Here is a 72,089-nt window from a genome sequence, read left to right as displayed (position 1 = left end):
AGGCCTTCCACTGAACACTGCCAATATGTAAATAAGGAAGGTATGCCCCTTGCCTTCTCAGAGCTGGTGTCCTAAACCCGTCTCTCTTTACCCTGATTAAAATGAGAATCATCTGGAACAGCTTTACAACAATACCAATGCCTGGGCCTGAGACAAGAAATGCTAGGGATGCAACTCAGGAACAAATATTTCTTAAAATTCCCCAGATGATTCTAAGTGAAGCCGGAGTTGAAAACCACTGGTTTAACCATATCCCCAGAGGTAGCTACGAAACCACAAAATATTTTGAAGAGGAAGTGGTCATGGAAATTTTGCTGTGATGTAATATGAACTACATAGCATCGACTTTGAAGCATTCTTGCCATGTTTAACTTAAAAACAAAGCTTTAAGACCCGCTTTCCAATTTATGGATAACTTAGAGGATAGAAGGACAAGTTAAATGGCACCTTGAGGAAAAATATCAGACAATTCCAGAAAGTGGTTCTTTCCCCAAGACAAATGGATTGGTTCCTTCACAAAAGGCAAGGTCAAGAAAAGCAGAAAAGGGCTGGGAGTGGGGTGGGGACTGGTACAGATTAAAAGAGAATAAAGAAACAGCAACCAAATACAACACTTTGATTATATCCTGGTTCAAAGAATTCTTGGGGATAATGTTGAGGGACAATTTAAATTATATACTAGAAATTAGATGATATTAATTAATATTGCTGATTTTTCTTAGGAGTTTGGATATATCAATATTTATGCCAAGAATGTCCTTATATTTAAGAGACGCATACTGAAGTATTTAAGAGTGTCAGCAACTTTCAAATGGTTCTTCAACAACCCAAAATGGAATCACACATACAGATAAAAAAATATAGTCATATCTTTTTCAGAAGTTTGGAAGAGTCTGAGGTGTTACAGATGAAAGAGGCTGCTGAATAGTGATGATGATTATATTTAATTAACTACTTTTTATTGACTTCTCTGTTCTAGATACTGTACTAATGACTTTATACATATGGTATTATTTCATTTTTAAAGCAAGCATTATTTTTTTAATTTCACAAATGAGAAAACTGAAGGTTGAATAAACAACTTGTTCAAGTTCACACTGAGCCAGATTTGGAACCAAGCTCTTCCTGTTTCCACTGTGGGTGATCTTGATCTTTACGCAGCATTGCTCCGCCCCCAAACTGCACCATAACCACTTATGTGGTAAAGGAGAGTGCACGCGCTTTGTATTTACTTCCATTACAACACTTATTACAATGCAAGCAAACCCACCTAATGCTTATGTGTCTACTCTATAGACTCTGTCCTCCTTGTCATACAAAGACCATGATCTTTGGAGTCAGGCCCACCTGGATCCAAATCTTGGCTCTGTCATTTATTAGATGTTTGTTCTTAGGCAATTTTTAAAAATTTCTCTCAGTTTTGGTTTCCTCTTCTATGAATATGGACATAATATTAAGTGCCTTATAGGATTGTTATGCAGATTAAATAAATATCTAGAGAAAGCACTTACCACAGTCCTGGCATGTAGTAAATGCTCAGTAAATGACTCTCCTCTCCCCACCTTTTAAAAAATTTAATTTAGATGGCCACAAAGGACTTCTGCTTATACAGAGTAACCCCTGATGCTCCATGATTGCCAATGCTGGATCCTGCAATTGTATCCGTTACCTATCAACTTGGCATCAGGGACCATGGCTTTGAATCCCTAAAACCTACAACAGAACTCAACTAGTGTTGAACAAAATGTGTTTGTTAGTATTAAATTATCAGTATGATAGCCATTGTGACTTTATTAGATTGTGTCAGGTATTAAAAGTTCCCTCTAGGAACTTAAGATTAAGATACTTTCAATGGGTTTCTAAAATTCAGGCAGAAACAGCTATTTGTAATATATTTTGGGACTATTAAAGCTCAAATGGAACTTTCAGGTGAATGGAACAGTATGAGAAAAATCATAGAAATGGGAAAATGAAACATTTTTTGCCAGAGATAGGCAGTGAACTCAACTGGATTCCTATGTATGTAAAAGCATAAATAAGAGGTAAGCTTGTTGGGAGACTGGATTGACATATATACACTAATATGTATGAAATAGATAACTAATAAGAACCTGCTATATAAAAAAATAAAATTTAAAAAGAGGTAAGATTGGAAAGTTTGGTTGAAAGCCTTCATGCTTCAAAATATAGCAAACCACCATCAGTTGTGGAGCAAGTGAACAACTCAAGTTCCTGAGATACCACATATCAGGGCTGGTCTAATCTAGAAGTATACTGTATGTGTATCTGTATGTGTCTTTTTGGGCAGATGCAGGAGTGGCAGTTAAGTAGGTGGTCATTTCTCTAATCTCTGAATGCAATGGGACTGGAAATGGCAAGGGAAAACAAGGGAAATTTGGGGGGGGGGGGTTGTCCAAAAACAATAGGATATAGCCGCTGACTGGATATAGGCAACAAGCCTGGATAAAGAGGCCAAGCTGGCCTTGAGGTCTCAAGCCTGAGTAACTGGGAAAATAAAGGTACCATGATCAGAAGTGAGAGAGTCGTAACGGTGAGCTGTTTCAAGGGATGTGAGAAATGTCCTAATGGAAAAGGTGAGTTTGCTAGACCTCTGCTTTCTTTTAATTAGTACCACCACAACCCACCGATAGAAGCAGGTCATCATAAAGCTGAAGCCTTAAAACTTGAGATGAGACCTACCTCTCCTTAACTTAGGCAGCAAAACACCTAACATCCTATGAGCTGATACCTCGGCACAGAGCAAAGGAAAGGGCTTGAAAAGTCTCTCTTGGAGCCAGTAGGCACAGACTGGCTTAGAATAGCCCCAGCCTGAAGCTTATGGGTGTTTCCATAGGATCTATATCTCCATCTGCTTTATGGACAGTCTGGTTGAGAAAAAGGATATAATTGGGGGAAAGTAAGTTTCAGGGAGCTACACTGTAGATTGAAATATTTCACTCCGTTATTTATTCAATAGACATTGAACACCTACTAAATACCAAGTATTGTGTGTACTGTTGGCATTATAGATTGGGTCTTTGCTGGAGTGCATTTTTTAGTCTAATTATTCTATTAGCATTTGTATTCTAAATCTAATTCTAATAGTAAGCACATAAATGGATAAATAAGATAATTTTAGAGAGTGATAATATTCCCCTAAGGTTTTCTTGAAGTGCCTCTTCATTCTTAGAAATGACCTAGAACTTACCTGTCCTGCCAATACTCATGACTGACTCTGAATCCTTCAGGGCTTACTTAAGAGGAATCTTCCCTGACCCCTCTAAGCAGAGCCGCACAGCTCTTCTCCATCCCAGGACTGATCATCTTCTGTAGTGATTGGTTATTATTTATTCCCTTGTTTAATGTCTGTCTTGCCCACATGGATGGTAGCCCCATGACGCTAGGAATCTTGTCTATTTCATTTTCTTTGGGTTTCCTTTTTCCAGGGCCTGGCCCATAGAAGGTCCTCAGTAAATATCTGTGGAATTAGGGTGAGCAACCATGCCAGTTTTCCAGGAGCTGAGGGTTTGCCCAAGACATAGGGTTTTCTGGGCTAAAACCAGGTTAGTCCCAGGCAAATTGAGATGGTTGGTCACCCTATATGGAATGCATATCCATTGGATAAGAAATTAGTCCCCAAAATTTGTCACAGACCTTCCATCACTGAAGCTGAATGTCAAGTCTTATTAAACCAGACCCAGAGCAGAGGTATCACTATGCCATGGGATGTTTAGTTGCAGTTATTGCCTCTAATGTAGGCTGAGCCTTAGGGGGAAGTGAAAGCAGATCCCTAGGGACTCTTTCAAGCATGATAATCACTATAATAAGACAGACGTTGAACTCCAGGGAAAGATAGCCCATAACCATGACCATAATCATAACCAAGTCAGTGGAGTTGGGTCAAGTCCATCACTTCTGGGCCATCTCAAGCCTCTTGGCCGGCTGCTGAGGTATCCAGATGGAACCAGTCTAAAAGCTGACAATTAAAAACAGTCTTAATATGAAGTAGCATTTGCCAGCTAGAAAACACCTCTGAAATCATATCTCCAATCCCCTCATTTTACAGTTGAGGAAACTAAGAATCTGAGATGTTAACTTCACCAACAGAGAGCCAAGTTCTATAGGATCCTTGTTATTTGTTCCTACACTGACTAGGGTCCCTTTGAAAGAATGGTCACTGCTTTCACTCTACAGGTGAGAAAATGAGTCCCTTCCATTGCTTGCTCTCAACAGGCTGTCCTGTTTTGCATTTTCTTCCTCATTTTGTGTGCTCTGGAGCAAGTTGTGCTAGCCTTTTTGCAAATGACTTATTTCAATATACTGGTTGGTTGTCCCTAAAATATCTGTCTAACAGGTTCAAACATTACCTCTTTGTTGAATCATGGGTTGGTTACTCCGGGATTTAGAGTAAAAAAATTCACCACTATGTAAATTGCAGAGAAAGAAAGAAAGAGAGAGAGAGAGAGAGAGGGAGGGAGGGATGGGGAGGAAGGAGGAAGGAAGGAAGGAAGGAGCAGGGGGAGGGAAATAAAGAAAAAGAAAAGAAGAGAAAATAAAAGGAAAGAAAGTCTAAAACCTCCAATATAAATTTGTGAAGCCTAATATAGGCACCTCATCAGGCTAGATGTTCCTGGATTTTATGTCACTGTGACATACTTTAAAGTCTTGGTTCTGGCAATATATATGGGTTTTTTGCTCACCAATGGAAAGGCACAGTCCAAAATTCACATTCATTTTTATTTTGTTGTATGTTCTGAATGAAAAAATGACAATTGTCTACCATTAGCCTTAATGCAAGAGCAGGGGCAGGACTAACCAAAATTGCATCTATTTAGAAGTATTTTCAAAACAGTATGTTCTGGGCTCCCCTGGTGGCACAGTGGTTGAGAGTCCGCCTGCCGATGCAGGGGACACGGGTTCGTGCCCCGGTCCGGGAAGATCCCACATGCCGCGGAGCGGCTGGGCCCCGTGACCCATGGCCGCTGAGCCTACGAATCCGGAGCCTGTGCTCCGCAACGGGAGAGGCCACAGCAGTGAGAAGCCCGCATACCGCAAACAAAACAAAACAAAACAGTATGTCCTAGTTCAACTATTTTGGGTGGAAAAGTACAGCTTGTTAGTATCTTGGAAGTTAGAAAGTTTGAGCTCACAACTGCTTTTCATAACAGCTGGTGTTTGACTTTTAACTTAGGAAGGCAGGGCATTTCAAAGAGAGTTTGTATGAGTTCTTACTGAAGACAATTGTTTTATTTGTCTGGGGAACTTTATCCAGACTAAGACATTTTATTTGAGCTTCCGTTATGAATTTCTTGCTGTGAGAGGTGTTAAATTCATACCTCTACAGAGAAGCCCTTGGTCTTTCTTAGGCTTATTTCCTTACATGCTTTTCCTTCAGAGATAATCTCTTTAAAGTCACAGAGCAACACAGTCTGGGCTAGAAAATTCCTATTTCTTCCAGTTCTTTTCAAACTTCACCTCTACAGGCAACAGACATGTCTTTCCACCTCATTTACTCATCCACACACATCTCATAAGCATACACCCTGACTCTCTCAACAGACCTGAAGTAAATGGACTATTCCACTAATAGGGATATATTTCCATATATTCAACCTCCATTTTCCCTTAGTTCTTTTTTTAAAAATTAATTTATTTATTTGTTTTTATTTTTGGCTGTGTTGGGTCTTCGTTGCTGTGCATGGGCTTTCTCTAGTTGTGGCGAGCAGGGGCTACCCTTAGTTGTGGTGTGTGGGCTTCTCATTGCGGTGGCTCCTCTTGTTGCCGAGCACGGGCTCTAGGTGCGCGGGCTTCAGTAGTTGTGGCACGCAGACTCAGTAGTTGTGGCTTGCGGGCTCTAGAGTGCAGGCCCAGTAGTTGTGGCTCATGGGCTTAGTTGCTCTGCGGCATGTGGGATCTTCCCGGACCGGGGCACGAACCCGTGTACCCTGCATCGGCAGGCGGACTCTCAACCACTGCGCCACCAGGGACGCCCAACATAATTTCTTGAATATAGTTTATGAAGTCTGATTAATAATCTAGACTATGGTTACTTTAATGATAAAGCAACCAAGAGTTTACTATCTTGACTATTAAATAAAATAAACGATATTAGCAATATTTAGAGAATTCTAATAAAAGCTATTAGCAACACCTAAAGAATTCTCCTTTATCATTTCATCAAGAAGCATTTAGTAGAGAATATTTGTCATAAATATTTGAAAACAAATTGTACTTCTATATGGTCAAAGTAGCTCCATAAATTTCAGCCCTGCAGGAATAATTAGGAAGCAAAATCATAGTTTTTGAAGTTTTGGGCTTATCATCCAGACTCTTTGACTTGTGTAACTTTGTTGTTATCTTGTTGGATGGCCTTAGAGAGATCATTTAATCTCTCTAGGATTCAATTTCCTTACCTCAAAAATGCCTTGGTTGGTGGCATTGGGGTGGGGAAAGATGAAAAGAGATGATCATTAATATTTCTCCCAGCTCTAAAATTTTATTATTCTATTATTCATTTTCTCCCTCCCACTCAGTGTTCTAGGACATAGATTGGTAATTAGTCAAAACTGAGGGGACATTCTAGCAAAATAATCAGACTTAACATTGAAGGCTATAAGAATTTGAAACAGAAAAACCTTTTCTTAATTCATTATAAGATCAACTCACTCACAAGAAACCAGACAAAAACCGCTAGAAACAGAAATGAGAACTAGAGAAATATATGTGTATTTACTATTCACTGTAAAGATTTTACAGGATAAAGAATATTTATCCAAAGAAACTCATGTTTATAATTGAATTTCCACTCAAAAGAATGATACATTGTATCAAAATAATGTGTTTAAGGTTATGAAATATTTCTTTGTCCGTGTAGAAAAAATAAGTCACTATGAATTATATAATCAGTGATGATAAGACTGTCTCATAACCTTATGATCAGGCCAAGTACTATTATTTCTCAATATCAATATCCCTCCTGAGTTTATTACAACTAATTACTTTATAAGAGTAAGTAAAAATTGGCAAATGAGCAAAACAACGATGCTTATAAAGGAAAAATAATAAATTTGCTGTTCAACAGTTCTAGTCTAGTATAAATGGACATATGGTAACTTTGTACATCTTCTTAGGAGACGTTGAAAACCTACTATATCTGTTGTGGAATTTCCCATGCAGTTGTTACATTCTTTTGTACAACTTTAAGATCTGGTAGACAAAAAGTGACAGTGAAAGAGGATCACCTAGATGTGTGGAAGAAACTTCCCTGAAGTTATCTTTTCTAGTCAATCCCCTTCTATTTAGTGGTATCTTCTTAGCAAATCTAAATGAATGGCTCTCTGTAATATTTTTAGTGATCCCAAGAAAGGAAAATATTTGCCTCTGTAATGACTACCATTAGAACTGATTGACCCTCACAGACTCAATATTCTCCCTAAATGAGACAGTGATGTGAAAGAACACTGTAAATGATAACAATTGTTAGGAATTATTATTGAGGAGACCATTCCAAGGCTGACCCAATCATGTGTTTCATCACAAAAATTCCTCCTAAGTGGCAGGGTTCATTTTGTATTTATGAAGGGCCCGGGACTCGGAATCTTGAATATCTAAATTTTCATGTCTGTCGTTCATCATCCTTCTTTCAAGTTCTAGGGAAAGGTATGAATAGAGGTCAATGTCAAACACATACATGCTTTATTACTATGAAATTCCAACATGGCCTCCTCATAAGCTAGGTTGGCCCATGGGCAGAATCCCTTTTACTCAGGCTAGAATGAGGAAGAGGGTATGAAACCAAAGCATGCTAAAAAGCCAGGTAATATAAGGGGTTTTCTCTAAGGTCTAGAGCCAGGCTGGTCTAACTGACCTAACACCCCATCATACCATTGCAGCCATGTGGGAGAGAGAGTCCAACGAGAGAGGATCCCAAGAAATGGAACCCAGATCCCAAGAAATGAGACCTCTGGCTCCAAAATATCTTTGTCTCTACCTAGCCACACCACTACAGTATTTCCTCCTCCTCTGTGAAAGGGGTGGCGCTGGGGGGAGAATCATGTATTTTTTTTTCTTCCTCTTCCTTTAAATCTATTCTCTGTGCAAAAGCAATTGCTTTTTTCTTTCTTTTACATAAAATAAATAATTTGGTATCTGTGCAGTACTTAGGTATTATAGGGTTTATTTCTTACCTGTTTAAAAAAAATAATTGGGTTTGTGTGTTCCAGAGAAGCTGTGATTAGTTCAGAGATGCTAAAGGGCAAGTTAACCAGCTACAAAGTTATATTCACATAACTTGCTTAGGAATTGTTCAATGATTTTCTCAAAATTGCATCTGATCATTCTTCACGTTTTTGCTTTATGAAATTCTTATAATCTTTTATTGAAATACACAAGAGGCAATATACATCATACTTATAAAAAATGGGTTTGTCTTCCTTGGCTTAGAGAGTGAGAAGTTTGAGGCTGCGGTCTAGATCGGCTGTTGGTAACTAGTGTGACCAATGCCTTCATTTCCTGCCATTTATAAACTGGGGCTAAGATTCAGTATCCTTGGACTCTTCATCTTCATATTTCAGAGTGACACTAGAAACTAAATGAAAGAGAATACATGGAAGTGTTTTGGAGAGTTACTTGGCCATTTCACAAGGCCCTTTATGATCCAGAGAGAAGGAATTCAATACGAGAAAAAGCTGCTATTCAACTTGGAGCATCGTTAATGTTTTTCTTACCCTGAAGCCTTGATCCATTCCCTTATACTTTTCCCTCTTTAGTCCTATCTGGTGTTCTGGAGCCTCATTCCTCTTTGATAGGACAATTTTTAAATCTTTGAAGGCCATTATGCTTTGTGAGATTTTAACTTAAAGTTCTGTGTCTTCAACTGCTGAGCTGTCACTCCACAACTACTAAGCCCATGCACCCTGGAGCCCAAACTCCCAGCAGAAGAAGCCACCGCAATGAGAAGCCCGCCCACCGCAGCGAAGAGTAGACCCCGCTCGCAGCAACTAGAGAAAAAAGCCCATGAGCAGCAATGAAAACCCAATGCAGCCAATAAATTAATTAATTAATTAATTTAATTAAAAAGTTCACACTGACCTTTAAAAAAAAAGTCTACAACAATGTCTTTAAAAAAAAATAAAGTTCTTGTGTCTTAAGATCATAAATCACAAATAATGTTAAACTTGCATCTGAGACATAATAAATGCTGCTTTGCAATGATAAGAACTGATCTCTGGTTTAAATACATATATCTACTAGTTTTAACAGCAATGAAAAGACTCTGGTTTAATTTTTATTTTTATTTATTTATTTTTTTTGCGGTATGTGGGCCTCTCACTGTTGTGGCCTCTTCCGTTGCGGAGCACAGGCTCCGGACATGCAGGCTCAGAGGCCATGGCTCACGGGCCCAGCCGCTCCGCGGCATGTGGGATCTTTCCGGACTGGGACACGAACCCGTGTTCCCTGCATCGGCAGGCGGGCTCTCAACCACTGCGCCACCAGGGAAGCCCAACTCTGGTTTAATTTAAATACACATATCTACTAGTTTTAACAGCAATATCTTGGACATATAAAATGACCAAGAGGTAGAGGATTTTTTTCAGACATTATTTCAAAAATCTTACAGTAATTAAATCCATTTTGTAGAGTGAGAAGACGGGAACATTGGAATCAGAGAGATATGGGTTTAATTCATGGCTTCTCCAGCTGAATGGCCTTGACATTTATTTACTTTCCTAAGCCTTACTCCCTTATCTCAGAAATGGAGAAAACAGTACCTATATCTCAGAGTTTTAGTGAGGATGAAAGAACATGTAAGCAAAAACTGTAACACAAATATGGTGAAATACTCAACAGTGAGTAAACGGAGTGAACAACATCAATATATGTCAACATGGGTGGACGATCAAAATCAAAAGTTGAGAGAAAACAGCGAGAAACAGAATGAGACAGATTGCACAATAGCATTTAGATAAGTATACTCTTGTGCTCACATAAAACAATATGCCATTGTTCATGAAAGGCGGATCGAAAAACTCACACTAAATAGTGTGAAGGAGTAAGTGCCTTTGGGGTGGTGAAAAGGATCTTAGATGGGAAATGAAAGAAAGTGAAATAAAAGGAAGAACATTGGACATGGATCAGTCATGACAATTATTCTAATTTTGTGAACCTCAGGTCCAAGAGGAAAGGAGAAGAAAAATAATGTTCAGCACAAAGCCAGCCACATAGCAGAAGCTCAATACAAGTGGCTATTTTTATTACTGGAGTGAGGTCTTACTCAGCAGGGGTTTATTTGCATCAATTTGACCAGTATTACTGAGCTTACCAAGATTTACAGAGACAAGCGTTGAGCCAATGGAGTCAAAAGACCAAAAAGAAACTATGACAAGTAAAGAATGGACAGAATATATTTTCATGATAGAGAATACTTAATACATACTCATAACAGCTATTATTTACTGAGTGCTTACCATGTGCTAGGCATTAATTAATTAAGTAATCCAACCAACACGTACTTATATTGAATGTTTATTGCGTGTGAGACACCGTTCTAGATGTTGAAAATACAGCAGGAAGACAACAACTACAATGACAACAACAGACCCGGCTCTTCTGGAGCTTATATTCCAGTGAGGAGAGGGAGGGAATGATCAGTAAAATAGACAGTATGTTAAATGGTGGTATATAAGGCCTATGGAGGAAACAACACAGCAGGGAAGGGAATGACGAGATGGAGTGGGGATGATGAGATTGCAGTTGTTAAGTAGGAAGGTCAGGGAAGGCTTCTCTAAGGGACACTGTTCCAAACTCATTTTGTGTATTATCTCTTTTAATCTTCTTCTGTGAAGAATTTGCTTTTCTAAACCACGACTGCTGTTTCTCAGATGAGTAAATGGGGGCCCAGAATCTGTCCATGTATTTTCTAAGGTTTGATCGCTGGTTAAGTGATAGAGACAGAGTTAGGGTTTGAGCCACCTAGCTCTGGAGCTGTCTCCGTATATATTATCTCTCATACAGGGAGATGGAAGGGGTCCTGGGGGATCGGCCAGAATGCGGAGCAGGAATGTGGTTTGGTAAAGCATTGAATGAACAGTCTCACGGTATCCATTTTATATTTTTGAGAAATAAATAAACATCTTTTGTTTTGGTGGGAAAAAAAACTTCAGAATGTAAAACTGGGCAAAATCTTCTGGGCTGGTGGGTGTAACCAGAGGTTACAAAGGATATGTCAAATATTTCCATTAAGAAATCATGATTTAGTCCAAGTCTTAATTTATTGCTACAGGACCAGGAACCTCAAGATTGTCAATGACTTGCCCAACCTCATACGGCTTGTTTGTTGCAGAACCAGGGTGGAAAACTGAGCTTGAAAGACTAGCCAACCAGCACAACCACAACAGCTGGGCTGGGCCGGGCCACCCAAGCCTTGGTGCTTTACTCTGAACAGCTGGACCCGCCAAGCCTTCTTGGTCTTAGGGCTCCTTCTTCAAACTGCAGAGAAGCTCAGATAGGTGAGAGTAGACAACAGAATCACAGGAGACTCATTTACAGAAGAGAAGGAGGGAGTATAATTAGGCAAAGAGAAGTGAGAGGAGGTACAGATGAAGAAAATAAGGGGAGGAATCAGCTAAGAATAGGCAAGGTGAACTTCATGCTGTTTCCAACCCAGCAAGGAGGAGGCGGGAGGGAAGATGGAGCAGGGACAAAAAGAGTTCCTCTATCTCAGTAATCCTAATTATAGCCCTATAGGATAGGTATGAAGAGTGTTGTTTTACACATGGGAAAACTGAAGCTCAGAAAAGCTACTTTACTTACTCAAGGTCACATGGCAGGCAAGAGAGGCTCCTGATGATTTAAGATTTTGTTCTTTCCTTGAGTCTCTTCCTTCCCTTATTTGTTTTCATTGTTTCTTCCCTCCAGACTCTTTTTTTTTTTTTTTGCGGTACGCGGGCCTCTCACTGCTGTGGCCTCTCCCGTTGCGGAGCACAGGCTCCGGACGCGCAGGATCAGCGGCCATGGCTCACTGGCCCAGCCGCTCCGCGGCATGTGGGATCTTCCCGGACCGGGGCACGAACCCGTGTCCCCTGCATCGGCAGGCGGGCTTTCAACCACTGCGCCACCAGGGAAGTCCCCAGCCTCTTTTTATTCGTACAAATTTTTATTACAAAAGTAGTTTTACCGTTTTTCCTGAAATAGTTATCAAGTATCCAATGATAGAGCATGCGGTTACCATGACAGCACAGCCTTTACTGAGGTCAGACCTCCCCTCTTTGCCTCCAGAAACATATTTCACAGCAGTTTTCCTTTCTTTGTGGAACTTGTAACAACCAGAATTTTACATTTTGTTTGGGTGACCATTTGCTTAACGTTTGTCCACCACTTAACTGTAAGGCTTCCTAATGGCAGGGACCAGCCTGGAGTGTGCCCCCAGCGTTTGGCACAAAGCCTAGCACTCAGGCTTTCTGTAAATATTTGCTGAGCGAATGTTCTTGTGGTTTCCCTCAGCTCTCTTCTGAAAATTAGAGGGACAGTAACCTCTAGCTCATAATTATGTTAATAGATACTGTATAACAGGTCGGGCCGGTATTTACAGGTAGCACACAGGTAAACGAACACACACAGGCATACACATGACTGCACAAACAGCCCCCGGCAGGTGCCCTCAGGAGGGAACGCACGCAGTCCGAGCGAGCCGAACCAGCGTAGTTAAACACGCCTGCGCCGGGCTCCGCCGGCCTCCGCAGCGTGGGAGGACAACCGGTAGCCGCGCCACTGGAGTCCCGGGCCCCCGGGGACGCGTGGGCTGGCCGCGGGCGCCGGGGGCGGTGGCAGAGTGGGCGGTGAGCTACGCCGTGATTGGTCTGCGGGGGCCGGTGGGGGCGGGGCTGGCGGCGGGGGCGGGCACTCGAAGAGAAGGGGGTGTGCGCGGCGGCGGCGGCGGCGGCGGTGGCAGTAGTTTCAGTATAAACAAGGCACCCGACTGGTTGGGCGGAATTTTTTGCGCTCTTTTGCTTCCTCTCCTTTGGTTGCGTTGGTGGGCACGCGGAAAACAGCTGGGAAGCCGAGGACCCCGGGTCCATCTGCCGGTGGGTTGTTCCCTGGTCAGCAGTTCTCACGGGAGAAACCGGAGCCCGGCAGCGGGAACGCGCCACCCTGCTGCGCGCTGCGCTCTCGCAGGCGGCCCGGGGGCTGCGCGCGGAGCAGTCCGATCTCTTGACTGCTCCCCGGCTGCCAGTGCCCCTGGAGGCGGCGGGAGATTCTGGCCAGCGGGCGCTCGCTGGTGCAGAGCGTCCCGCAAAAGCGGAGGAAGTGGGGAGTCCTCCTGCCTGGCCGCCGAGGGCGTCTGGGGCCGCCCCGGGAGCGGACACGGTGCCAGCAGGTGCGGGCCCCAGCTACTGGGGCCCGGGCGGGGACAGGCTTGGGTTTTGCTTTGCTCGCCCCGATCCCGCAGCCAGGCCTTCTGTCTCGAGAGCTTGGTACAGTTTTTGAGGATTTGTCTGAGTTCTAGTCGCTTTCATCCTTTCTTCAACCTTTCTTCCCTTCCTGTGCACAGCTAGGTTGTTTCCTTCTACTTCTTGGCTAGTTTTCGTGAGTGTGTGTGGGGGGGTGGGCAGTTGGGGGTCCTGCTTATTTTTGGTGACGGAGCCTTATAATCTAAGGTCTGACTCAGGAAGAGACAAGGGAACAGAGGTCACGTGCTCGCCACTGACGAGGTGATATTCTTTCCTTTCTCCGTTCAGCTGGTAACTTGGGACAGAACGTGTCGCCTTGCTGTTCCCCTGAGCTCAGGTGAGTTGTCTCGGGTCACCTGGCCGGGCGATAATAACGTGAACTGTGGGTACCTGGGAGCCTCCCGGGCTGCTAGCGGGGGGAGGCTCCTCTCTCTAGGGGAACCGTGGAAACAACTTCAGTGCTGTACAAGCTAAACAGGGCGGAACAGGGGGGCTGGAGTGTAAGTGTGTGTGTCTGTCTGGGATCCACTGGAGTATTGATTCCCACCTTACCCCAACCTGATCCGCGCAGCTCAGGCGAAAGCAGCGTAGCTAGGTCCTCTGACAGTGCGGAGGGCGGCACAAGTGTAGTAAACCGCAGGAGGGGATCTCTAGGGAGCCACTTTCTCTTCTGAATGGAGATGTGTCCGTCTTCGCCGACGAATTCGGTGGGTATAGTGTGTATGGATGAATATGCACAGAAATTTGTGTATGTATGTTTGGGCAGAAGGCGTCTCCAAGGAGTTCTTCGTCAGCAGCACCATGTGACGATGGCCGGGGACCGCTGGTGTGCGTAGATCTATAATTAGACCTGGATGATCTCTAATGGCCGAGGGAGGGTCTCTGAACTGAGTGCATAAAGGGAAGAGTTCAGGGATCAGGGTTTTGCACTCTTGAATAATGTCTGGTACAGTCAGACTCAGATGGGGTGAATAATTTTTCTTTCCTCCCGAAAACAGTAGCTAGAGCTTGGCATGTGATAGCTGTGTCTTAGTTTAAAACATGGACCATGGTGATAAGCCTGTGCTAAGAAACAAGGAGGTTACAGTTAACCAGAGTATATGCCTGATTGGAGATTTGGAAGGAAAACAACTAGTCAGGTGAGGTTTAGAGCAAATGTAGAATTGACTTCTAAAAGGAAAGAAAAATTCTTGGCTGCCGAGATTTTCATAGCAGATTAAAAAGTGTGGCAGCTTGTTAAGTCCTATCATTAATGGTTAGTTTATGGGAGGGGTAGTTGTTGGGCCAAGGAGGACCTAGGGCACTTGACAGAAGTCAGGGTTCACAAACGCTGCTCTGTTACGCCCTTCAAGCAGGTTTTCTGGAGAAGTGGAGAAGATCGGCTACTGATTAGCAAGTGTCTTGTTGGCATTCTTCCACGACATGTGGGTCAATCCTTTGTCTTCCTAGAGGTGGCAATATTTCTGGCTACTAAGTGTAGTACTTTTCAGTGGTCTAATGGAGTGTTAAATTCTTCGAATTGATTTCTCCCCTGGTGCATTTTCAGTCTTGCTCCATTTTATATGCTCCATTAGACATTTAATCTGATTCCTGAGATCATTCTGTCTTTTGGAACAGAAAATCACCATAAACTATTTATATTTATTGTTTTTTTAATTTGTTATTCTTAGGCATATATTGTTAAATATTTTAAATTTTTATTATTTATGATAATCATTCACATTTCTTATATTATTACTAACATTACATTCTTACAGTCTAACTACTGGCCAATAAACTACAATAGACCAAAAAAAAAATCAATTGAATAACACCTATCTAGGAAAAAGTAAGAAAATTGAAGGGGCAAAACTAGGTGACTGTTTATGTTGGTAAGTTACCTAATATGGCACCGGAAGTGGTGGGGTCAACTTTATCAATCTCCAGAGGTGGCCTGGAAGAATTAGACTTTGGAGGAGCATTTGGATGACCCCAAAGAGAGTACGTGCTTGGACAGGAGATGAGAATATTAGGGTATCCTCCCTTACTTGGGAGAAGAATCTGGAATCCCTGAAGCAGGGACTTAGAATCTTGATTCTGGTGCCACAAATAATAAATGGAACAACCATTATAACATCTTGTAAGGTCTTAAAGAGACAAATTGTACTGTTGAAAATACTGCTTAAGATTGATGGGATTTTTGTCTTTAGTGGTTGAATATGGGTGTCACCCCCCCCTTTAGTTGTCCTTTTTGGTTTTCCAGTTAAATCTATAAAAATTAGATTTGTGCAACCCTTGATTATCCTAGGATGACAGATGTAGCCTAGCGCTGTGGGCAGATTTCTGCCTTGGGAATAGAGCCTAGGGTTCTAATCAATCTGGAGCCCTAACAAGTCACTTACTCTCTCCCTATACCTGCAGGATCTGTGAAATTGACAAGGTGTTGAACTAGATGATTTATGAGTCTCTTTTAGCTCTGTGTTAACTGATTTATCTTGCTGTACTATCACCTCATTCATTTGCACCCTTTATTAGCTGTGGAACAATGAAGGCTGAAGAATGGTCTGCAGTTAGATGTTCAGCTACTTGGTGTGTGGAAATGAAGAGGAGAGTGAAATTTCTTATTGGTGAAAATTATGTAGAGATTTATTATCTGCTTAAGCTGTTTTTTGCTCTTGTTTTTCTCCTACAAGTGTATTTAAAAATGCTATTTTCAAGAAGGTTGAGTCAGGAAAATTTTTTGGACTTTTTAAGTCAGTGTTACTATTTTGTCATTTTAAAACCAGTGTTTTGACCAATCATTTTTTCTTAGGTTTGTGTGTTTATTATTTCATGTCAAGGTACATTTATATCTGGAAGTCATTCAATTGATTCAAATTTTATTAGGAAGCCCTGGTATGAAAATGAGTTTAACACAGGGAAAGTACAAATTAGTCTTGTAAGAAAGGAAAGCACTTTATAGAATGCTAGTATCCTTCTATTTATCTAAAAGGGAAGAATGGAGGGGGGTGTGGGATAAGGGTAATTTTTCAAGAACTTGCAGCCAAAAAAATAAAATTATCCCGGTAACCATGTTCCACAATAAATTGTAAACAGAAAATTCTACTTGTTTACTGAATGTCCTCACTAAGTATGCTGAGGTGAACGGGGTTTAGAAACATAAACCCTTTTAGTAAAGGATGCTCCTCATTTGATATTCTGTAATTTAGCTTGAGATCTATCATGTATAAATGATTCAACTACTTATATCTGTGCTGTTCAAGGTAATGGCCAGTGCTGTTCAGTAAATAGCCACCTGGGGATATATGAACTTAAGTTTAACTAAATTAAACAAACAAAAATTGCCCTAGCCCCATTTAAGTGTCGATAATAGCTACGTGTGGTGAATGGCTGCTGTATTGGACAGAAGAGGAACATTTCCAATATTCCAGAAAGTTCTTTTTTGACAACACTTAATTAGATAACGATGATTCTGATTTTCCAGAAGATCACTTTTATTCCTCTGGGAAAATGACAATTAATTCTCATCATAGACAGGCACCCAAGACATAAGGAAATAAGACTGGCTTTATATGTTTTCAACTGTATATCATGAGCAATGCCACTTTCCAAAGTTCAATAATATTCCACGGTCCCAAACACCAATTTCTCAAATTTTTCCCCCAGAACTCTAATTATCCTTTGAATTTTTTAAACCAGCACCTACTGTTACTGCTAGAAAGCACTAATACTTTCAAAGACAAGGTACGTGGAGCCATCTACTGTTAAGATCAGGAACTGCATGGCAGTTGTAGACGATTAAAAACATTGCAGGAAGAATGTCAACATGTGCTGTGATCGGTTCCTACAAAAAAAAATTAGTAAAGATTTATCTCAAAGTTTTAAATGATTCTCCAGGCCCACTTGTAGTTGCCACGTACTGAATTGTTGTTTTGTGTCTTAATAAACTGCTGACAAGATATTCCCAAGACAAAAGATGACAAATTTTAGCTTTGTTTTTCTTTCAGGGAAACCAAAGATGGTAATTATTTGAGTCAGAATCCCTTTCCTCCATTAATTAGGAATTAGTGAAGAAAAATTTAAGTAGCATCTAGGACAAATCAAGCAAAATGCACATTCATTTTTTAATGTGGAATCCTATAATAAATCAGGAAATACCACCATTTCATCATTGTAGAGAGAAATAGGACCTTCTTTCCTCAAAAATACTGATTATTTCCCCTTGACCATGAAATCTACAAAGCATTTGGGGCTCAGTTCCAAAGAATGTACTTATCTGGGAGTTACTTACTTTTTGTTCACATGCCAAAGAAGTGAGTTGATTCTGAGTCGTCTACTCAGTTTTGTTTGTAATCTCAGCACAATACCTCTTTTTTCAAGGAGGTTAGCAGAGGTGTAGCATTTCTAGTGTCCAGAGATGCTGCTAGAAAGAAATGAGAAGATAATCTTTGAGACTTTTTTCAAGCTCAAAATAAGCATGTTTTATACAGTGTGGGAGACTTGACTTTTACTTTCCCCCAACTTGAATCCATAGTTAGAGAAACACTCTCTGAGCGTACAGTCAGCACTTGTATTCTGAGATCCAGCCGTGCCAAAAGGAGGCTAAAAGTACTTGAGATCCCAGCTGGAGTAAAGTTGAAATATGTGAACTCTTTCTCATTCCGATCTCTGGAGCCTTAAATGAAAAAAGGAAGAGGCTGCATCTCACCAAAGTGCAAAGTTCCTTTGGAATTTAGATGGGAATTTGGGAACCAGTCATTGCCGGATCTTAAATTAAGCCTCTCCTCCCTAAACAATGCTTTCAAAGTTCAACTGTGATAGGGAGGGCTTCCTCTACCTCGTTTGGACACATGCCCAGCATTTGAACAGAAGCGAAAGGATAGCAATCAATATACAGACATTGGATTTATTAAATATTTCACTGAGGTGCTCTGTGATGAAATAGGGGCTGAAATAAACCTTTTTTATCTTGGACTCCTACCTTTGCTATCTCATTCTCCTGAGTGTAAAGGAAATGCTGACTTGACATCCTGGCAGAGGTTCACCAAACACCTAAAGCAGATGTTGAAGGATGGCTTTTGATTTAGTTCCCACACCCATCTTTTCCTGGCCCTCTTCCAATTTGAATTGTCACCTGAAACCACCTTAGACTGATGCACCTGCCTCCTCGTAAATAACCTTGTGCAAAAGCAGTCACTGATTCAAACACAGTCTGTTGTTTCAAAAAAGGCAGCTTTTCATCTGGTGCTTTAGTTGGTTTGAAACCATTAGGCATGCCTTTCAAATCCATTCATCCCTTAAATCACCTAGAGCTTGCTTCCTTGCTGCTGGATCAATGTCATGCTGAACTTTTGCAGGGTCCTTGGAAGGACATCATATATCTTTGTGACTGAATTAGCTGCCCCGGTAAGATATCTTGTCTGTCAACCAACTTTTCAGCTTCCCAAATTAAATTTAAGAAAGAACATTCATCTTGTATACGTGGGTTGGATATCTTTTACTTCCTCTTGGGAAGTTTTCTAGAAGAACCTGTAATCTGTATGCTAATTTTGGCAGCTCAGAGCTTTCTTTTAGTCTGGGTCATTGTTTTTTTGTTTGGTTGGTTTTGGTTTTTTTTAACAGTACGCGGGCCTTTCACTGTTGTGGCCTCTCCCGCTGCGGAGCACAGGCTCCGGACGCGCAGGCTCAGCGGCCATGGCTCACGGGCCCAGCCGCTCCGCTGCATGTGGGATCTTCCCGGACCGGGGCACGAACCCGTGTCCCCTTCATCAGCAGGCGGACTCTCAACCACTGCGCCACCAGGGAAGCCCTGGGTCATTGTTTTTAAAACCAAAATCTGTTTCCCATTGTCTCATTGCCTCCCCCTTATCCCAAAGTGCTCCCTCAATGTGTGTGGGGGGGAGCTATTTAAATATCTCTATGCAAACCGAAAGAAGTGTCTTTTTCATTCTCTTCAATGCCATTGGATCAGTACTACTAGAAAATATTTACATGTATTGGTTGATTTCTAAGGAGCCAGTCTTCAATGTGTTAAAACAAGTTTCCCTTCAGAACCACTATGTTCTCTTTCTTTGAGGAAGTAGATAAATAGGATCCAGGTTCTGTACAGGCCAGCACATGTGCTTCCTAATCTGGAGTCTGAACTCCCTGAAAGTATATACAAACCTGTTGGTCGATTTCTCTGGGGGCAGTGTGTGGAGAAGTTGTGATCTTTTCCTAAAAAGTTAAGAGCTACTGGCCAAACAGTATATTCTGAGTTTCCAGCAACTGGCTTACAAATGAAATTTTGCAAGGTGAGAATTGCTTGTGAGATTAACCTGTCCTCTGTCTTATCTTACTGGTAGTGATTTGAATAGAGTCAGCAGCTTTTTCAAGCATCTCATATAAATCTCACTTTTTCCAAAGGAGTTAGCTACTTTGAAGTTTGACTTAACAGCAAATTAAGGCCAGTACTTAATGCTGTCACATATTCTCATTTTGGAAATAGTCAGTTTTTCCTAAACCAGAGTTTTGATTAGCAGGTCCCCATAGCAGGTATATTGGGTTGGGCAAAATTTGTGCTAAAGAAGGATGGCAGACATTGGAGAAGTTGGTGTTGAGATTATGTTGGAAAGGGTAGAGAAGAGTAAATTGAGAGTTTACAGAACCCAACAGACAGAAAATAGTAATTGTGAGCTGTAAAGAGAAGATTTGCTGCAGATAAGAAGTCAGAGCTACATTGAGATTAAAGAAAATAAATGGAAGCTGTGGGGTAGGAACCGCCTTACACTTAGCCCTTCTTCCACCAGGGAGGCTTTAGCAAATGGTTCCTGGAGTTAATAGTATCCGGGGCTAAATGCTTCTCTGGATTCTCATGTGCAGTACTTGGATATTCTATGAATTTGTTTTCTTAAACAAGAACCAAGCCAATATTTAATATTCTGAACTTCACTTTCTTTCATTCCAGAACTGAAGCAGGTAGAACTAAAGTCTTGGATGTCAAATTTGAGTAATGCTGAACAAACAGTGGTTCTTGATGTGGGTAATAAGAAGAAAGGTACTTGAGAGGAAAAAAAAATCTACTATGTTTATCTTCTTAGGCACTTAAAAATCCACTTCACAAGCAGTACTCTCTGTGCCATTCTGCTGACCTTTCCCCTCGTTTATCAAATGCATCTATTACACAAGGCAGTTGATCTTTCTGGAAAATGGTTAGACCGACCACTTGCTAGAGATTGTCCAGAAATTAGTTACATGTACCGTGATCCATGATCTCTCTTTTGGTCATTTGTCTCATCAGATCTTTTTTACTGGAAATCTGTAAAGTACGTACAAGCAAGTATTACTGTATTTCATTGAATCTAAAATGTCATCCATTGTAAGATGCTCTTTTATTTTATATATTGCTAAAAAAAGACTGTCAGTTAAACAGGTTTTCTTATCACTTAACTATTTATGTGCATCCCAATTTCAAAGAAAATAAAATATGAAGAAGTGTATATTAGAATTTCTGAAGTCTGTCTAGATAGCACTATGCTTTGATTGCAAAGGTCAGTAGCTTAAATACTTTTGTTGATAGTGTTGCTTTTTAATAAGAGTAATTAATGACGTTCGTACATCTTTGGGGCAAGGATTTATGTAGAACGTGTAAAACATGTAAATTTTTCTAATAGCGTGCAATTTGGGACAGACTGACAGGCTTTTCATTTTATGGTTAAACATTAAAAGTTCAAAGAAGACCATTTGCAGTATAACATGATGTAGTGTAATAAATTTTGAACCTGGAATCTGAAGACTAGGTTTGAAACCCTGCCTGTTTGTCCCTTATCCGATGTGTAACCCCAGCTGAGTAATGAAGTTTTTCTGAACCCGTGCTTATGCAGTCAAACAGAATAAGGATCCCTGCCAAACAAGGTAGATATAATATCCAAAAAGGCATCTGTAGGCAGTAAACCTTACACAGACGGGAGCTGCTGACATTCTCAGAGCCTTGCCCACCGTGCATCTAGGCATTTCTCAGGGGAGCGGCCTTGAGCAAGAATCAGAGAAGTAAAGGACTGTGGACTGTGGAGACCTTTTCCAGCACACAGGATCCCATAGTATAAGGATGCACACTGAGGAAGGTGGAGGCCTAAGGAGTTGACAGTATATGGCAAGGTGGGAAAATAGGACCATTGTGCATGTAACTAAGGGGCTGGGTCTCTTGGAGTGACTTAAATCTCAGCCATTGGTTGTTGCTCTACGCAAGTTCAACAGTCAAGTTCGTTTGTGGTCAATCAGCTGATTGGCAACAGACGTTGCGCTTATTAGAAGGCAGAAAACAACCTATGATAGATTCTCTTCTTAAATTTGATTTTTAAGTATAATAAACTATAACCTCAATTAACTTATCTCGGTTTGGTGTCCATTGCTATTTGTAGTATTTTCTTTTGGTGCCTGGTTGGAGGGGTGTTTTGTTGTTGTTGATATTTTGTGCCTCCTCAAAGAAATCCTGTGACACATTTCCAAGGAACAAGACAAAGACCTTTTGCCATTGCTCTAAAAATGCTCTAACTTCGCTATAAAGAAAATTGGTAGTTTTGTTATCATCTAGAATTTCGGAAGGAGTGAGCAAAATTGGAAATAATTTTCCAGATGAAAAACATACCTAGGGGCAGGGGCTGAGTAAGTGACTTTCCGAAGTTTTCACAGCTCTTAAGCCCTAGATTAGGGCTTCATTAAATCTGGGTCCTTGTCCACTTTATGGGAGTAAATAATTATAAGTACAAATATTTGGTGGCTTTTGGTGCCGATTCTTTGAAAGGGAACTCTGAGTGACTTGTGACTATTTTGTGGCTGGTGCTTCCTGTCAATCTACCAAAGGCAGCAGGGGTGCAAGATTCAGAGGAGTGCCGTGGGGCTCACGTGGTGCTGTAGCCACGTGGCTGTGTGGTCCTAGCCTGGTCACTTCACCTCACTGCCCAAGGTCTCAGTTTGCAAACTGATGGACAGAGGAGAGTGGACCTGACTGTCATGACGCTTGGGCCTTGGCTTCTTCTGTGACTGTTTTGCAGTCATTGCTAATCCCTTAGCACACATTCCCCACCCAGTTACAGGCTTTGAATCCTCTTCATCTGGCCTTTTGGCAACCTCTTTGGATTGATTGCCGTTAGGAAGTGAAATGAAATCTATTTTCCATCTTGGACCATTTGATTTCTATGGTCCTTTTGAACTTTTAACATTTTCTGATTTTTCTGAAATTCCCAAATCCTGGCCAACCTTCTCCCCAAAGCACTTAATATTAGGACGGTTTCTGTAGTACTAAGTGGAGAAATCAAGGAAAATTCATGGTTCTTGGCAGAAAAACGACTTCAAGGGCATGGATAGAGTGAGTTCCACTTGTCATCCTGGATACCAAGGATATTGTGTGGTTTTAACCATCTAAAGCTTTTTTTAAGCCAGAGGCAGGAAAGCCACATCCAGAGGGAAGGTTCCTTCCAGGCTGGAAGAAGTAACTTTCAGGTGTTTCTCATCTCAGGTCCTGGCGTCCCGGTTTAAGGACATTTTGAGTTTCTCAGGGCAAAGGTAGACAGGCTCTTGTTTTTCTTCCCACCAGGGACAACCCATTTGCAAAGATGATATTGCACATGAAACATACTCATAGAAAACTGGCAATTTGAAGAGGACAGAAACATACTTTGTCCGGTGCCTTATAAAATGTTAACATTGAGTTCTTCATCTAACCATGATTCCTATGTGTGAGGTCTTACCAACTAAGTGGGGAGCATTTGTGTTAACATTTACATCCTCAGTTCCTGCTCTTTTGGCCATTATGACCATGTCCTGCCCAAGCGAGAGGGATGGCAATGATGACTCTGGTAGTGACAAGTCTCCCCAGACAGAGTGATTCTCAGTCCTCACTTTCTTCCCACTTGTAGCTATTTTTTGAAGTATAGTTGGTTTACAATATTGTGTTAGTTTCAGGTGTACAGCAAAATGTTTCAGTTATACATATATGTATTCTTCTTTGGATTCTTTTCCATTATAGGTTATTAGAAAATATTGTATATAGTTCCCTGTGCTATAGAGCAGGTCCTTGTTGTTTATCTATTTTGTATATAGTAGTGTGTATCTGTTAATCCCAAATTCCTAATTTATCGCCCCCGCCTCCGCTGCTGCTTTCCCCGTTGGTAAACCCAAAGCTTTGTTTTCTATGTCTGTGAGTCTGTTTCTGTTTTGTAAATAAATTCATTTGTATAATTTTTTTAAGATTCCACATATAAGTGATATCATATGATGTTTGTCTTTCCTTCTCTGTGCTGGATCCTTTTATGTTCTCCCTCAGCATTGATTTGTGGATGGGACAGAGCACAAAATACTGAAGCTTTTTTTTTTTTCTATTTCTCTTTCCTGATGCTTCTTTCCCTAAATGCCACTTTCACCTGCCAAGTCGCCTTATAATGGACGTTGTTTTTTCCCAGCACCCCACCCCTGGCCACCCCCTGCCCAGGCATGCACACACATTGTGATGCTGAGGCCCCCATTAGTGGGAACCAGAACAGATGCACTTGGAGTAATGGATGTGCCTCCTCAGACAGGCCCCACGCCCCTCCCCCTTTCGGATACAGATATCTTTCAGCATCTTGAAAAGAGGGATTAGCCCAGGTTGTGTCCTCCTGCAGCCTCTGCACACCCTGTCCCTGTCAGTCCAAGCCCTGGAGTTTGGCTTCCCCTCATCGTTTGCCTCTGAAGCCCTCACGCTCTGCAGCTCCTGAATTGCCTCCATTGTCCAGACATGCTGCCAGAAACTGGAGTCTGCTTTTGGGGCTGGGAACTCTGTCCCTAGGAATCCAAGTAATAACTTAATAGCCTTTGGCCTCTACCAGGCATCCTCTGACAAGGGCTTTGTGAGTTACAGAGCACACGGATGAAGGCAGTGCTCCCCAAATCAGGTGTTTGCTCAGCCTGTGTGTTTACTGAGAACTGAGGCTTTATAGAGCTCTGCACCCCAAAAGAATGTGACACAAACGGGTTGAAAATCAATAGCATCCGATCTTCCAGTGAAAGCTGGGGAGTCAGCATTAAATCTCTTGATATACGCGTGCATCTATAATCACACACACACACACACACACACACACACACAATACTTTACTTCTAGGCCTCTTACAATTTCATTTTTTCAACTTCTGTTTTGGTTATCTCCTCATATGCCCAATGCTAGTCTGGTATTTATTTCTTAAGTGTTATGTAATTCTTCCCATCCAACTTTCAAGGCCTACACATCTCCACCTTAGGATAATACTTGATTCAGGGGATTAAAGCAATTTAAAGCTCACTTCCCCTCCCGGACTTCATAACCGAATGTGAAGGAATGATATCTAAACACGGCAGCCAGAGACTTGAATTTAAGTCCAGATTGGAGCCTTTGATCCAAGTGTTTTATGGTATTTTATTGGATGACATTGTACTCAAAAATATACATACATGTGTTATCCAAAGAGCAATTTGCTTCTTGATGGGTTCTCAGATTGTATCAGAACCTAACCTATTTTAAAAATTGCCTGTTTCCTCGTGATTATGAAAGCCTAATGCCTATTAAAGTTTACTTTTCTTTTGCATATTACTGACACTGTTTTTTCCTTTTTTATTCATTTTAGGAAAGCATGCCTCAAACTCCTCCCTTTTCAGCAATGTTTGACAGCAGCGGTTACAACCGAAACCTCTATCAGTCTGCGGAGGACAGCTGTGGAGGGTTGTATTACCATGACAACAACCTCCTCTCCGGATCTCTGGAAGCACTCATCCAGCACTTAGTACCTAATGTGGATTACTATCCGGATGTAGGTATCCATGTGCCCCTGAAACACGTCCTCGGTATCCAGCAGAATTTACAGTAGAATAGACAGGGACCCTAGATGCTGCAGAATTCTATCTGGGTTACTAAGAATTTTTCTAATAAGAAATTGCATATTGATTATTGAGTGCTTTGAGATCAGATTGAACCTGGTTATGATATGTTTGTGTATCAGTTTTCCTTTCAGGGTTGGTATCACATTGTAGTCAGTCAGAGACCACCTAAATGAAATACCTGTAAGGTTTGACTCATGCACATACCTTGGTCCTTAAATAGAAATGCCAGAGAACATTAGATGCTCCTAGAATGGTTAGTGCCTTTTTGTTTTCCAAAACTATGCTGCGAAAAGTGAAGTTACACAGGGAAACTTCACAGAAAAGAGAACAAGAGTTACATTCAAGATGCAATTCTTTATAGATTCGACATCAGATGACAGATTCACTTGTTTATGTTTTACTTTGAGAACTGACATTTGTATGGATAATCCTTTCTAATTTAAGGAATTCGTTTACATTTTCTCAGTCTTTACAGCAATTCCAAGAGGTTAGAGAGGAAGAAATTGAAATTCAGAATGTTGAGGAATTTGCACATGGTCTCACTCCTAGCATCAACATTCAAACCCAGGTTTTCTGTTTCTGGGGCACGTGATGTTTCTTCCCCCTTCCCTCGTGCTACGGCTGCCCCTGTTGTGCAACAGCTGCTTGTTGATAAAGATTTCATGAAAATATCCAGGCGCTAGATTCGAATGCTTTTATAAACATAATAATGACCTTGGTGTTCCGAGGGTAGTTTGTGATTGCCACTGTAGTTCACCTTAACGTTTCTTACTGAGTTATCTCTGTGTGTGTGAGGTTTGTTACGTAGCATTTTCAAATATGTTGCCACACAGGGAAAACTTCTAATCAAAAGTAAAAGGCATCCCTTGTTCAGCCCTGTAAGTGTTTATGAGCTACAAAAGGCACCGAAGGGGGAGAAAAACCCATGGAATTTTTCTTCTTATTGGGAGTATGAAAGTATTATAACAAATAAGCTTTACTTCATTACCGGCTTCTGGGGAGACATTGTGGTTAAAGAAAAGTATATCGTGTGATATTATGTTTTATCAAATTGCTTAGCCTTTGAGCAAGTAAATAGATTACTTGAAAGTCTGTCTTTGAATGTTCTGACACAAGCACACAAATGCTCCAGTGTGTCATACTGGACCCACCGGAGATTTCTTGAGCTGATGTGGGTTGGGTGATTTTTTGGTTTCCATTGAGTTACCATAATATTTGGACACAGAACAACATTCTGTACGGGTGGTATATTTAAGTTAGATTGATCTCCCTGGGCTGAATTTCATTCTTCTTTACTAGACTGAGTTATATGTCCTGGTATCCTGGCTCCCAGAGGATGGATGTAAAACTGTACTGTGAATAATTTAGTAGCTAAACTTACCCTGTACTTCTGTTATTTTTAGTATGGTTTAAGGGAAAATATATATCACAAAGTAAAGGAGAAATCCATCTTAGGTTGTTTTACTACTAATAAGCATCACTTTTGAAACTGTAGCATTTTAACTTTGCTAAAGAGAACTTAGTGCTATATGATGTATAATATATAGGAAAGATACTAGTTTCAGAGAGAATATAACCATGATGACTTTTTTTTCTCTTGCCACAGAGAACGTACATATTTACCTTCCTACTGAGTTCTCGGTTATTTATGCATCCGTATGAGCTAATGGCCAAAGTTTGCCACTTATGTGTTGAGCACCAGAGACTAAGTGATCCTAGTGGTGATAAGGTAATGATACCTTATTTGAACTTAATGTTTTTTTCCATTAAGTTTGGTAGCTTTATGGCTTAGATTTTGTGAAGTTGGTTTCCTTAAGTAACCATAGCTTCTCCCCAGGCTGAGGTCCATAAATGGTATCATGGCTATGCAGAGGGAATTGGAAAGGTATAAAGAACAGATATAAATCTAGTGCCATGGAAGATCCCTCCGTCCTGCCTTAAGTTGGTAGCACTTGACATTGACTTGGGAAAGGGGGACAAGAGTCTTCTTTAATCCCAAAGACTAGAGTCTTCTTTAACCCCAAAGACTTTGCACTAGAAGTTTACCATTAACCCTGTTTGTAATTATTTATTTGATAGATATCACTGAATTTGATTTGCTTTTTCTCCCTAGAATCAGATAAGAAAAATTGCACCCAAAATTCTTCAACTCCTGACAGAATGGACAGAAACATTTCCTTATGATTTTCGGGATGAAAGAATGATGAGAAACTTAAAAGATCTGGCTCACCGAATAGCCAGTGGTGAGGAGGTTGGTAACCTGAATTTAGTACAATTACTCGAATTTCCAGGCAGGGTCTTGGTGAGAAGTGGTGCTAAATTATGCATCGGCATCTCTACTGCTTCTTTTCTGTTGTTGCCTTTGGGCAGGTCCTCTCCATAGCATACTGGTCTGTTTGGTGTGTCAAAGGGGGATGATTATACAACCCCACTTCAAAGGGATGTGATCTAGAGTTTTATGTGAGTAATTTGGGGGTATGTTCATGTCAACTCAAGCACAGGATTCATGATGCAAGTGTGTTTTCATTTTATTTTATTTATAACTTTCTTCCTTCCAAAAAGATTTGACCTAGCAAGTTAGATTATAAATATCACATTAGGAGATATAAACACTAATACATGCAAAATAACATATTTATATATTAACAGGTAATAAGTAATATATTAATAAATCAGAAATAGAGAGTTTGTATCATGGAAGGGAGAAGACAAATGTGCTAATACTGAGATTCAGTAGAGTAGGACAAGATTGCTGTATTTTAACTGTGAGCTCCAGGTAAAAGGGAAATACAGCTGGTTATGTAATTTTCACTGTCAGAAAAGAAAAAGCATAGTAATCCTTCAAAGCATTAAATTAAATGAAAATTTCCTGCAAGGACTTTGTGAATGAGATCATGGAAACTGCTCTGTATAGTGTTTATAACAAATGTTCCTTGATAAAAACTGAGGCCAAAAGATTAATATATAAATTAGCAAAGGTAATTCTTTAGGAGTGGAGAAGACAAAGAAAAAAGGATCCAAGTCTTGAGCTTGGAAGTTGATTCAAGGCTTAGCACCTAGACTTAGATGGAGATGGAAAGTAAGTCTGTTAGATAATCTTTCATAAATATCACTTCCCTCAACTGAGCTACCTAGCTGTGACAAATTCAAGGTTATCCTCTTTGAAGCAGGCCTGGAAGGCTGTTACTCTGTTTTGAGGCTTGTTGGGCAAGGATATCTTTGTAGTTTCTGTACTTAGGCACAGATACAGTGTTAGAAAAAGGTAGATGAAGCATTTGGCAAAGGCTGTGATGTCTTGTTTCATCCATCTTAAAATGCATTTTCCCATTATGAATAGCCTACCTGGAGAAATCATTCTTTCAGGGCTGTGCTGTCAAGATCATGGAACAAGACACCTATCTAGTCTGTCTACTTCTGGCGAAAACATTTTAATACTGTTTCCCCTAACTTTAAAAAAAATCAGACAAATTATATAAGATTAGCACTTGAAAAATACTCACTTGCTTCCCACATTATGTTTTCATGAAAATGGAATTAACCCTTTTACACTTCCCCTATGACATTATATTGAACACTGGTGCTCAAGAGAGCCATTACTTCTGCAAGCCTGAATGAGTGGTTCCCTGAGTCCTTCTGCAAATTATGACTATTCTAATCATTTTGCTAGTTTGCGTGTAACAGGTTCTAGCAAGGTAGGAATTGGTAGGTCCGTCACTCACAAAGGCAAAAGTTAAGCATCACAGTTTTGTAGTAAATCTTTTCTTAGAGGGGAAGCTATTGTGTTGCTTGACAGGGTCAATGCTGGCTCCGTGACCTAAGTTTATGGCAAGCTGCTCAAAAGATTAGTGGCATCATAAGGGCTTTTTCTTGTGTGGAGGCTGAGCTCCGAGTCAGGCAGTGCTTCACTTCAGTTAAGTTCTGTGTCAGTACTTAACTTGATGTGGCAGTCAGCTTCCCTTCCTTCTGTTGCCTTTTTAAAAGGTAGAAATGATGACTTGTTTTTCCCAAAAGGAACACCTTAAAAATCTTTTTCAGATACAATGGCAAATGGATGGCTTTTTGTCCTTCTTGTCACGGGAGTCCATGAGGGGGGTCACTTCTATCTGTGTTGGCCAGATTGGTTCCGATCTCTTTTTAACAGGATCAAGCCACTCAAGAATTGGATGGAACCAAGCATGGGGACCAAATAGCCTTGTGCCTGGGCTTCCTATCAGCCATCCTGTGTTAATAACAAATCCTTAATAAACCTGAGATCTTCAGACGGTTTTGAGTGTGAAAAGAGATGAGAAGATAAGCCTAGGGCTTGAGTGGAGAGATGTCACCTGCCATGATCAGGTTGGGTTTTCCAGTGAGATTGTATTCCTTTAGTCACTTCTAGACAGTGTTCAGAATCGGGTCCACGTTTGGCAGTGGTTGATTTGAGTGCTTTGGCAAGTCCCCTGAAGACTCTGCTCCTTCTTCATTTCTAAATCATAGAGGTAACCTCCCTGTAGTAATGTCCCCTTCAGCCCTAAAATTTTGTGGTGGATGCTCTTTTCCTCAGTTCTGTGCTTGGGAGGCCACTTATCTGCCATGTGCTTAAGTGTCTTTCCTTGCAGACACCTTCCCTGGCCTCCCCAGCCATTGTCATCCCCCGTTCTTGGCTTTCACCACCCTTTCCCTCAGAGCACTCTGTGATTAGTAATTACTTTCTTTATGACTTGTTTTTCCTCACTAGACTCCATGCTGTGCTCCTTTTGTTCAGATAGCATCCTTAACTTCTAGCCCAGTATCTGGTAGTTAATAGGCACTCAGGAGTGTTTGAATGAATGAACGAATGAGTGAACAAACTAATCGGTTACTGGAATAGGAAAAAAATATTTCCCTCCGCTGAAAAGTTATCTCCCTCCATGGGAAGGAGTGTGCACTTGGGTTGGGACTTGCTGCTTCTTGCCTGGGACTTTAGGGATTTTCTTTGGCAGTCAGTGGATCCAGGTGTGCCCTCTATATAATTTAGCTGAGTTCTTCTGAATCTGCTAGGACAGTTCCACATAGTATGGCTTAATATGTTACCCACCCCCCCCCAAGGATTTGCCCAAAATGAAGAGGTTTATTAGGACTTGACAGCAATAATCCCGAAATGAAACTGATGATTCAATTACGTGACAAATGACTATAGTGGGTACAGTGCAATTTTCTCTTCCTTACGGGACCTGTCTTTATTCTGTCTTTATTTGCCAGGTAATTACTGTCACTGGCATTTGAAGTTATAAAAAAGAATAAGTACGTACTTGGCAATCCATGATTCCGTAAAAAAAGCATGCTTAACAACACGAAGGTTTGGTTTCTCGAATGGAATCAAATGGCAGCAGCAAACTTTTTAAAGAGTCCACACACATATCCTCTCTCTCTCTGTCTCACACACACACACACACACGCACACACTCACGTTCTTTGTTATTCGAATAGCTTTTCCCCTATACCCTATTGCATACATATTCTCCTCATATTTTGCTGCGTTTTGCTCACTAGCTGAATCCTCCACTGTCCATTACTCTACCTCTTTCCCTAAAAAGCATTTTTTAAAGTGTAGAATAAGAGTCTTTCACCAGACAGGCTTTGCTGCATGTCAGAATCACCCAGGGAGCATTTATTATGACATTTGGGACAGAAGACTGAAGAAACCATTTTAAGTTCATCGATTTTTATGTAACTCAAGATTATGAATGTAGAAGAAGCAAGGGAAATAGGGATGCAGGTTTTATTTTATTTTTATTGATTTATTTTTATTGAGGTACAATTGACATGTAACATTCTGTTAGTTTTAGGTATACAACATAATGATTCAGTATTTGTGTGTATTGCAAAATGATCACCACAGTAAGTCTAGTTAACATGTCACCTTACATAATTAACAAAATTTTTTTCTTGTGATGAGAACTTTTAAGATCTACTCTCTCAGCAACTTTCAAATATTCAATACAATGTTATTAACTGTAGTCACCATCTTGTACATTACATCTCCATGACTGACTTATTTTATACCTGCAAGTTTCTACCTTTTGACCCTCCTCACCCATTTTCCTCACCCCCAGCAAGGGATTTAAAATAGCCCTCAATTTGGCCTTAACTGCTTCAAATTCCAAAGAAAGAGGCATTTTCTTTGAGTGACAACCATATTACCGAGTAGATACCATCTTCTTAACTGATAACCTTAATGCTGTGTGGAAGATAGGTTCCTTGAAGGCTCAATTTTTTAAACACTTAGGTATTTCATTAGTGACTTCAGGGTGGTCTGTGAATGTAGAGGGGAAAAAGGTCATCTAATGGACCAGTTTAAAGAACTCAGGAATATACATCAGACAAGTAGAGAAGAAGAAAAGAAAGAAGGTTGTGTGCGCCTTTTTGCCTTGACTATATGAGAATTGATCATTTCCTTCTATTTTTAATTTTCCTTGGCTTAAGTATGCAAATATCTATTCATTTAAAGTTTTATAATATGCTCTGGTAAACCAAATTACTTCCGTAAAAAAAGATGTTTCTTAGACTTGTAGGTAAGATGCCATTTAATTTTCAGATAATTAATCTCAGAAAATGATATTGTGGTACCTTTTTAAAAGGAGCTGATTAGTTAGTAAAGCATGGACATAGGGCTTTCATCTGTAAATTCACTAGGACTGCCTTCCTTTGGAGCTGTTAACCTAAGGACCACGTTAGCATTGAAGCAGCCTGTGTGCCTTTCTTTGATAACAGATGTCACAGTTTACCCAGAAGGATAAGTGTTAGTTTGGCAATTTTTGCCTGAAAAAGGAAGAATAAAAGAATACCCTAACTTATACATGTAACTCTACCTTAGGAATTGGTTGATTGTGGAGCTCTTTCTTAGACTTAACAACTATTTTAAAAGTCAAGAGGTTGACATTTATCTGTAATACACGCATTGCTTTAAAACCAATTTCTCTTAAGTATTGTGGCGGTAGCATGATGTAGTAACAAACAAGGTGTCACCTGGTTAGTAGCATTATGAGTAGAATTGCCATGTGGAAGAGTTTGGTGGTGAACATTAGCACTGACTCATGAATGCAGAAGAAATGGACATGAACCAACTGGAAGTCAGATACCAAAAAGGAATATCCACTGCTTCTTTTTGGTGGTAACTCATGTTCTATGTGGAAGTCAGGAAGGTGGTTGGGGGCTGAGTAGGAAGTGATGGTGTATTTCTGTTAAGTAGCTGTCTGTACCCTTAGACTAATGAGATTGGGAATGCTAGAAGGAGAAAAATCTAGACAGGGACCCTAAAGAAAAAGAATTAGGAAAAGGATGCTCTGACTTGAGATCAACACATTTTAACCTACTAAAAGAAAACCGGTACATTCCTATACCAGCCCAGAGAACATTAGTTATATGTGGTTCTTATTATACTGGATTCCCTCAGTAGCTCATCTAAATCATCCTTGTGTTTTCATGGCCCAACTTGAATTGTACTCTCAAGAGCAGCCTGAGAAAAAAACTAAGTCTTACAAATCTGAAAAGACACCTTATGTGTATGTGTCTCTTTTAAACTGTTAGAGCAAAGCCAAATCCTCTAACTGCCCTCAACCAAGGTGGTTGTCCAACGTGAAGGTAAAAGCATTGAAGTACAGAGTCTCTGAGTTTGCGTAGTGGTGCAAACAGACAAGCAGAGCAAGGAGGTAATCCTTTGCTTGTTTCCTGGCAGACATATAGGAAGAATGTCCAGCAGATGATCCAGTGTCTAATCCGCAAACTTGCCGCGCTCAGCCAGTATGAGGAAGTCCTGGCAAAAATCAGCTCCACGTCAACAGATCGGCTCACACTTCTCAAGACCAAGCCACAGTCCATCCAAAGGGACATTATTAGTGTCTGCAGCGACCCTTACACGTTGGCCCAGCAGCTGACTCACATAGAGCTAGTAAGGCCATTGTCATCCTTGTCTTTTATAACCCACACTTGATTTGCTTTGACAACCAGACAGTGTGTTCGTCAGCGGTAATGTCAAGGGAGAGGTTAGAATAATCCAAATGGGAAATAATCTATGAAATAGCTGGAACGTGTTTTGTTTAGACATTTGAATATGACTATTTCTGATATTTTGGGAGTTCACTTTAAAATAAATGCTAAGCAAGACTGAAGAGCAAAGAGTTTATTGACCTTCCTCATGTTCCCCCTCTAGTTAATTTTTCCATAACTCGCTCAGCCTTTTACTCTCTAGTGTAGCACTGACCCAGGCAGAAAACTGCCTCTGCTCAGACCTGGAAGATGATGACAATTTTGAGGGTTAAAGGCTTATTTCACAAGCTACATTAAAAAGTGAGGGTAGTGTTAAAAGTCAGTAGACAGAACGGAAAGACCATTTCTTCTCTTTTTGTTTAATACTGTTGACCTGCTGGGTTTGTGTTTCAGGAGAGGCTCAATTATATTGGCCCAGAAGAATTTGTTCAGGCATTTGTGCAGAAGGACCCTTTGGACAATGACAAGGTAATTGGTCTACCCAGAGGTCAGCCCTGAAATTGGCAATGGAATTCTTTAGTCTATGATAGTGGGTACAAGAGACAGAAATTGGAACAATTTTGTTTTAGGTTTTAAAAACTTCTTTTTTGTTTTCCATTAGCCATACCTGATTCATTACATTTTTTCTTGAGCCTGGTCTCTAAGTGCCTTGACGATATACTTACCCTACCACCAACTTTTAACCTCTCTTCCTCCTTATTGGGAAATTTAATAAGCAAGTAGGCGCGGGCATTTGTGGTGGTGAAGGTAGGAGATAAAAGGGTAATGGTTTTAGCAGATTAAGTCAGAAGGAAAATACGAAAGGATGCTCTGCTCATGATTCAACAATAGCAGAGGCTATAAAGACAGGATGCACATCCAGTGTGCTGAGGATGGGTCTTTACTGCCTTGCTTCTTGTTTTAAGGTGAATCCCTCATGACAGGTTTGTTGCCTGATGCAGCCCATATGGAAAGAAAGTGACACTAGGCATGGGCTGTAAAACCGGTATACACACACATCAGAAATTTTACCACCCCCCCCCACCCCGGTGACCTCCAGGAAGTATTTCAAATTGTTAAGCAAAGACTGCATCACCCACTAATGAAAGCCCCCCTTTGGGAGAAGGGGCAGCAGCTGTTTTCCGCCCTTAGAATAGTTTTGCTCAGTACAGGAAGTCAAGATTAGGTTTTGCAATAGGAGGCTAGTGGACTTTTTTGAAATTTGTTTGTTTCATTTGGAAGGAAGGAAAGAGGGGTGTAATTAACCTGTTCAAGTTTGGCCTTGAACTCTGAGATGAGCTTAACTTCTTTTTGTTTTTGAACAATATGCCACTCACCCTATTAAAGACCAGGATGATGTAGGCTTCTGTTTATCTACCTTGGAAGATACTTAGTTTCTTGCTACACAAAGTTCCAAAATTGTCTCCTAGACTTAATTTTAAGAGAAAATTTTCTAGTCTTCTGCGCTTTCAGCTTCTCCATGCTGTGCGGACAGCAATTGGTATTCATACCCCATTAATTAGTCAAGATTGTTTTAGAATGCAGCCAAGACCCTTTTTTTGTTTTTGAATTGTGCTTCTGAGGACAGTTCCCCCCAAGAGTAACTTAGCTTCCTGGGAGAGAAGGCACAAATCATGAATTCATCAGAATAGATTGTCATGAATGCAGCAGAATAGATTTCTAGACCTTCGGGTTTTCACTGGACTATACTAAGAGATTTGATATTTCTGTAAGGAGAGTCAAGAATGTTAGTGGTTCCCTCTGTCTCTCTTTCCCCTCCCAACCCCCACTCTTATCCTAGAAAGCCTTCCTAATTCACACACTGAGAATAAAGGCCCACAGCTGAAAAAAAGGAGAGCTTAATACACTCTTTTTTTTCTCCAACTCCTCTGCTCACTTTCCTTTCTCTACAGAGTTGCTACAGTGAACGGAAGAAAACACGAAACTTAGAAGCTTACGTGGAATGGTTTAATCGCCTCAGCTACTTGGTTGCTACAGAAATCTGCATGGTGAGAAAATGAATTTTCTCTTCTAGCCCTCTATATTATCTTTTCATACTTATTTTACATCTGTTGGGTCTACATGTTGGATAACTGCCCTCTTTTTTCTCTTTCTATACAGCCTGTAAAGAAGAAGCACCGAGCAAGGATGATTGAGTATTTCATTGACGTAGCTCGGGAGTGTTTTAACATTGGCAACTTTAACTCCTTGATGGCAATAATCTGTGAGTGTTTTCTGAGAGATATGAGTCCTTTATTTTTATAGATCCTGTGAAATGTATCCACTGAAAATTTGCAGATAGTACAGTTTTGTTAATGAAAACTGTATTGTTTAATCTAGACTTGTTTCAGAACGTCCAGAATGCTTTAAATATCCAAATTGGTACAAGTATGTGTAATCTTTTTTAAGTATATAAGAATTCATGGAATACATTTAGTCAGTTTATCCTCATCTGAATATTTATGTATAAAGGCTTACACGTGAGATATGTGCCTAAATTAAGGATTTTAGAAAGTGTTTGAGTAGCTTGTGTATCAAGCGTTATAGAAATATATGATCTGGGACTAAATCAAATGATTCCATCAGCAAGACAAGAGGGCAGCCTGAGAAACTGGAACATTTTCTGACTACCCAAGTCACTAGTACTTATCATCCTCTGACCTTATTAGCCCAGCATATAAACTTTGCTCCTCCTCTGTATCATGGGGATTTTAATGCTAGTGACTGTTCATTCTATAAACATAGGGCAGGGGGTAACACTGTGTCTTGGTTTTCCCAATTTATACCTGTTTTCTTCCCACAATTATGGTTAATGACTCTTTCGTTAAAAAATATTCTAATTTATATGATAAATGATATGGCTATGCTACACATTTTAGGTACTCAGTAAATATTTGAATATTTGCCTGATTCTTCAGAGTCAGGGTCAGTTTGAAGCCAGAGAATCTACCAAATTTAATTCAATAATTTCGATTCTAATAAATCCCTCTCACCAATTCTTTTTTCCATTAAAAAGATTCTTTTTCCCCTTTATCTCCCCCATAAAAATACTGGCCAAGCTTCAGGTCTCTATCTGGCTTACTCCATGAAAATAGTGAACAGATGTTCATCTACATCAAAGACCTGAAAGATCCAAAGTCTAGGTAATAGAAGATTATTTAATTCCCTTCTTGTACTGTTAAGAAAATATCAAGGCAATCCATTTCACGGGAGAAAGTATTTGTAATACATCTAGCTAAAAAAGAACTTGTATTCAAAATCTATAAAGGACCCTACAAAGTAGACAAATAACCCAATGAAAAAAAGGACAAAGGGGCTTCCCTGGTGGCGCAGTGGTTGAGAGTCCGCCTGCCGATGCAGGGGACACGGGTTCGTGCCCCAGTCCGGGAAGATCCCACATGCCGCGGAGCGGCTGGGCCCCATGAGCCATGGCCGCTGAGCCTGCGCGTCCGGAGCCTGTGCTCCACAACGGGAGAGGCCACAACAGTGAGAGGCCCGCATACCGCAAAAAAAAAAAAAAGGGCAAAATACTTGGACACTTCACAAAAGAAGATATACTGATGGCTCGTTAAGTATGTGAAAAGATGCTCTACATCATTAGTCATCAGAGAAATACAAATTAAAATGAAAATCACAGTGAAATAGCATTTCACACATGGGAGTGACTGAATTTAAGAAGACTAGTTGAACCAAATATTGTGAGGATGTGGACCAAGTAGAATTCTCAGACATGGGTGGTGGTATGAGATGGGACCACTATTCTGGAAAATCGTTTGGCAGGTTTTTTGTATAAAGTTAACTTCCTTCCACTTAGTAATGAACACTTTTTCAGAACATAGGTTAGAATGACCTCTCTTATTTCTCTATTTCTACCTTCTTTTTCTCCCCCTCCATTTTAAATTGGAAGCTGGCATGAATATGAGCCCAGTCTCTCGACTGAAAAAAACTTGGGCCAAAGTGAAGACAGCCAAGTTTGACGTTCTTGAGGTATGTGGAGCTGTTGTTTTGCTGTTACGTAACATTTCGCGCCTGAATTATTTGGAATTTTTTATGTGGCGTTAAAAGTAAGTTCTCGTAAACTTTCTGCAGGTGAGAAGTGTGTAGTTAATACTCTCCTCTCTTTTGTCTTCAGCATCAGATGGACCCTTCAAGCAATTTCTACAATTATCGAACAGCTCTTCGTGGGGCGGCACAAAGGTCTTTAACTGCTCATAGCAGCAGAGAGAAGGTATGGGTTTAAGGGAGTTTTATTCATAGTAGAGTTGCCATGTGTTGCACTGAAATGTGAACTACTGTACCGAGCTTCTTTTAGTTTAGATCTAAGAAAGCAAGGCCGCATGCTGTAGACATTTTTATCACTTGCCACAGAGGGAAGGGGAGTGCTAAAGGAAGGGTGGAAGGAGGAGAGGGAAAGGGAACTGGGTGGAGAAATTTGCAAATGTTATTATTGCATTATTTAAATGACTCTTTTGTAATGTGTCATAGTTGCGTTTCAAGCAGTAAATATTAAGTCCTATGTTAAGATGAGAGTAATTTGATTAAATGGAAAACAGACATTTACACTCTGCACAAGGTGGCTGACTTAATGTAACCTTTTCTCTTAAAGAATTAGCTTACCTCCCATGGTTAAGTCATTTATGTTCAGAAAGTAGGTTAGTTCCTGTAGCATTAGGCCTGCTGTTACTAATTGGATATGTGGGTGGCAGAAAAGGTACAGAGATGATGTCTGAGAGATGAATGATCCTCACTCTATCTGCCCCGCCCTTAAGCAATTTCACATTATCTTGGATCAACTGTACTTCTGACTCAGAGGGTCCTTCATTGGCACATTTCATACATGGGAAGGATAAGTCATTTTGACATTTGGAGATCACGTTATTTGAAAAGTAAATACCTGGTTGCAGTAAATGGGCTGATGAAGGTTGCTTGATGAAAGCTATTTTCTGCTTAGATTCTATCCATCTTCTAACTTAAACTATGTCTTCAACAAATAAATGAAAATGAGGGTAAAAAATTTCAGGGCCTCTTAATCACTTCCCCCCAAAAGCTTCAGCCACCATGATCTAAAATAAAAACAAACACAAAAAGAAACCCCAGCTTTTAAACATGCTAAATTCCTTCTCAACGAAATCCAAAATATCAGTTCTGATAATGTTTGCGAGATATTGTAAATACATTATTATTATTATTATTTTTGATAAAGAAACAAGGTCAGAGAAGGAATGAAGCAGAGATAACTATCTCGATTTAGCCTGAGGGAGTTTACCAGCTTTTAAAGTTTACCTGCCCGGGACTTCCCTGGTGGTCCAGTGGGTAAGAGTAAGACTCCGAGCTCCCAATGCAGGGGGCTCAGGTTCAATCCCTGGTTGGGGAACTAGATCCCGCATGCAGGCCGCAGCTAAGGGTTCACATGCTGCAGCTAAAAAATCCCGCCTGCTGCAAGGAAGATCCCACGTGCCACAACTAAGACCCAGCGCAGCCAAAATATAAATAAAATTTAAAAAGAAGGTTAAAGCTCTCTGAGAAAGAACAAGGATGAGGAGAATGAAAAAGAAAAATATAAAGTTTATTTGCCCACATCCCAGTACTCCTGTGACTACTTTGAGAAAAATCGAATCAGAAGTTTTCCAAGCTTTGGGAAATGATCACATGCATGGGAGGATCCCAGTACCCTGAAGTGTGAAGACCTGTGGGAGGCTGTCTGCAGCCTTTTCTTCACCTCTCCGTGTTGGAAGCAAGGCTTTCTCTGCAGGACCTCCGTGAGTTAGAGGGCCTCTGCCTTAGTGAGGAAGAGGCTGTAGAATCATCTCTCTTGGTCAGGAGCTGCAGTACTGGCCAAAGTAATTCTGAAGTCCAGCCCCCCCACAAAGATCTCACTGAACGTTGTACTCGTGGGACTCTAATAGCTTTTTCCAGTCTTTACCCTTTCCATCATTTACTAAATTTTGTCTGCTTTAGTTTTGTTGTTTTTTAACCAGTTTTGTGTGAGTGTATGGATTGTGTTCTGTAGTTCGTAAAACAAATGATCCCACCACCAATTTAAAGCAATACACCATTTCTTTTTCACAGGTGGTCTCAAAGGCTGTAAATGAAAACATTTGGGGATAAAAATTCATCTTTTATTCAAGAGAATTGGGATTCTGTTTTCTTTTTTGAAGTGAGGGTAGACTCTCTTTATTCCTAAGTCAGTTCCTATTTTAAAGTCTTCCTGGCAGTGTAATAAAGTAATATAATCTTTGATATTCTTTGAATTATGTTTAGGTGGCCAATGTGGCACATCTCTAGGTACCATATAGAAAAAAATCTATCTTTCACATCAGGCCCATTAAATGATCTTTAGATTGCTGTTTTTTTCTGTGAGTCCTTGTGTCTCCTGGTTTTTAACCACTTCTCATACAAGTGCATGGTTTTCAGTCCTTTCACCATTCCATTTCTGATCGTCAGCATTCATTTCTAGTTGTGGAACTGATAATGCCTTTAGGGTATAGTTGCCAAGAATATTGTGAAAGGGAATTAGAGAACATTACTACTTGAGACGTTCTCCCACTAAAGCCTTCATTGAAAGGCCTCTCAGAAAGCAAACTTTTGCTCCTGTACATCCACCTTCACTCTGGAAATCCGAAGCCCTTATAGTCTCCCGATTTTTACAGTGGTAGATTTATGTAGGGGCTGCACATCTGAAGGGAACCATCCATGAGGAAATGACACGTTGAAGAAGACAGTGAGACTTCTGTCTGGCATATGGGCATAAGGAACAGCACAGGAATGATCATAAGGGAGATTGTTTCTATCGCTGTGTTCTTGGAAGAGTGGTTCAGACAATTAATAGTGGATCAATCCAGCAATCCCACTTCTGGGTATTTATCCAAGGAAAACAAAAACACTATATGTTTAGAAAAGATACATGTACCCCCTTGTTCATTGCAGCATTATTTACAAAGCCAAAGATAGAAACAACCTAAATGTCCATTGATGGATGAATGGATGAAGAAATTGTAGTGTGTGTGTGTGTCTGTATATTTATATATACACACATATATACACATATATATAATATATATACATACAAGCATATATACTACAGTTTCTTTATTCCATTATATATATATATATGTATATAAAATGATTCATGTGATCAGCACCACATGAATCTCACAGCCCAGCACTACAGAACAGGGCACAGAAGTAAAGTTCTTGCTTAAAAGCTGTTACACTAGGCAGATACTGCATCCTGATAATAATTCAGTCCTCATTTTCCTTATGATGATACCTCAGTAATACTTGTCCCCTTGTATGGGGCCCGCTGGTTTGGAGGGAATGCTTAATTGAGGTCAAACCTGTGTTGTTGAATTTAATCCTCACCACAAGTCAGTGAGGTACTGTCCCCATTTTAAGGTGAGGAAACTAGGCTTTCTTAGGCGTATACCAGGCGTTGGCAGACTCACTCTCTTAGGGGCCAGATCCTAAATATTTTAGGCATTGTAAACCATACGGGTTCTGTTGCAACTACTCAGCTCAGATGTGGTGGCGCAAGAGCAGACATAGACGGTACGCAGGTGGGCGGATGACTGTGCCTGTTTTCCAGTAAAGCTGTCTGGACACTGGAATTTTAACTTCATTTAATTTCATGCTCATGAAATATTATTCTTTTGATATTTTCCCAGCCATTTAAAAATGTAAAATGTGTGGCTTCTAGGCCATTCCAAAACAGGTGGTGAGGTGGGCTGGCCCTCGGGCCACAGGTGGCGGACTCCTGGCTTGTACGTCCAGTCAGTTGTGGAGCCAGATTTTAAACTGAGGTCTAGCAGAGCCAAAGCCCAGCACCCCCCAGTGACAAGTGGTCTTGCAAAGAGGTGAAGTTCGGGTGTGCTTTTATCCTTGTTACCATGGCTGTTTAGTTCTAAAATAATAGAGATATAGTCAGTAATATTTGAAGGAGAAGGTAATGAGGGGATCTTTACGAATTCAGTTTAGAGACTTCCAGACAATAGCAAATGATTAAAAGTATATTCAAAAGGGCTGTCGAAATTGCAGATTCATTTTGGCTATTTTCAGAGATCAACGAAACAAAAAAAAATCAAAGCCTATCTTTTTTTAAATGACTTTAGGGGAAAAATCTGAATTTCCCCCTAGAAGTGAAAATTGATACTTAATGTTTTTAAGTACAAGCCAAAATGTTTGTTTTCCAGACCTGTCATTCATCTAGTATAGGTGTACCACATGAGTCATAAGCTTAGGGAACCTTCAAAAACCTGCTCTTGGGTAAACAACATAGGTCCACGATTTGCGTCTGCAGCATTATTTACATTGTAGCACATTTAGAATCTTCAGAAGCATGTTGGCGTTTGAGAGAAAGTGGAAGTTACAAAGTGGAAGAACAAAGAGCTTTGTTCTTTGTTCATTCTGGGCTTCGTAGAATTTTGAGTACTCTCTTAGAGATTATTATTTTAGATTAATTAATTAAATACCACCATATCAAACCAAAGATGTGAGGCAGGAAAGTCTTACTAAAGAAGGCTCATTGTTTTTTAAACAGCCATTAATTTTAATTTGCACATTTATATTCCTCCTTCACCTGGGCCTGCCTCACAGCATATTGTGCAAGGTACCACTTCGGTGATTTCCCATGAGAACAGGTGCTTACCTGCTGTGTCACAAGAAGGCCAGGTTTACTCAACAGGAAGTTTGTAGCAACTATTACCAAAAACCCTGTGCTCTCACGTTATCTTGAGCAGTATCTTCAAGGGAAAAGAAAATGTTCCTCTAAGAAAAAGTTCATCTAAAATGTAGATGTCTAAATGATAAAAACAGTACAGATTCTCACAGAGAGATGGGTCACACATCCTAAGCTCTTAGTACCTGCAGTGGCAGGTATTCTATTAATATTTTGCTCTAACTAAATGAAAAGTAAGAGTTCTTTTAGATGTTTTTTCTTTGATTATAGCTAGAACTCTCAGATTTGATTATATGCTATTGCCCTGAGAAAAATGGGGGAAACTAGCAACAATGTGAAGCCAATCTGCCTCCCAGTGCCACCCGTCTTTGCTGCATTTTGGTTATTAACAGCATTTTTATGTTATGCAAAACTATACAAAGAAGGAAACTGCTCTCATGGGAGGCAAAGGAAACACTGTACCTGTCTTAATTAATTATAGCCTACTCTGTAATCCAGAGTCAATGCTGTTCATTAACTTCTTATATTGTTTGATGAGAGTCTAAATGTTTATTTGCCCAAAACAAACCAGAGCTTTTTGTTTTCTCTAGATTGTGATACCATTCTTCAGTCTTTTAATCAAAGATATTTATTTCCTCAATGAGGGGTGTGCCAACCGCCTTCCCAACGGCCATGTCAACTTTGAGGTAAGGCTGCAAGATTTGAGCCCAGAGAAGGACTAGCTTCTCCAGCCCAGGCCATCTAAGCTGCTTCTGAAGTTCTCGAGCCAAGTTTTCTCTTTCCCTACTAATTTGTAAGAAGATAACAATGCTGACTAGAATAAATTAGCTGCACCATTATTATAAATTATTATCCAGAGGTACTTGAGTAAATTTGGACCTCTACCTAGCAAATATCTATTGCTAATTTTTATTAAATTAAGAAAATTATGGAGTTCAGAAGATTAGAAGCCAGAGGAGAACATTAAATGGAGTGGTCTTATCCAAGCTCATGATTTTTGATAACTGCCTTTAACTTCAACTTTCATTTTATTCTTTTCTAGAAATTTTGGGAACTGGCCAAACAAGTGAGTGAATTCATGACATGGAAGCAAGTGGAGTGTCCATTTGAGAGGGACCGGAAGATCTTACAGTACTTGCTCACAGTACCAGTCTTTAGTGAAGATGGTGGGTAGCCTGTTCAGCCGGGGCCTCCACCAGCATCCACAGACCCTACGATCAGGAAGTCAGCATATAAATGCTTGGTGCCAGGTTCCTCATGTAGTATGAGGCCTGCCTTCTGACTTATTCCATCTTAAGAATTTTCTGTTGCATAGAAAACCGTATGATTTATCCCTAAAATATTTGAGCCAGGCACTCACTATTCACCGATAAGCAGTACGTTTCTGTGTTTAAACATTCTTTATAATATTAGATCTGCAGAGCTTTGGGCACAAATGGAAAGTTATTGAAGGATTATTTGTCCTTGTTTAGGCTTGCTTTAATGGAGAAAAAAGGTGTTTCATGATACGTTGACATTCAAGGTAATTTGAAGAACAAAACAATTGCTAGCCCCTGCTGTTTGTCAAAACAAACAGTGGAATGTCTTAAACTGTTAAAACATTAGGGAATTTGAGGCAGAAACAGTGATTGTGTACAAAAAAAATTGACCAGAAATTTAAAGTTTGTAAAAGACTTGGGGATTGATTATATTAATCTGTTATAACCTAATATTATAGAAATCAATAGCATTATTAACTATTTCTCATAGTAGATTGGTAGTGTTTGTGATAATGACTAAAGAACATTTTGAATTAATATGACCCATTCCAGAGGGGACTTGATTATTATTAGCCTCTACAAACAGGATTAATAACAAGCTTTTAAATCTTTGGAATTCTTTTTGACTTAATATTAAAGAGAAAAACATTAGAAGAGTGAAAAATTGGCCTAGAAAACCTGACTTTTTACCTGCTAAAATGTCTTTTAAAAAGCTAACAGGAAAGGCTCCCCTTCGCATCCCCCTTCTTTGTAAAGGACATAAATGTGAGTGTATGATCGCATCCTGTGGCTTGCCTTTTTAAGCTTTTTTTTGCCTCATAAATTGTCTTAGTTAACCAAGTGCCTTTTTGGCCTAAGAGTCCCTTGGGGTTGTGTTGAGATGGTCAGTCAGGGGCAAAGTGTGGTATTCTGTGTTCTTAAAGCTCCCCGGTTGTAATTTGATATTTTAAGGAGTGTGTTTTGCTGTAGGGTTTGGTTCAGGTTGAATGGGGGATGGATGGAGGTGGGTAATGTATCAGGAAAAGGCTTCAGCGTTAATGCATTCGTACTTTTGGTTGATTGTAGCTCTCTACTTGGCTTCCTATGAGAGTGAAGGACCTGAAAACCATATAGAGAAAGACAGATGGAAGTCCTTAAGGTGGGTCTCATTGCTTCTCATTGCTGTACAGATCTAATAAAGACGTTGCCCTTAAGTGAAGAAAGCCGCGTGCTTGTCATAGGGAGTCCCTGCCTGCAAGTTCCAAGTCCTCTCTGTAGCTTATCTCCTGTTAACTGAATCTTTGTGGCTTGGAATCCTCATTGCCATCCTTCAGTTTTATTGTCTTTTTTTTTTTTTTTAGTACTGGCAGATATATAGTGACTCTGTTCTTCTTTCTCCCATTATTTTATGGAATGAGGAACTGAAATTACCCTGTGGTATGTTAAAAAGGGCACTGACACATTTTCTTCATCTAAAAGATAAGAAGTTCAGACTGTATTTCTGAATAGCTCTAACAGTAAAATCTTATTTCACCTGAGATCAAAGAGACCCAAGTACCAGCTGCTTCAGTAAATTGGAGTGTGTCACTTATCGACTAGATCTTGGTCCCCTCTTTGGTTTGGGAGAGAGCTGGGACTTTAAATGTAATACAGAATCTCTCCAAATTTAAAAATGTTGTTAATCTGTAGTATTTTCAAACAAAACTAGGATAGGTAAGTTTGTATTTTAACCATCTGAGATGCTTTAATGGGCAAAAGTAGCCCAGGGTATAGTATTACTATAACCAAAATTGCTGTATGTGTATTTCTACTAAGAGACTCTGGGAACATGTGCCTCTTTTCTTTTTCTTTAATATTTATTTATTTATTTGGTTGCACTAGGTCTTAGTTGCGGCAGGAGTGCTCCTTAGTTGTGGCTCACGGGCTCCTTAGTTGTGGCATGTGAGCTCTTAGTTGCAGCATGCATGTGGGATCCAGTTCCCTGACCAGGGATCGAACCCAGGCCCCCCGCATTGGGAGCGTGGAGTCTTATCCACTGTGCCACCAGGGAAGTCCCATGTGCCTTTTTGTACCAGGTTGACAAACCCATTTTCTTTTCTTCCCATAGTCACTTGGGAGCCTTCATTAACTTGATCTTGGGCTAGGTTTTGGGCCATCTCCACTAATATATATTTAAGTGACTAGCACTTCTCTCAGAAAACCTGAAGGACTTCAATGCTTAATATTTCTCTGTCCTTCTTTAAAAATTTTTTTAAATTAATTTATTTTTTATTAAAGTATAGTTGATTTACAGTGTTTTAATTTCAGGTGTACAGCAAAGTGATTCAGTTATATATATATTCTTTTTTAGATTCTTTTCCCTTATAGGCTATTACAAAATATTGAGTATAGTTCTTTGTTGTTTATCTACTTTATATATAGTAGTGTGTATATGTTATTCCCAAAATCCTAATTTATCCTTCCCCCCACCTTTCCTCTTTGGTAACCATAAGTTTGTTTTCTACGTCTGTGAGTCTGTTTCTGTTTTGTAAATCAGTCCATTTGTATCATTTTTTTAGATTCCACATACAAGTGATACCATATGATGTTTGTCTTTGTCTGACTTACTTTAAACTATGTAAAATCAAACTTCAAACATGGGAAAGATGAAACTAGTATTAGGTGAGGATTTTCATCCTCATTCAGATCATTTGCCACCTTCCTTCTTATCTTATCTTCTTTATTACTCAGGTCCAGCCTCCTGGGCAGAGTTTAACACACGGGATGCTGGCTGCTGCTAGCTGCTGCTGCGTTCAAGCAGATCATCGAGGGGCTGGCCTTTGTTTTCGGGCATCTAGTGCCACAAAAAATCATGAAGTCCCTGCAAGCACGCTCCCTCAAGAGCAGACGGGGACCTTATTCCCCACAGCTGACAGACTGACTCAGATTTTGTGAGACTGTAATGTTCACTGAGGACACTTGAGGACGAATCCTCTAAAGATCCCAGCTCTGCAATGATTCATCTCCTGGAATTTCCATGTGAATCACAGCTCTGCATCTGGATGGAGCTTTCTTTTGTGTGTGTGTGTGTGTGTGTTTTTTAATTTGGTTCAACATTTGCTGCTAATGGGACTTGCCCAGCTGAGTGCTGGCTCTTAGGAAGCCCATGTTTCTTTGTTAACTTAAAAGAAAAAGGGAGAAGAGGGAGGGGAAGCAAGCCCTCCATTTAGATCCCAAACTGCAGCTCAGTGGTATTGCCGGGAGGGGTCAGGCTGGCTGGATGCCAACTGCAGACTTTGTTTCCCTGAGCTCGGGCTGTGTTGTGAATTCCCCTCCTCCCTCTTCCTACAAGGTTTTGAGTTGGCTGCTGGTTAGCAAACTCCTTTTTACCCATATAAGTTATTTAATATAATAATGAAGCTAACACTGTGGTAGGAAAATAGCCACTAGAAAAAAAAGCAGAGTTTGTCATTGGACTGTGTAACATTCTAGAAGGACCTTCTGTTTTCTTTACCCTTCTGAGCTGTTTACAACTGACCACTGTGTTCTACAGATGTGTTTTTCAGTAGTGTTTTTGTTACTTAGTTTTCCATGATGCCTATTTTTTTTTTCCTCTTGTAAATTTAAATTACCTGACTTTAAGGGTCTTGGGAAAAAACCCATGGCCTAATTACAGTTTAATTTTTTAAACAGACTTATTTTTCACTACCACCTTTCATAGTCTGTTGGCGACTAAACATGTGAACAGAGAACAGATTGGAAAAGATAACCCCCGCCCACGAGAGCAGTGAACAAAACAAATGAAAAACATCTTGCTGTTGACTCAGAGGTCGAACTAATTGTGAAATAGTTCACCTTGTTAAACATCTAAATAAATCTGTAGTGGCTCTGCAAACAGCCATTATATTTATTTACTCTAGGAGAAACTGTAGTAGTAAACTGTGCTAATGAAAAAAAAAAAGACATCATGTTCAAAACAGAGATGTATTTGCAAACTTAATGACATGGTTTCAGAAAAACAGAGCATGTCTGTATGCTGCACACCATCTCAGCAGACCTAAAATGTCTCCAAGCTGTCCCTTTACAACCATCAATATATTTGACACTCTGCGGCCAGGAGTTGTGGTGTCTTTGTTTTCTTTATTGGATGGGATCGGTGGGGGGTATTGGGGGAGCTGCAGTCTCAGCTGTTCAACTCAAGTGACCGGCTGAAAATGTGTCTGTCCTTGGGGAAGTGGCCTTTAGGAGTATGTGCGTGGGCCTTTGATATTTTGAAACTCAGTCACAGTAAACAGTTAATAAGCATCCCTTGCCAGGCACTTCTAAGTGTTCGCCATGGATCATCATCTTCGCTTTTTAGGCGTGGAAAGAGGCATATTAATAATAATTTGTCCGCGGCCGTATAACTAATGAGAGACACAAAGATTTGAACTAGACCTTTAATTCCAGAGCCCAGCCTTGAGATCACACTGCCAAGCCTTCTGAGACTTCAGTATAACCTTCAAGCTTGCAAGGAACCTGGGGATCTTGCCGACCTGCAGATGTGGATTCTGTAGGTCTGGGGTGGGACCCAGGCAATGCTGATGCTGCTGGTCCTGGAACCCTCGGAGCGAGGCCCCCTGCAGCAGTGCTGCCTTGCCTTTCCCTGAACTCTGCACCTTGCATGTGTTGCCATGACAGCAATGATGTCCACCTTTCAGCCTTCTATGTCTGGGGGTCTTCAAGTGATGGGCTGCTGGCCAAGTCTACCCCTTTTGTTTGAGCCACAAGGTGACAATTGTTGAAAAAAAATGGAAAGAAGAGTATTTCATGATACATGAAAATTACATGAAATGCAAATTTCCACGTCCATAAATGAAGTGTTTGGAACACAGACACATTCATTTGCTTCCGCACTTTCTCATGGCTGCTTTCTGCTACAAATCAGAGTCTTGTAGTTGCAGCAGAGACTGGATGGCCCACAAAGCCTCAGATATTTACTCTCTGCCCTTTACAGAAAGAAAGTTCGCTGACCTCTACTCTCTAAGTGGTTTTTCTGAGCATTACAATGAGTTTGCAAAAATGCTCTAAGGTCTCCATTAAGGCATTAGATACATAAATGTGGCTACTGAGAAATATTTTCCTAAAGTGGTATTAGACTTAACAAATTAGGGATTCTTAGAGATTCTAAGGCTATTTAAACAAAAAGCCTTCACAGAAAGAGTTACCATTCTCATACCTGTCTCTTGTTTCCATGTCCAGATAAGCCAGTGGTTTAAACCAGGTACTAACCTATCTGTGGAAATCAGTCACCATTCTCCTCTGTGCACCGTCTGTGGGTTTGGGTCTAGGTGCGTAGATCATTTCTGTGGCCGGGTGGAAGCCTGGGTAAACACAAGCGTAAGCAGCATCGTGTGATGTCAGCCCCTAGATGTGGATTCAGGAAGAGTTCTGTCCAGGTACGCCCTGAATTCCTAAGCAGGAGGCTCTGAGCTGAGGCCAGAGGGAGCCTCACAACAAGCTGGGCTGGGTGGGGAAGGCAGAGAGCTCCTTTCACAATTTGAAGTGTCCCTTGTTTCTGGGGACACAGGCCCGAGTTCCCCAGCTGTGGCCCACCTTTCATCTAACAAAGAAAATCATTGGAAAAGGGTTGACTTGCCTCTGTCTTTGAAGGTTGTCAGCTTTCCCTCTCCACTGGACCCGGCTCTGACTCCCCTGCCATTTCCTCACCCATCCTGTACCTTTAGCACACTTCTGCTTCTCTCTGTACTTTCTTTTTCCAACTGCTGCCCATCTGCCTCCTGCACTTAGAATCCCAAGAAAGCGCAGCCCAGCACTGGAAGGTGAGTTGCTAAACTACACAGGAATGTTCAACTGTAGATGACTGACATGCTCTGCCTTCCACTTTGGTGCATTCTGTTTACCCTGTGGCCCGTCTCAACAAAAGCCTCTGCCTCTATTCCAAACGTGTCTTGATATGCTGATGGAGAGCACACAACCAAGGATAGAAAAGAGTGTTAGGCTAAATTGTTTTTGGAGCTAAGGGTACAAAGGAATTCCTGAATTTGCTTCCTGGAGAAAAATGTACTTAGTGACCTGGAAACTAACTAAACATATCAAACTCAGAGATTCTGATGGTGACTCTATTAACTTTACCCTTAAGACATTTTAAAAGGAAAGACTTTTGTCAGACCTGGGATTCCAGAGTTTTAATAGAAAATTGGGGCACTTCCTGGATAAGTCAAGCCAAAATTATTTTCTGGGTTTGAATGGTTAGATAATTGCCTCAGTTCTCTGCTTCATGTAATCAAGATCACTTGACTCTACACAAGGCTAACAGAAGAGATGTTGTGGTTTGAGGTGTATGTATCCAAACCTTGAAGATTAAGGACCTGTCATTCAAAACTAGCAAATGAGGCCAGCTCCGTGCAAAATAGACCCTAATTCAAAGTATGCCTTAATTCTGTACTTAAGAATCAACTCGTCTTAAAGGATGCATTTTTTTTTTCTTTACTTAATGCAATGAGGAAATTCCCAGGTAGCCAATGCCCTCTTTAGTGCTAGCAGCCTTCATCAGCAGGCTTAAACCCCACTCCACAAGGCTAAAACCCTGCTTCATTTCTCTGAGATTCGATCTAATAAGAAATGAAACATCCCAATGTGTACTCACATTCTAGGCTGCATGAGGCAGCTGTCTTAGAATAGTTAGTTGTTAGCGTACTTAAGTTTAAACGTGCACAACATCCAACATTTTAGGACTTCTAGGTAATGGTTTATGGAACACAATTTAGAGAATTAAAGAAGGGAACTAATATTTCTCAGAATAAGCAAGAAAATTATGTGTTCCTTGAAGAGTGCCAAACCATTGGGTTTTCTACCATGAAACCAAGTTTGCTTTCTTTCCCTCTTTCCACCTACGCTGCTTGGAGAAAATGAAAGTTAGCGTGAAATCATCTTTCTCTGGATGAATCACTGTGGGAAAGTCAGTTCAACAGAGTGTGTTGTTAACTTGGTTGAGACACAGCAGCTGGAGGACCATAGGCATTGTTCATTTTTTTGCAATGTGATTATGGATCCTCGTAAGTGCAGGTGAGCCATGTGGGGAGTTCATGTGTGTTCAGTACATATACGCTGAACCCATGAACAAGCCGGTTATCGGTCTTGGTATTGGAGCTTCACAGGTTTTTGCTTTATTGGAGTTGAATAAATCTCGTCCCCCTACAATACCTGGACTTTGGAAATGAGCGTAAATTCACGTGATTCTGATCCATTCTCATGGGTGGTACTATCCTCAGAGATCAGCAAAGGAAATCCAAAGCACTGAGGGCTTTGTTTTTATTATGATTAGTAATTAGATTAACACACCTCTGTGTTTATTAGTATACAGCTAATAATCATGACAAGAACTCGATCTTTAAAAACAATATAAAAATCCATCATTAAAAGAAAAACTGGGGGCTTCCCTGGTGGCGCAGTGGTTGAGAGTCCTCCTGCCGATGCGGGGGACGCGGGTTTGTGCCCTGCGGTCCGGGGGGATCCCGCGTGCCGCGGAGCGGCTGGACGCGTGAGCCATGGCCACTGAGCCTGCGCGTCCGGAGCCTGTGCTCCGCGGCGGTGGGGGGGCCACGGCGGTGGGAGGCCCGCGTGCCGCAAGGGGAAAAAAAAATAAATATATATATGTATAAATCCATCATTAAAAGAAAAACTGGGACTGACTGTTTAAGGTCATGGGATAAATCTGAAATACACTCTGTAAGGGTATTAGATGAAGAATGGGAGGACTATGGGCTAAACCTCACCCTCCCTAGATTTCTGGGGCTTTGGGGGAAGTCTCCCCACCTTTTAGACCTCAGTGTCCTCATCAGGAAGTAATGGGTCTGGACTAATTGACGAGGACTGGCCAGTCCGGATCTGAGAGTCTGTGGTTTGGGAAAGCACTTTCTCAGCTTGCTGGACAGAAAGGTGAATTAGCAAGTAAATAACAGCATCCTGCATTTGTGCTTCAAACTTCCTTTCCTCCTGCCGGGCAATTTTGTGTTTTGTTTGCTGTGTTTGAAGAGGGAAGGGATAAGAGGCTAATTGCTATTTGATTGGAGACAAAGAAGCGATAAAGGCTCAGCTACCCCCTCCAATCCCGTGCCACACACTGGATAGTTCTTTATAGTAAAGAGAGATTGCTACCCAGACCAGAAACCAGAAAATACCCTCTGTGCGAAACCAGTTGTATGATTTCAAAGGTGCTAGATGAAGAAAGCACAGCTTCCAAAGACTACAAAAATACTTTGTTGTGTAAAACACATCTTTGCCACGGCAGCTCTTGCAATTATGCTGGTTTATGTAGATAAAATCATATATAAAGTGCCTGTTCACACCTAGTCATTCACAGATGAATCACTATTTGGCTTAAAATATCAAGACCCAGACACGTGATGATCAGAGTCCCCTTCTGCATTTTGTCAAATTTCCTTTTTTGAAAATGATTGGGGACCTTCTCTGAAGACTGTCCAGACAGTGGTAAACTCCTGAATTTGACATACCTTTTACGGGAAGTCCTACATGGAGGGAAACCAGCAAGGGCATGGATCAGTCTTGTGAGGATGGATACCTTCTTTCCTTGGGCTACAAATGCTCCATGAATCCTAATCCAGGAAGACCTCCGCAAAAGAGAAAAGATCAGAGAAGAAAAAGGCAAACAACTCAGAAGAGGGAGAAAACTGTAGAGGGATATGTAAATAAAAAATCTTTGGCAAGCGGGAGTTTAAGAAGAGGTGTGACATTAGCAGTGCTGGAAGCTTCTGTAACGCTCAACATCTAAGATCTAATAAGAAAACAATGAAGTAAGAAATTCTGTTCTCTTGGGAAACTACAAACTATTAGCTGTTAAAATAGGTATTAGGTAAATGGATAGAACTAGATAACTAGGAGGATTTTTTTTAATTAATTAATTTATTTTTGGCTGTGTCGGGTCTTTGTTGCTGCGCACGGGCTTTCTCTAGTTGCAGCGAGTGGCGGCTACTATTCATTGTGGAGTGCAGGCTTCTCATTGGCTTCTCTTGTTGCGGAGCATGGGCTCTGGGGCCGCAGGCTTCAGTAGTTGTGGCGCACGGGTTTAGTTGCTCCGCGGCAACGTGGGATCTTCCCGGACCAGGGCTCAAACCCCTGTCCCCGGCATTGGCAGGCAGATTCTTAACCACTGTGCCACCAGCGAAGTCCCAGAGGATTATTTTTAATTACAGTACTTTCCTGAACCGACTCCATAAAATACAGTTCATAAAATTCTGGAAAATAATAGGCATCACCAGCCCTTCTCCACGTATTCAAAAATGATCAAGGCCTTTGGGCAGGGCAGAGAAGAGCTAGCGGGGGGCTCGCTTTCTCAGCCAGTTTAAACTTAGATGAGAAATAAGGCTAACCCACAGGATTCTTAGGTGTCCCCACAGAGGCTCAGGATTTGTAAAATGCTTTTTTTTCCTTCAGAGTATTCTCTTGGCTTACAGATAAATCCAGCCCCGCTGCGATGGGATCCCTTAGCTCTGCCCTTAAATTTTATAAGGAGATGGGGGTGCAGGCCTATTACCAAGATAATCTTACAAATAGAACTTCCTCTATTCAGAGAGTTCAGAGTATGATACAAACAGTGCTTGGTTTTTCTCGTGTTAATTTTTCAGCCAGTCCTCTGTCAATCTGGAAAGAACCTGAAGGGAGTTTTACTCTGCCCTCATGGAAGGCATGAAGGAAGAGAGTTTTATTACCGCCAGGATTGGCCACCTCTTTCAGCACAATTCCCAGGTGCTGTAGTATCTATAGGGTCTCTTTTCTTTGCCTTAACAAAGAGTCCTATCAATTATCCTTGCTTGGAATGGGCCTGGGCCCCAGGAGGTCAGCAGTCATGTGCCCTAGATGATAGGGGATGAATGGAGGAAACTCAGCCTTGTCAATAACAGACAACACTCTTCCCAGTAAGGCTGGCACAGTCCCAGCTCCCATCCTTCTACCTTCACATGGTCTGTGCCCTGGAGCTTCCCCTCACTCCTCTCTCCAAATCAAGATGTACATTTCTTCCAGGACTCTTGATTTTAACTAGCAATTTGAAGGTTTAAATTTATCAATCTAACTCATATGATTGTGTGATTGACTGAGAATCATTTCATGTTCACTTTCTAGCTGGTGGAGTTTTAGGGCATATAGTAGAGAAAAATTTTTTAATTTAGGCAGCGAGGGGAGAAATGTGGACAAGAGAACCTTATAAAACCACAAAATAGAAGAGCTTTAAAGGTTTTACCAAGGGATTGATTCCTCTAGCCATCAAGCTGCTTGGTGAATGGCTTGGGACCAGAACCACCATCTAGGACGGCTCCCTGGCACTAAGCAGCTTCCCTCCAGAGCAGGCCAGCCTGCGTGGGACTTTGCCCAGGTTCACACCATCAGCAGCTTGCGGTGTTTGCAGCTATTCCAGCACTTTTGAATTCACAGATTCTCTACTTGTCAAGAAAAAAATGGAAAAATCTCATCTGAGATGCACCGAGTATGCTACACACCATGCTGAGCACTGACATAGTGGGGCGTGGCTAAGACCCAGCACCTATGTTGAAGGAGCTCACCTTCCGCTGAGGAAACCCCCTTGCAGCGCAACAGGTGTTGGGAGTCGGTCCTGCCTTGATGTTCCCACAGAATCCTCGATTCTTTAGCTAATCCGCTTGGGAGATCAGAGAGCTTTTTCTGGCAGATGCAAACCTGAGATCTTATGAAAGTTTGCCTGGGGAATTCCTACTGCATGTGTGTACAGGGCCGGGAAGCCATACATGGTTATATTATTTAGTTCTGTGCTGGAGTAGAGGAGGAGTGGGCACTGAAATCCAGCCCCAAGCTGCGTATGAACATATACGGAGGCTGCCTCCAACAGGAGGAAGGGGGACTTTATTGTAATTCATCCTCCCCGATAGGGTACCTTTTCCCACTTGACACAGAGACTCTTTTTTTTTTTTTTTTTTTGCGGTACGCGGGTCTCTCACTGTTGTGGCCTCTCCCATTGCAGAGCACAGGCTCCGGACGCGCAGGTTCAGCGGCCATGGCTCACGGGCCCAGCCGCTCCGTGGCATGTGGGATCCTCCCGGACCGGGGCACAAACTCGTGTCCCCTGCATCGGCAGGCGGACTCTCAACCACTGTGGCACCAGGGAAGCCCGACACAGAGACTCTTGATATGCAGGGAGCAGCCTTCCTATAGGGCACAAACAAAATACACTATTCAAAGAACCACCTCGTGTTTGTTACGGCTGAGTTAGGGTTCAAGCTGAGGCTTGAGATGTAGTCAGGATCTAGAGGAGAGGTTGGAGATCTGTGCTGAGAAATTGCACTATATCCAAAGGTCTATGTGAAACCACTGAGGGATTTTAGCAGTGAGGTGACAAGGTCAGAGGTGCATTTTAGCAAGAAAACACTGGCTGCTCAGCAGAGGATGAATTGATGCTGAGGGGAGGGAGTGGGGAGGATGGAGAATTGGGGCTGCGGTAGGGGTGATCATAAGAATAACGTAGAGGGGCTTCCCTGGTGGCGCAGTGGTTGGGGGTCTGCCTGCCGATGCAGGGGACACGGGTTCGTGCCCCGGTCCGGGAAGACCTCCCATGCCGCGGAGCGGCTGGGGCCGTGAGCCATGGCCGCTGAGCCTGTGCTCCGCAACCGGAGAGGCCACAGCAGTGAGAGGCCCGCGTACCGCAAAAAAAAAAAAAAAGAATAACGTAGAGGAACTGGATAGGAAATCCTTGTCTTAGACCAGACAATAAGTTAGGAGGGTCTGAGCCGAAACAGGGAAGATAGAGAGGAGGAAATAGATTCATAAACTGTTAAGAAGGCAGAGATAAAAGCCCTGGGAGAAGAAGACTCACAGTGTGGGTGTCCTTGAGGATGAAGAGGAACTGAGGCTGGGGGCAGCAGTCGTTTGTGTTATGGGCCAAATTGTGTCCCCCCTAAAAAGATGTGTTGGAATCCTGGCACCTAGAATTGGTACCTACGTGCAACTCCTAGTCTCAGTACTTCAGAATGTGACCGTATTTGGAGACAGGGTCTTCTCAGAGGTAATCAAGTTAAAGTGAGGTTATTAGCGTGGGCCCTAAAACAATACAACTGGCATCCTTCAAAAGGGGGAAATGTGAAGACAGACATACACAGGGAGAACATCATGTAGAGATGGGGTTACACTGCCACTAGCCAAGGGACCACCAGAAGGTAGAAGAGAGGCCTTCCCTTGTGTCTTCAGAGGGATCATAGCCCTGCTGACACCTGTATCTCAGACTTCTGGCCTCTAGAGCCCAGAGATAATACATTTCTGTTTAAGCCACTCAGTTTGTGGTATTTTGCTACAGCAGCCCTAGAAAACTGTCTCTTTTATGATTAAATTATGTGCTAGTTGGAGTCTGCCGTTAATTAAATCCCTCTAGTAAAGAGGAGGTTTATAAAGGTATTAGGTAAATACAGTTTACCTTGAACTCTGCAACTACAATCATTCCATTTTATTGCCAAACATCCTTTTAAGGTTCCATACTTTATTTATTACCTTCAAGTGCATCAATCTTAATCAACGTAAAATGAATAGGGAACTTGAAATGTTTACACAAATCAGTGAATGCTATTAAATACATATCACGAAAATTGATGTGATCCAGTCCTGAGTTCCAACCCATGGTGACATGGAATATGTGGGTGAAATGGCAGAGTCATAAAGGACTCTGGAGAAAATAATATAGCCCTCATTTTATAGATGCATATACTAAGGTCCAGAGGATTTATGTGACCCGGAGCTAGTGAACTGATAAATTGGTGACAGGGCTAGAAGTTAAGATTTCCTCTCTTGACCTGTAGTCTATTCTTTCTCCTTATACTGCTGGTTCAATGCTGAATTTCTCTTTGAACTGAATTGGTCTGAGGCCACCCCAGGTTTTTGAATGCAGGTGTGAAAAGTCAAATGATCCAGGACTCTCCATTTTGCAGTAGTTCAAGAAAAGAGATGTAATAAAAAATAAATAGCAGAGTATAAGGGAGCAAGCACAAAGTCCATGTAAAGAGAAAACATTTTTTTGTTATCAAATCTATCTCGTTGGCTACTTCTCAGTTTCCTTTGCTGACTGCTTTTTAACCTCAAAACACTGGATTACCCCAGGGATCAGGGACTCCTTTATTTATCATCACTACATACTTCATTCAGTCTCATTGCTTTAAAACCCTCTGTCACCCGGTGACTGTTACCGGGTGACTCCCCATCTGCAGTGCTAGGCCTTCTTCTCAGAGATGGATTCACTTCGAAGCTTGCATAGCTTAACCTTTAGGGCCTCTCACTTGTACAACCCCTTCTAAGATGCTGTACCTAATTTTGAATTGAGTCTTGAATTCTTTGTCTTTTTTTCTTTAATTGAAGTATAGTTGATTTACAGTGTTGTGTTAGTTTCAGGTATACAGTAAAGTAATTCAGTTATACACATATACGTATTCTTTTCCATTATACATTATTGTAAGATATTGAATATATTTCCCTGTGCTATATGGTAGGTCCTTGTTGTTAATCTATTTTATACATAGTATTGTGTATCTGGGTTTTTTTGAGGGGGGGGAGACACATACTGTTTTTTTATATCTTTATTGGAGTATAATTCCTTTACAATGTTGTGTTAGTTTCTCTTGTACAACAAAGTGTATCAGCTATACTCATACATATGTCCCCATATCCCCTCCCTATTGCATCTCCCTCCCACCCTCCCTATCCCACCCCTCTAGGTGGTCACAAAGCATCGAGCTGATCTCCCTGTGCTATGAAGCAGCTTCCCACTAGCCATCCATTTTACGTTTGGTAGTGTACATATTAATTCCCAGCTCCTAATTTATCCCTCCCCCTTGAATTCTTTGACTTAGAAAAACTTCCCCTAGAATTATATAACTCTTGGTTCCACAAGCTAGGGTCCACCCCTTACTGTCTCCTGGGCCTCAAACTTGTGCACTACACCTCCACTTGGATGGCTGTGTCCAAAAACCAAAAACCTCCTGATTTTCTCTTCAGCGGTAGTCATTGGTACTAGTCACCAAATATTTTCACCTCTCGGATTCCCAGACATGTGGTAGGGTTGCATTTCCCATCATCTCCTTTGAAGCTAGGCAGAGCTCTGTGGTGGCTTTTGTCTGATTAAATGTGAGGGGAAGTGACTTCACTTCCCAGCAGGAGCTTGAGAAGCCAGAGTACAATTCACTAGGTTCCCTAGGGCCTCAGTCCCCCTGGGTCCCCAGATTAATAATCAGAGAAAAGCTCCCTGCCATGGCAGTAGACATGCACTATGAGTGACAGAGAGAATTTTGTGGGTTAATCGAGTGAAACTTGGGGGTCTGTTTGTTACCACAGCATAACCTGATGGATACACTTCCCCAATCTGTGCCTCTTCTCATTGTTCCACTCAATAAATACCATTCGATCTTCTGGGTTGCTCAGAATGAATCACTTGGCCTCACCCTGGACCCCTCTCTCTTTCACTGTATGTCAATAGTTCTGTAGATGGCACTGTCAAATACATCTAGAGACTGAATACTTCTCTCCACTTCCAGCATTTCCCCCGTCAAGATGCTATCATGTTTTACCGGATTGCTATCATGTTTTACTGGATTATTGCAACAGTCCCAAACCCTTGCCTTCCTATGGCCCCTATGCCACACACTAGCTAGGGTGGTTGGTTTAGAGCACGGTCCCCTTATGCTACCCATCCCATCATTCACATTCCTAAAGTGCTTTCACATTTCACTCAAAGTGAAATCCGAGGTCCTGTAAGAAAGACATAACCCTGCCTCTCCCCCACCATCTTCCCCCTTGTTCATTCAGATCGAGTCACGCTCACCTTGTTAGTCCTCACACACACTAAGACTTGTCCTAACCATCCCCTTGGCCTGGAGCAGTCTTCCCCAGACAGCACCATGGCTCAGTCCCTCTTCTTCATCAGCTCGGCTCAGATGTCTCCTTCTCAGTGAGGCCTTCTGACTGATCCTCCCCTGTGATACTGTGCTTTAGAGTAAGAACTACATATTTGGTCTTCGTCCCTGTTTCTGGCACACAGCTCCTAAACTCTTAGGATTTCCTAAGTGACGAGAGTGATAAGGGCGTCTTTTGTTGTATTAACGAGGTGGCTTTTGGACCAAACTTAAGGATGGATGCTGGTTGCCCGGAGAATCAACCATGAACCAATCATGGGATCAAAGGGTTGGATCTTTTAGTCCCACCCCCATCCCTTGACCCCAGGGAAGGGGAGAGGGCCTAGAAGTTGATTCAATCACCAATGGCCAATGATTTGATCAATCATGCCTGTGAAATAAATCCTCCATAAAAACCCAAAAGAGGGTCTTCAGAGAACTTCTGGGCTGGTGAACACGTGGAGATTCGGGAAGAGTGGAGTGCTCAAAGAGGGCATGGAAGCTCCCTGCCCTTTCCCTGTATCTTGCCCTTTGCATCTCTTCCATCTGGCTGTTCCCGAGTTATATCCTTTTATAACAAACTGGTGGTCTAGTAAGTAAATATGTCTCTGAGTTCTGTGAGCCACTCTAGCAAATTAATCAAACCCAAGGAGAAGGTTGTGGGAATTTTCAAAATATAGCCAACAGGTCAGAAATACAGGTGACAGCCTGGACTTGCGATTGGCATCTGAAGAGGGGGAGGCAGGCAGCCTTGTAGGACTGTGCCCTTAGCCTGTGGGATCCGACTCAGAATTCAGCTGAATTGTAGGAGCCCCAGTTGGTGTTGGAGAATTGCTTGGTAAGAGTGGGAAAACCCCCTCCACACGCTGAATTGGTGACCAGAATTGCTTCCCCTAAAGCAGCAAGCCCCTCCCCAATGTGCCCATTAGTTTGTAATAACGTGTATTGAACTTACTGCTGTATGTTAGGTTCTCTGTTAAACTCTCGATAGAGATAAACTCATTCAGTTACAGCTATCTTATGCAATAGAAACCATTCTTATTCTTACTGAAGGGGTAGAGAAGCTGTGGCATACAGATGTTAGAAACTTGTTTAATGTCACAAAAACTGAGCGCCACAGCTCAGATGTATCTGTGTCAGACTCTAAATTCATGTTCTTAATTGCTCTGTAATTTCACTCCATAGATTAGGTAAATTTTGAAGTCATAAGAACACTTGATTTTTGCCAATTTTTCAGATAAGTATTCATTTTATTCTATTGGTGAACAAATTCAGGCCTTTCACAGCACAGAATTCAGAGCTCGCTGAACAATGGTGCCCACAGACTGTGGATGGGTGTCAGTGTAGCCTGGATACAGGTTTGGAAAGGAATAACAGCATTCTCACTCTGTCCTGGTCTGCCCTCATTTTTATCACTGACCAGGAAGACTGAAAAGGTCACAAAACCGATGTGGCATCAATATTCAAAACATTTTTTGTTTTGCTGCAATAAAACAATAATACAAACAAATCAGATGAAGCTTGACAGACTGTTAGGTTCAAAACTCACTCTTGTAAATTCAAGTGGAGAAAATGGGTCTTACAAAGTTCACATAAAGGACCCTAGTGATTTAAATTGACCTGTCTTTCCACTGGACCAATAGTGTGACATCACACAGGTGCTTTTAGCAGCCATCTCAGTCTCACTAAGAAAAATCCCACATCCAGATGGAGGAAGACTAGAGGTCTGTGGCCAACTGGGTTGCTAAACCATATCTGTATTATTCCATCCTAACATTTTTTCATCCTATTGTTTTCAGTTCTGAAGCTTTTAGAGGGATATTGATAAACTCCGGAGCACCAAGAAGACAGTGATAAGGATAGTGAAGTTTTAGGAATCAAAGCCAGGTGAGACTTTGGCAGGACCCAGAGTTGTTGAGCCTGAAGGGAAAACCTGGTGAGAAATAACCACTGTCAGAAGGTTTTAGTTTATTGTGTAAAAGAGAAGAGTAAGGGTCCAAAAGTGAAGATTACAAGGAAGATTTCAAGTCAATGGAAATAATTTTCTAATGAACAAATATGTCCTGTGTCCCTAATGGTTACAGGAGATATTCTCATGGATAGTAATGTAACCATACCCCTGCCTTCAAAGTGCTCACTGACCAATAAGAGAGACAGTTCGTTGACTTGTAAACATGGACTTGCTTAAATGCAAGCTTTGAAGTTGCTGGAGAAGTCAGCAGTGGCACAGGGGAAGGAGTGATTGATTCTCTCTCCCTAGGTGGTCAGGGACACTTCACAGAAGTGATAATTAAGCATAACTTAGAAGCACAGGTATGAATTTTGCAGGGGGATACATGCGAGGGAAGCGTTCCCAGGAGAAGCCAGTAAGGGAGTTCAGGATACAGTAAGTCTTCTACATACGAACAAGTTCTATTCTGAGAGCTCATTCATAAGTCCAGTTTGTTTTTAAGTCCAACAAAGTTAGCCTAGGTACCCAGCTAACACAATCAGCTATATAGTACTGTACTGTAATAGGTTTATAATACTTTTCACACAAATAATACATAAAAAACAGACACAAAAAATAAAGAAAATACTTTTGCTCTTATAGTACAGTACCTTGAAAAGTACAATAGTAAGTACAACAGCTGGCATCCAGGGGCTGGCATCGAGTGAACAGGCAAGAAGAGTTACCGACTGGAGGAGGGAGAGGGGGTGGGGGATGGTAGAGCTGAGGGATCCTCAGCAATAGGAGACGGAGGGCAAGCTGCAGTTTCACTCACGCCTGATGTGGATGGCACAGGTTCTGGTTCCTTGCTGGATTCTATTCTATCTACCCTCTTGAAAAAACGACCCATAGGTGTCTGGGTAGTAGCTCTTTTATTCTCATCATAGATGACACGGTAGCACTGGAACGCATTCTGAATGGCTGCTGCAACCTTCGTGTACAAGTCTACGTTCCCGTCCTGTGCCTCAAAAACTAACGGTGCCTCTTCACATAAAGAAAATCCCCTCGCCATTCCCTGCGTCGTGAATCTTTTCGGTTCTTCAGTTCCTTCTTCCTCTTGTCTCTCTTCGTCCTTTCTCTGGGCCTCCAATTCCTGGCGCTTCTTAGCAGTACCAGCTACATCACCGCTGCTTTTTTTTTTTGCGGTACGCGGGCCTCTCACCGTTGCGGCCTCTGCCGTTGCAGAGCACAGGCTCCGGACGCGCAGGCTCAGCGGCCATGGCTCACGGGCCCAGCCACTCCGCGGCATGTGGGATCTTCCCGGACCGGGGCACGAACCCGTGTCCCCTGCATCGGCAGGCGGACGCTCAACCACTGCGCCACCAGGGAAGCCCATCACCGCTGCTTTTAAGCTTGCTTCCAGACATCCGGGCCCTGAAATAAAGATACTGTACTACCGTACTCTATATAGTACTGTACAGCAAATTACACAAAAGCACAACCACTTGTAAGGGATGGACGCGTGGGACAATGTCTGTATGTCAGACACGTGAGCTTACGTGATTGGGCATGCAAACGCACGTTTGCATCTTTAAAAGTTCACAATTGAAGGTTCGTATGCAGGGGACTTGCTGTATCATAAGGATGGGAAGAAGCTAAGCAAGAGTGCCATTTCACGTGAAGTCTCAGATTCACCCCGAGCTCTGGATCGTCAATGACACCTCGGTGTTTGTCCTCCTTGGAGTAAGAGAGTTGGGCTTCTCTACTTCCACACCAGTCTGTCATTGGTAATGGGCTACAATGATGGACGAGCAGAGGGAGGGGATGAAACTCCCAGGCATATCGGGAATAGGCAGGGCATCTTCAGGGTCCTGGGTGCCGGGAGGGAGCCACTAGCTGCAGAGCAGGCAGAAGTCAGAGGAAGGGTGCCAGATATGGTTAAAGGATCACATATGGTTCCAGGGATCTGGGTGCACACCAACAAAGTCCTCTCTCAGAGTCATGAAAGGGAGGGCCTTCTAGCAGAAGAAAAAGCTGAGCGAAGGTATAAAAAATGATGTGTGCTTAGAAAAATAGACTCAGTGTTCCTCCACATAAAGGGCAAATAGAACATAAGGGGCAACAGGCTAAAGAGCTATAGTGCGGTTAGACTTCTCTGGTGCCAAGAAGGAAAAATCCCAGCAGGCTCAGGAGAGGTGGGGATCTCAAGTAAGTCTAAGGAGAACTGCAGTATATGGACACGTGATGGAGGCTGATTCTGGAAGGCGATTCAAGATTCGAGGATGCCCTGGGGATCTCACAGGCAGGTGTTAATGGATTAGTATTTTAGGTCTCTGACAGATTTTCTCAAAATTTCCTGGTTCAAAAATCCAGGGTTGAGAATCTCTTGGCCTAAATAAGCATCACTAACCTTGTCCGAGCAGAATTTTTTGTATCAGCAGACTTCTGAATTTGCTGTAAAGCTTCGGGAAGGTACCTGACTCTGGTGCCCAGCAGCTGTCACCAGGAGTACAGGGCAATATGTCATAAGTCACAGCTATCTGGACACATGTCACAGGACACAGCAGGGAGATTAAAGGACTGGTGGCCGTGGTACGGGTGCTGTGATTGGTCAGAATAAAGCTTCCAGGAGCCAGATGGAGAAGATCCTTTTATCATTATCCATGGCTGTGTAACCAACTACGCAGGACCAGGACTATAGGGTGAGGTGAGGGAGGTGAGTAAGGTACCTTTGGTACAAAATGTAAGGAGGTTCACGTTCAGGGTCACGGAAATATGAGTGAAGCCCTGCTTACATTTTGCACCCTGGGTGCCTCACTTCCCTGACCCTATTCCAATCTTCAGCCACCCGAAAACGGAATGGTTTGGCTCACAAACCCGTGGGTCAGAAATCTGGGGTTAGCTGAGCTGGTCTAGGCTGGGTTCGTCCATGTGTCTGTGGTCAGCTGGGTTTGGCGGGTTGATGATGGCCTTGGCTGGAATGTCTAGGATGCCTGGACCCTCCCTCCATGTGGTCTGTCATCCACTGACTTGCTCACGTGGATGTCTAAAGGTCTCAAAGGAAAGCAAGAGAGGGCTTTTTCAATCTCTGCATGTGTCAACTTTGCTCTTGTCCCATCAGCCAAAGCAAATCACACGCCCAAGCCCAAGTTAAAGCAGTGGAGAAATGGACTCCATCTCTTGATGGGAAGAACTGCAAAGTCAGTTTGCAAAGGTGCATACACACAGGGAAGGGAAAATTTCATTGCCACTTTTCAATTTACCAAAATATCATGTGCAGAGGAAAGGAACATGGTTTCCATCCCATGGCCAAGGGAGCCGTGGATGTCTTTTAAGCTAGGGAGTCATGATCAGATTGGGTGGTGAGAGATGTCACTGTGGCAGCTGCAAGAAAGAAGGAAGACAGGCAGTGTGAGATGGGAGATGGGAAACAATCAGGTGCAGGTGAAAAGTGATGAAATCTTGTACCAAGAGAGCAGCAGTTAGGATGGAGAAGAGAGGGCAGGATCAGGAATGTTCAACAGAATGAACAATCATGGATGATATAATTGGCTGGAAAAGAAAACTGGGAGTGCAGATTGAAGCTTCCCGGTCAGGGTTTCCCGGTCAGGGTTTCCGGATTTAGCCGGGCTCTCAGTGATTTCCTCTTCCCGTGGTCGGTCCAGCGTTCACATTTTTTATAGAAATGATGTTTAGTGGTCTTTTGCATTACGCTTTATCACAGGACATTGAATATAGTTCCCTGTGCTGTACAGTAGGACCTTGTTGTTTATCTGTTCTATATATAATAGCTTGCATCTGCTAACCCCAAACTCCCACTCCTTCCCTTCCCTGCCCCCCCAGCCTTCACTTTCAAAACCCCTTCCATCCTCAGTCCTATTCTCTCTTAGCTGACCATCTTGCCTCCTGATTCACCAAGAAAATTGAGGTCAACAGGGGACCATCAACCCAACTTCCATCTTCCTCCATCTATTCCTCACATCCCTTTTTAACTGGTTTGTGTCTGCACCCAGTGTGACTATTTGCCAGCGCTCTCCAAGGACAGTCTCTTCCCACACAAGGTTAAGACCTCTTCCTGTGGTCGCCATCCCATCTTCTCTGCTCTCCTTGAATCTCACTCTATCCCCTTTTACAAAAGGCTATTGTCCCTGTTATAAAGTTTGAGCGTTATGGGGACAAAGACATTAAATGTATTATAACGTATTATAGAGGTACGCTTGCAAATTTTCTGTTATGAGTACAGCTGGCAAATAGTCAAGCACTTTAAAACCAGTTTAGACATTTTGTACAAGTAAGGTGGCCACCATAATGAAGTTTCTTTGTTCCTGGTTCCAACTTTGGAAAAGGGTATGAAAAGGGTTAACCCGAGTCCACACACCCTGGTTTCCTTCTGGGTAACTCTGGTTTCCTTCTGGGTAACTCTCATCAGTGAGGTGCCCTGGGGCCCAGAAGAGATGGAAATACTGGAAGAAGATCAGAGAGTAAGGACAGACATGACTGAGGGAGTAGGAGGGATTCATTTATGTGGAAACATGAAAGCAGGTCTAACTAGGCAGTGACTAATGATATGATAACTGTCTACAAACACCCGTGTGTATGATTTGAATGCCAAGAAGTCATTGCCTCGTTTGGCACAAAGTTGCAGTCTGAGCGGTAATACGGTAGACGAAAAAAAAAAAAAGAAAAAGAAAAATCGAGCATCCTTAATTACAGTCACAGAAGAAAAAAAAAGAGTAGAGATAGACATGATTTCGTGAAGACTACTTCCTTTCTCTAAGGACAACTCCTATTAATTAATTCCTTTCTTTAACAAACTTGAAATACTTAAGGAGCTATGAAGAAGACACCTCTTCAGCTTTCCCCATCCCACCTCAGAGGTCCCATTTGCTAACCTTTCCTTTATTTCCTGAGTGGCTTCCTGAATCCTCTCCATTCAATGTTCGGCCAAGAAATTATTGCTAAAAAGCCCAAAGCAATAGCATCTTGATGTATAATTTAACTCATCTAAGGAAAAAAAAAAATCCACAGAAGGCTTGACACTGCATTCAAGTTGCCTGTTGATCCTGGAAGCAGGCCATCCTAGAAGGATGAAGCTTCAGCCTGGGGGATCACCACCACTGTAAAAGCCCAACAGGGTTTCTGTCACGGCCTCCAGATCAGCACGCTGCTCAGTACTCCCCCGTCATGGACAAATTCTCCCCTTCTCCCGTGTGACATTGACTCACCCCTACAATCATCACCTTCATGGATCACCAGGGCAAGTGCCAGGCCCATGTCAAAACAGATGTACTGACAGAGCGCCTCCTCTGGGGAAATTTATCATGAACATCACTGAAGCAAAGGAAATCGCAGTTTCACAATGACCAGTTCATTCAATAAACCCACATGGAGTGCAGACATCACGCTAGGCTTTCTGCTGAAAGCTTAAAGCTGGCCTCACCTTCGTGAGACATGGTCTCAGATTCAAGGAGCTGTCTGAGGGCTGCTTGCACCACTAGGTACACCGAGTTAGGAACTGCATTACACAGTGTCCGTGTCTAAGGCTGTGTGGAATGATGGTAATGGAGGGTCATGGGAGTTAGGTGTGTGGATGGCATAGGGCCAGACAGGAAGGAGTTGGAAATTCAGAAACAATTTGAAGGAGGAAGCCAAGAAGGCTTAGTTAATTGTGGAGGGATGCGGATTAGAGGTGGAAAATTGCTAAATGTATTAGACCAAGCACAGAGAAAGTGTGAGTCTGAGAATCCTGTGCTAGCTCCCAGAGACAGCTCAGACAGAAGGGAAGGGCCTTGTGAAAGATCAGGCAACCTACTCACAGCATCTTGAACAGAATGAGACTGGGAACTATGGATAAAGGCACAGACTGCTGAACTTTTGGAACTGAATTACCAACTTTCTTTTTTTTTAACTCCACTGATAACTTCAGGAACAATAAGAGTTTTAAAAAATGTATTTAATTGAAGTATGGTTAATTTACAATGTTGTTAGCTTCAGGTATACAGTGAAGGGATTCAGATACATATATATCCTTTTTCAGATTCTTTTTCATTATAGGTTATTACAAGATATTGCATATAGTTCCCTGTGCTGTACGGTAGGCCCTTGTTGTTCATCTATTTTGTGTACAGTGGTGTGCAGAATTACGAACTGTCAAAAAAGAAAATGGGCTTTAGATGTTAAACGGGTCTTTATCGCCATCAAGTGGTGGAACAAGGTAGCTCTAAAATAATCGGCTGTGAATTAATTTTTTTAAACACAGAGAGGCTGGAAGTTATTAAATTTGAAAGTAGAGTTTTAAAGTCTTTATGCCTTTAGCACACCATCACAATTTTGGAGCTTTTCCTCTTTTTATATGTTTCGTATTAGTTGTCCCCTGATTTCTACTTCTAGCTAGATCAGCTGATTCCTCTAGCTTTAGTTGCTGACGACTGTGTGGTTGGAGAAACGCTGCCACCTTGTGGACAATGTGAAAAGAAGCACTGAGGGCAAGAAAGAAATGGTTCAGCTTTGTGAGAGGGAAAATTGTGAGGCTGGCAGAACGAAACTTTGACATTTCTGTCTTCCTTTTTGTAGGGAAAGGGCATACACTATTTTTGAATTGTAGTTTGGTCACTTCCGTGTGGCTATAGGTAAATGAATTTTTTAGCCTCACTTTCCTTGTCTGTAAAGTACACATAATGACACATATATAACACAATAAATATTATTCTCCTTATTTTTTGCCTTCTTTCTTACAAGAGCTTCTTGTCTTTTTCTATCCCCCAAATGGAAACAAAGCGCCCTGTTTACATTAATTCTCCTAAAGTATGCGTAACCGCTCTGCTGTTTTATAGTTATGGCAGTCCATGAAGTGCAGGGGTGCAAAAATAAATCTTTATTTTTACAACTGAACATAATCTTCTAGACCTTGAATCTTCCCTATCCCTCCCTTTGGAAATTTCTAGCTTTTTGAGTTCCACTCGGTAGAATTCCAGTCAAAATGATGATTCAGTCCACTGGGTCCCTGTTTAAAGCCTCCACGGCCACTTCCTCCCACAGGTCACCTTGGGCCAGTCATCATTTACTCTGGTCTTTGTCTTGCACACACGGCAGATCCTGAGTGCAGGGGAGCCCACAGGACTCACAAGACACAGGTCTCCCAGAAAACAGTTCAAGGACATTGTCTAAATCCTATCTACTTAAGAACATGGAACCCCGGCTTATATATTCTTCTTCTTCCTGTTTCTTTGCAGTGGTAAAGGGAGAGGTAGATAATAAAACCGGAAAAATGCTTTTTAGGAAATCATTATTTTAAACAATGAATAAGAAACAGGGCCACTGATTTCCATTTTCCAAAATAAACACCTCGAAAGATGGGAAGCCGTGAACTGGAAACCTGGGAAATTCCTATATGATTTAAATTTTCCAAGACATTTTGCTTATTTCCTGCAGGTCCCAAGTGCCACCTGCCTTCTTTAATAGTATGGTAGTTGAGGAGAACACAGATTCCCAAACCTTATGTGGCAGATCCTGAGGGCTTTGGATTTTCTGGGGAAATCCTCGCCCTTCCCGGTGGCCAGCAGGGGGAGGCCTGCGGCTTTCTCTGAGAGGAAGGCTTGGCCTCAGCTTGGGGTCTCCTTGGCCCCTTCCCATTCTACAGATCTTTCTCCCTGCAGGATTCTTAGCTTTTCTTATCTTTAATTTACATATAAGAACAATAGAATCACAGATGCTTCAGCTCGAGAAGGACCAGACCTATTTACAAATATATTTCTTAGGAAACACTTAGAAGGCCTCAATCTTGAGTTTTAGGTAAATACGGAAGAAGGAGCAATTACATAATAAAGTCATTTCTGTGACAAGCGTAGTAATTGCTGAGGCGTGAAGAATGGGTTTAGGTGGCATTTCCAAAATGTCTCCGAAGATTACTCTGCAAAGTTTAGACACAGGTAAGATGGGTGTGTATTGTGGCTGGGTTGCTACCTGTTACCTGGTAGTGTTTTGTTAGTACATGTGCAGGGCATTACCTTCAGGGAGAGGGCACCTGGTTTCCATTATCGCCTTGGGTTCCTACTTTGTTTCTGAAAGGTGTTTCCGAATATCTCGACGTGCCCACCGGTGGGCCCAGTAGAGCTCACCGTCAGCCTGTCACTCAGGAATCCCGCGGGGGAGCATTCCTTTAGCTCATCTCCTTCCAATAGTGACAAAGGTAGTTTGCCTCCCACTCAATTCCATCTGTCCGCAGCCCTTCGGCTCCTTGGAAACATTTCGATCAGAGACGGGTCCTCAGGTAGGCGGTATGGACAATTCCTTTTCCTTGATGCAGGGGCAGAGGTGAGTCAGCCGACAGCAGCAGGCGCGTGAAACGTGTGCACGCGCTCCCACCTCCCAGGCGCCCGTCCCAAGCTCTGCGTCTGGGTCTGACCCTGTCTTCACCAACACCAGTCACCAATGATCATGATACTTCCTCTTTTCTGATGCTTTGGGATAGAATCATTATAAGTAAGTGATCCTGACCTGGAGTTCATGGATAGGTTTCAGAGGACCTGTGACCTCCTGAAATTGTAAGTGATGTGTATTTGTATGTGTTTTGCTATGTATTTTTTTCTGAAGAGAAATTCCATGTATTTCCTAGAATTCTCAGAAGGACTCATAATTCCTCAATGGCCTGTTAAATGGCTTTCCAGAGAATACCAGTCTGGTCCTTCAGACCAGTGAGTTACCTTCTTGGGACCCAACTATTCCATCTGCTAAAAGGAAAAGATGAAAGTCAACCAACATCTACGGAGCATCATCTCTAGGCCAGGCACGTCCATAAAGAGTGCTCATCTCATCATCTCAACAACCACGCAAGGTCACTACCATTCCCCTGTTCACAGATGGGGGAGTGGAAGCCCACAGAAGTCAAGTAACTTGCCCAACAAAACCTGGCATTCAAGTAAGAACAGGCAAACTTCAGAGATATTGCGGGTTTGGTTCCAGACCACTGCAATAAAGTGAATATTGCAATAAAGTGAGTCACACGATTTTTTTTGGTTTCCCAGTGCATATAAAAATTATCTGTATACCATACTGTAGTTTATTAAGTGCGCAGTAACATTATGTCAAAAAAAAATCAATGCACATACGTTAATTAAAAAATACTTTATTGCTAAAAATAATGCTAACCATCATCTGAGCCTTTCAGCAAGGGGTAATCTTTTTGCAATAGTAACATCAAAGATCACTGATCACAATCACTATAACAAATACAATAACAAAGAAAATGTTTGAAATACTGCAAGAGTTACCAACATGTGACACAGAGACATGAAGCAAGTGTTGTTGGAAAAATGGCCCCAATTGACTCGCTCCACGCAAGGTTGCCACAGACCTTCAATTTGTTAAAAAAAAAAAGCATTATCTGCAAAGGGCAATATAGCAAAGTGCAATAAAATGAGATATGCCTGTATTCCAGACTCCAAGATGCACACGTCAGCCGCCACCCCCATGCACTGATGATCCGGCATCCCGCTTGGCTTCTTTGTCAACTCTCTCTTTATTCTTCCTCTTCAGCCACCCTCTGTTTTGTGAAAATCAACCCATTCCTATCTGGTGGGTGTCTGACCCTTTCGTCACTCGTTCTTTGCCTACACACTGGTGGGCCTTGGGTCAAATCTGCCCTGCAGGCATTTTTTATGATGAATAGTATTTTACCAATATTTAGGAAGTAGAATAATTCACATAAAAGTTTGGATGCCAGACTGCTTTGGAAAAAAATCAGAAGATCCGGCAACACCAAGCCCATGTTCTCTCCTGATCAGCGCAGGCTGGAGCTGAGTAGACAGGCCAGCGTTCCTCAGTTCACCGCGGTCCCCACCACCCACTCTGGACTCTCCTCCTGGCCAGCGCATCACTCCTCCACGTCATCTGCTGAGGGCCTTCGGCATCTGAGTATTCAACTCTTGTCTTCTCCCTTCTCTTGCTTTCTTCTTCTCCATCCCTCTGGCTTCCATACTCACTCAGCTATGGGCCCTCCCTCCCCACAGTAAACTCCTGCATGTCTTTGCCTTTCTCTCTCATGCTCATCTCTGCTCTCTTTCCCCTTCTATCCTAATAAAGAACCACAGACAAAGAGAGACAAATGGAGACGATGCTGTCTCTCCACTAGAATGTCTGAGCAAAGCACTAAGTAGGGCAAAATGGCCCAGGGCTTCCCCTTGTCAATTAATATCTCCTTTCTAGTGTTTCCCTTAAAAAGAAAGGAACAACCTGACACACATGAGCACTTTAGATGCCAGTTTTATCCCAACTGTCTTGCCTCTCAAAACAAACCGAAAAAAAGCAAAATGATCAAATCGGAGGTACTGAGGAAACAACTGCAAGTACATTGATTCCACCTGTGCCTCCCATCTTCTGGACCCTGTCACACACTCAGACCTTTGTGGTTTCTTGGCTGCTGAAGGCTTTTTCTGGGATGCTGGGTGTGTGATTGATTTTCAACATTCCGCTCTCTGAGTTAAGCTTCTCAAGGCTAATGTGATTGGATGTGCCACTGCGTGGACTCATTTTATGGAGATTTTCTTTAGTGTTAAGTTATGCTCAAGTTCCAACGTGTCACCCTTTCTCTTTTGCAAACCTGGGAGGCAGGAGATGAGGGGGAAAGATGCCCTGGAGGATGGAGTAGTACTAAGGGTTCCCCTCCTAATGGCAAACGTGCATTTATCAAGTTCTCTAGGGTCAAAGTTCCGGCTCAGTTCAGGGATTTGAAGAGGGGAAGGTCAGTCCCCCGGGGAGAGAGTGGCACATGCTATTTGTGAAGAAACCCACAAGGCCCTGCTGGTGGCTGTCATCCTTGCCCCTCTGCCACTTTACACACAGCGTGGCCTTCAATGCCCCACTCTTTGTTCAATGGACTTGTCCTAAATAATATGTCATTGCAATGGGTTTGGTGAATGGAAACCTATTTTCCCATTGGCAGTGGGCGTCCCACTTCAGGGACGTTTAATCAGAATCTCTGGCTGATCTTTAGTAGATAGTGGCCGTTACCTCTAAGTTTACTTACCTATACCAATTTCTTCATTACATTTTCCGTCACGGTTACACCTCATACGTTTAACAAAATCAGCTAGTCCAATGACTTTAAACTTGAAGACTAGAGATCCCCGAGGGTAGCTAAGTTAGTGCAGGAGGCCAGAACACTAGCACTGCCGGTACCAGTCTGTACTGACTACTCACAGAATGATGAAGGATGGGCTAAACTGTGTGAGAACACAAAAGGGGGCAGCGGGGCACTGCCCCCAGGTGGAGCTCCCCTGCATACCCTGCACCAGCAGAGGACCCCGTAGGGGAATCCTTTGGCAGCAGCCACTTCGCTATGTCTGCAAAATATCGTTTGTGGTATTAGTCTGAAGCACTCCTTGTTTTCCTGCTCTTTATTTTCCAGGAAGGTGTGAAATGGAAGGCCAGTGTATGGAGGAGTAGGTAGGGATAGAGAGTTACCTGTACTGTGGTTTCTTCTCATCTGCCTTAACTCCCTTCTCTTCACGTGTGGGCCACAGTGGACAACATTCTTCTAGCGAACATAATGTACCTTCCAGGCATTGTGGAGTCTGTCTCTGCTCTCCTAATGCCTTTGACTGAGGCCCTGATGTTGGTGTGTGGTGTGTCCAGGAATCGCATGAGACCTGAGAAGATTTCCAGAAGCCCTGCCATCTGTCTGCTCTCTTCTGTCTCCTGATGGACCATTGCCCACTGTGAAATCGTACATTCAGGGAACGCTTTATCTGACCTTGAAGAGCTTATTTAAGGTTCAAGAGTTTTGATTTTAACCTGAGACCTGTCCCCAGTGTGTCCTATGGTCTCGGACTGTTCATTGGGTTTCTTGAGTTCTCTCTTTCATGCACTCATATGTAGGATTGTTAAATAAAGTGTGTCTTTCTGTTTGGAAAATATTAGCTGCTCCTTTTAAGGAATGTAGTTCAAATATTTCATATATCTACCACATGCATGTAAAACACTATAGTAGATACTGGGCTAGGGAAGGAGATGCAAAGCAAAGAAAGGAGCCAAGAACTTTATGTTGAGGGTGTTATTCCCATTTTACAC

General features: G+C 41.8%; 1 protein-coding gene across 19 annotated transcripts; it reads left to right on the top strand.

The window, feature by feature from the left end:
• Positions 1-12,750: 12,750 nt before the first annotated feature.
• On the top strand, positions 12,751-47,294 carry RASGEF1B (RasGEF domain family member 1B). Of its 19 annotated transcripts, none has more exons than XM_089912118.1 (16): positions 12,821-12,836; positions 13,737-13,785; positions 15,963-20,463; positions 25,046-25,228; positions 26,905-27,027; positions 27,412-27,549; positions 32,847-32,900; positions 32,995-33,207; positions 33,699-33,773; positions 35,198-35,293; positions 35,406-35,508; positions 37,192-37,271; positions 37,417-37,512; positions 42,549-42,644; positions 43,001-43,124; positions 44,283-47,294. In XM_089912118.1, exons 3-16 carry the CDS (start codon positions 20,419-20,421, stop codon positions 44,390-44,392), a joined length of 1,536 nt encoding a protein of 511 aa, XP_089768244.1. In that variant the 5' UTR covers positions 12,821-12,836; positions 13,737-13,785; positions 15,963-20,418; the 3' UTR covers positions 44,393-47,294. The 19 variants fall into 19 exon arrangements, with proteins under 19 accessions (XP_089768253.1, XP_089768244.1, XP_089768240.1 ...); XM_089912114.1 differs by lacking the exon at positions 12,821-12,836 and adding an exon at positions 12,943-13,082; XM_089912117.1 differs by lacking the exon at positions 12,821-12,836 and adding an exon at positions 13,103-13,375.
• The last annotated feature ends 24,795 nt before the right edge of the window (positions 47,295-72,089 follow it).

The sequence above is a fragment of the Delphinapterus leucas genome, chromosome 5, assembly GCF_059928025.1.
Source record: "Delphinapterus leucas isolate spDelLeu-1000000601 "Yukka" chromosome 5, BTC_Dleu_Yukka2, whole genome shotgun sequence".
Lineage (NCBI taxonomy): Eukaryota > Metazoa > Chordata > Mammalia > Artiodactyla > Monodontidae > Delphinapterus > Delphinapterus leucas.
Note: the sequence above shows the minus strand (reverse complement) of the source record. Positions and strands in the feature narration are given on the sequence as shown.

What these genes read in the sequence shown, in the direction of transcription:
- RASGEF1B (XM_089912118.1), top strand. Translation starts at nt 20,419, where the DNA reads ATGCTGAACAAACAGTGGTTCTTGATGTGGGTAATAAGAAGAAAG. An exon ending in GTGATCCTAGTGGTGATAAG is followed by an intron (nt 27,028 to 27,411) that starts GTAATGATACCT and finishes TTTTCTCCCTAG; the next exon opens with AATCAGATAAGAAAAATTGC. An exon ending in ACGGCCATGTCAACTTTGAG is followed by an intron (nt 42,645 to 43,000) that starts GTAAGGCTGCAA and finishes ATTCTTTTCTAG; the next exon opens with AAATTTTGGGAACTGGCCAA.